Source organism: Crinia signifera, chromosome 4 (genome assembly GCF_055691185.1).
Source record: "Crinia signifera chromosome 4, ASM5569118v1, whole genome shotgun sequence".
Lineage (NCBI taxonomy): Eukaryota > Metazoa > Chordata > Amphibia > Anura > Myobatrachidae > Crinia > Crinia signifera.
In genome coordinates this window covers 52,768,422-52,840,510 of record NC_139220.1, presented here as the reverse complement: position 1 = coordinate 52,840,510, position 72,089 = coordinate 52,768,422, and positions in this window count along the sequence as shown.

The window sequence follows — 72,089 nt, the reverse complement described above, 5'->3', positions numbered from 1 at the left end:
GTCAGCCGGAAGTTGATGTGCTGACTCCGGCGGTTGTCTAGGCAACCAGAGGACTCTCACCCCTCTGCTGCGCCGGGACACCCACCTACATCACAGCTTCTCCCTCCTCCATACTCCGATTACTTCCGGGGACGCTTGGGTCGGTTGTCATGGAGACGTTGGAGCCCCTGCACAAAATACACAATATGCAAAGCGTATAAAACATTTGGACATATACATTAAAAACAATATAAAACATCTAATGCGTCTGTAACCTGAAAATCCACCGGGTTTCCAGTTGTAACAGCGCTTTCCCCTGGTTGCCCCCTCTTAAGCTGATTGGTACTTGGTCTATGATCTTATATTTAAGGGTAGCCATTCCATGCTTCATATTGGCAAAATGCCTGGCTACTGACTGTTCACTGGTCCCAGTGTCCAGAGCCTGGCGCATGGCCTGTCAGTGCTGTGCCATGCGGACCTTAAACTGACACTCAGTTTTTCCGATATAATAAAGCCCGCATGGACACATCACAACATACACCACGAAACTCGAAGTGCACGTCAGGGGCCAATTGATTTTATAACTTTTCCCAGAGTGTGGGTGCAAAATGGTATCCCCTGTGGCCATATAGCTGCATGTCCGGCAACCCAAACATTTGTAACATCCGTTACGCCTACCTAAAAACATCACTGTGCCAGGGGTTTTCTTCTTTTTAAATTGGTTAATGTCAGTCTTGACAACAAGGTCCCTAATATTGCGCCCTCTGGTGTAACAGGGCATAAGACAGGTATGTTTAAAACATTGTAGATCTGGATCTGTAGCTACAAAGGGCCAGAGCTCTTGTGCTCTTCTAGTTGTCTCAATACTGTTGACCGTATATTGGTTAACCCATGGGAATACTTGTTCTGTTTTTTTCTTTTTTTACCTGGGTCACAAGCTCTCCTCTGTTTTTTTGGCGAGATCTCTGTAGGGCTTGCTCTAGTTCCCTCACAGGATATCCCCGTTCCCTAAACTTGGAAAACATCTCCTTCAATTGTTGATCAAGGATACCCTGATCGCTAGTGGTACGGCATACACGGATGAATTGGGAATAGGGAAGACTGCGTACCGCAGCTCGTGGGTGGTGGCTCTCATACCGCAGAAGCGTATTGCGGTCGGTAGGTTTCGTGTACAGAGAAGTAGTTATCTCCCCTGCCTCCACCTTCAACAAGATATCCAAAAAACATATCTCAGTTTTGCTGCTGTTTAAAGTCAGCTTTATGGGGCTGACAGATGTGTTTTGTTTGGCTACTATAGCTGCTAGTGTAGCTTCGTGCCCGGTCCATAGAACAATTAAATCATCTATGTACCGGAAATACATAAACACAGATTGGGTAACACTAGGTGATGAAAAAAAGATGTTACATTCAGTCTCCCACATATATGTATTGGCGAACGATGGGGCCACAGGGGACCCCATCGCACACCCTGTGACCTGGCGATAGAATTGCCCGTCATACAAGAAATAATTGTGGGAGAGAGTAAATCTAAGTAAATCAATAAACACATCAATGTCAGGACCAGTATACCTAGGATTGCCTGTGAGTCCCGCTTCATGCGGAATGCATGTGTAGAGGCTTGTCACATCTAGAGTCGCCAACACAAGTCCATCTGGGACTTCCTCAATTTCCATTTATCTATGTAACAGCATTCCAGAATCTCGTAGATATGTAAACGTGCCCTGCACACAAGGCTGTAAATAGGCGTCGAGGTACACCGCCAAGGCTTCGCACAGTGACCGTCTGGCCGAGATTATAGGACGGCACCGGGCGTCCTTGTGGATATTTGGAATGCTGTAAAAAATAGGGACTTTGGGGAATTCCACATAAAGCTTGTACCTTAATAACTTGGAAATTGTCCCCTCTGTGATGGCCTCATCCAGTATCCCACTCAGTTCATCTTGATACTGCCGAGTGGGGTCTCTGGATAATAATTTGTACGTACTGGGGGACTTCCGTTTCCGGCATGAGTGGATAAGCAGCATATCCACGCAGCTCCGCTACAGAGGGAACTAAATACCGCACGAAACTGCCGAAACCTACCAGAGACCGATCCCGCTCCCCCCGCAGGCAATCCCCCGACATGGACAGATTCCTGGGTCCGGCCGGGACAGCTAAACAACAGCCGCAAGTCCCGATGCAGCAGCGAAAGGACAAGCGACGCGGAGAAAACATGGCGGCGGAGGAGAAGGACGCAGCACCTCTCCCAGCGTCTAAGAAGCCGATACCCGAGGACAGACTGAGCGCAGGTATTCCGGATAGCGCTAGCCTGGCTGCGCTACACTATAGAGATCTAATTGCCGCCATTCAGACAACTGTCTCTCCGTTGGTGAGTCAGGCGGTGTCCGATATAACCGCACAAATCTCTAGCTTAACAACCAGGCTCTCTGAGGCGGAGTCCTGCATCAGTCATAACACTGATGACATTCAGGACTTGAAACGAACCGTTGCTCATATGTCCAAAGAAAATGTAAGGCTCACGGACTCGCTCCAAAATATTGAAAATAGATTGCGCCGCAATAATTTGCGTATAGCAGGGATTCCTGAGTCGGTTAAAGGCCCCGCATTGGAACGCCTGGTTAAACATACTCTGCCCAAGATCCTACATGTAGAGCAAGCCTGCACTGACCTGGTGATTGAAAGGATCCACAGGTTGGGCCCTTTGGTACCTCAGGAGAATGCCCTTTCGAGACCTAGAGTGGTCATTTTTAAAGTGCTAAATTTTTTGCACAGACAGGTCATTTGGGCCGCCTCCCGTAAGATCCATCCCATCATGTGGGAACAACATCCCTTGAGAGTCTTCCAGGACTTTTCAAGTGAAATATCAAAAGCGCGGCGGGCTTTTAACCCTGTGTGCACTAAACTGGTGAATGACAACAGAAAATTTTATGTTCTATATCCTGCCACTCTCAGAATTGTGACACCTACGGGCTTTAAAGATTTTAAGGATCCTAAACAAGCTGACCTTTTTCTCTCATCGGGGCCCGTCAGAGATTCCCAGGATGATATCACTGATGTTTCTCCTACCTGAAGGAAAATATACCTGCTTCTTATATTTAAATGGTTCTCTTTGAGCCAACTTCCCTCCTCTTCCTCCAGTACGCCTTGGGAGAGTTGAGTAACAGTTTTGGTTGCGGTCGATTATAGGTTACGACCTGTTTTGGTTGGAATTACAATTCCCCTCTGTGGATGGAGTTTTGCTGCTCCGATATGGAAGCACCTCATGTCTTCAGTGTAGTGCTTGTTTATATGTTATTTTACTATACAATCAATGTCATACTGTTGATATGTTTTTATGATACTATTTGTAACGGAAGTCAAAGTGCTGATGTTTTTGGTTTAAGCTGCCTTTTGTTCTCTCTTTGTTTGCCCCTGTCTGTGTCTTCCCTTTTCCTAGTGTGTTTTCCCTTGTATGGTCTTTATGCAAAGAAGGGGGGCGTTATGGTTTTGATAGATTCAGGATAAAATGGCTATCACCATTGCCTCTTTAAATGTACGTGGTATACATACGCCGGCCAAGCGCCGTAAAGTGTTGACCTATTTAACTAAACAAGGTGTAGATGTTGCCTGTTTGCAGGAGACACACCTGCTTCCGGAGGAGGTTAAGAAACTGAACATGCTTAATTGGAAGGTAGTGGGAGCTGCTTCTCACACATCCAAATCTTGTGGTGTGATTACCTTGGTACGTAAAACCTTGCAACTAACAACTGATACACTACGGATCGACTCCGGGGGCAGGTATGTCATCTCCAAGATCACGCTAGGTAATGTGGTTTTCATAGTGGCCAATGTCTATGCCCCTACTAAATATGATAGATCGTTTTTCACTAATTTAATCTCAATTTTGCTTAACTATGACCTGGAGAAGCTGGTGGTATGTGGAGACCTCAACCTTGTTGCATCGTATGTCTTGGATAGGTACCCTATGCCGAAACGTTTTCCCTCCCTACCTAGGGTTGGGATACCGTTTATTTTAAAAGCTTTACACCTTATTGATACCTGGAGGACTTTAAATCCCACGCTCTCCGAATACTCATGTCAATCCCTTACACATCAGACCTGGTCCAGATTGGACTATATTCTTGTTGCGGAAAACTTAGTTACGAAAATAAAAAATCCAAAAATTCTCCCCCCATTATTGTCTGATCATGGACTAGTTTCATTAACCCTTTCACTTGATTTATGTGCGAAGAAGCCCCCGTCGTGGAAATTTCCATCTCATTTAATAAAATCCCCAGCTTTTAAAGATAAACTGATATCTTTCTGGGAAAGATATGCCGAGGCTAATAAAGAATATGAAACCTCTAAACCAGATATTTATTGGATGACTGCTAAGTCTGTGATAAGGGGAGACCTGCTTGCATATTCCAGTAGACTAAAGAGAAAATACAAGGAAGACTATGTTTCTTTGCAACATAACCTCTCTTTAGCCTACCAGAATTTTAAACTCGATCCCTCTCTTCCAAACAGGAGTGCTCTGAAGAAAGCGCAACTTACCCTCCAAGAATATTTGAAATTATATGGGGACAAGTATCAATTTAACGTAGATGCCAAGTTCTATGGTCACGGAAATAAGATAGGTAAAATGATGTCTAATCTATTGAGAGGACCCAGACAAGCCAATACTATTCACCCGCTTCGACTAGATAATGGAGATGTGGCTGAAGACGAAGTACGAATTGCGGAGACTATGAGGGCTTTTTATGAAAGGCTCTATTCTACCCCACAAGTCCATGACAATATAGCTACTGACTCCTCTGGTCAAGCTTATTGGGATCTATTACCTCTACCACAGATACCGGCTGAATTCTCGGGAAATCTGGTATCTAATATTACTGTCGAGGAGGTCAGATGGGGGATAGGACAGTTAAAACCTGCCAAAGCCCCGGGCCCCGACGGTTACTCTACTGAATTCTTTAAGATTTTGTCAACATATATCTCCCAACCTCTAACCCAATTTTTTAATTTTTCTTTGGCTTCTGGCTCCCTCCCGCTGTACTTCTCTGACGCGATTATTAAGGTGATTCCTAAACAGGGGAGAGATCTCGGCCTCCCTGGGTCATATAGGCCGATATCTCTCCTCAATATTGACTTTAAGATTCTCACGAAGATATTGTTGGAAAGACTGAAGCCTATCCTCCCATATTTAATACATAAGGACCAATCCGGTTTTGTAACGGGCAGACACGCCGTGACCAATGCTAGAAGGGTAGTAGCTGCAATTGCGAGCTCGGCTGCCTTCTCTGCATCAGACGGCCTGCCTAATATGGTTTTGGCCCTTGACGCAGAGAAGGCATTCGATATGGTCCTTTGGCCTCACCTTTATAGAACTTTGAGGGGTTTTGGTTTCCCGGATCAATTTGTTGCAATTATCCAGATGTAATATAATAACCCCAGATCGTCGGTAAATTGTAATGGCCTATGCTCTGCTTATTTTACCCTAAAAAGAGGCACTAGGCAAGGATGCCCTTTATCCCCCATTCTCTTCGATTTAGCCATAGAGCCTCTTGCGGTGGCAATCCGCACTTCGCCTTTGATACAAGGAATCTCTGTTAAGCAGCAGGAAATTAGGATAGCACTCTTCGCTGATGATGCTCTTATTTTTATTTCTAAACCTGCCCAGACCATCCCAGCCATTTTAAATTTACTAAAGTCCTTTGGAATTAGATCCGGTTATCAGGTCAATTGGGCAAAATCGGAACTGGTCCCGCTTGGCGCATATGACCCAAAGACCCTTGAATCCATTCAGGCACCCTTTATGATAAATAAAACGCAATTTAAATATTTGGGTATTAAAATCCCGGTCGATCTAGCACAAATGTATAACCTTAATTTTCCCTCAGCAATCTCGGAAATTAAACTTAAACTTCAGTCATGGTCATCTCTCCCCTTGTCGCTTCTTGGCAGAGCATCCATTATTAAGTCCATCGCTTTCCCTAAAATTTTGTACTTCATGCAAATGTTGCCTCGGGCCCTGAAAAATTCTGATATTAAAAGTCTGGAACAGATTTTTTCCAGTTTTATTTGGAGGGGGAGACGTCCTAGAATCGCAAAAACAAGGTTGAGGTCTTCCAGAATAAATGGAGGTCTGGGGATCCCAGATTTGTTATCTTATTCGCTTGCCATATTCTTTAGATATTCCAGCGATTGGTTACTTAATAAATCAGTCTATACAGATTTTGAGATTCGAATCTGCTTTGTTTGCCCCGTACGCTCCCGCAGCTCTCCTACAGACCCCTAGATCAAAAATTCCTGTGGACATTCTCTCGCATATTTTGTTTACGGACACTTACAATGCATGGTGGAGGTTGAATAAACAGATGTCCAGGAACCCTCTCAGCTCACACTTTATCCCACTGTGATGAAATCCTAATTTCGCTCCATCCTTGGAAAACGTTTGGTTCTACAGGTGGAAGGCTGTAGGTCTCGATATCTCATCAAAGATGTTTGATCCAGGAGGCGGTTTCATCCCATTTGAAGTTCTTTCTAATAGGTTCAATTTATCAGAGAAACATAGATATATGTACCTGCAGGCCCGCCATTTCCTTACACCTCTTAAGGTCACTAATAAACCCCTTGGAAAAGTTAAATCTATACTACAGGTAGTGGACATTGACTCTTTACTAGATTACCTGCAATTTCGATCTTACAAGTTAAAATTCTTATATAAGCTTATAGTGGATCCAGAACCTTTAAATAATGTTCACTTTAACAACCTGCTAGTCAAATGGCAACAAGACATTCCTTAGTTAGTATCGACGGAGGATATTACTGCTCTCCTCCCTCTGACGCAAAAAGCTCTTGTAGCGTCTTATTACCAGGAGGTTAGCTTCCTTACATTCCACAAGGCCTATATTTCTCCTTATAGAAGACGACATATGATATCCTCTGAAACGGGTACATGCCCTAAATGTTCGATAACAAAAGCAGACATTCAACATTGTATGTGGGGATGTTATAAAGTAAAGAAATTTTGGTATAAAGTGTTAGCCTATCTGGCAGACATGTTCCATGTATCTTTTGTGTTCGAACCGGCAGCCATAATGGGCCTAACTTTTTCGAAGTGGCCTATTGATAGAATAGACACTAATTCTCTCCCGCTCATTATGATCATTGTTACAATAGCCAAGAAAGCTATTTTAAAATACTGGACCGTGTCTGGTTCCCCTCGCCTTGAAATGGTTAAAAATATGTTGTTACAAGCAGCTCTTTTTGAACAGAAACTTTCCTGTGCAGACCCATTGCATGGCCCTCAAAAATTTTCCCGACATTGGCATCCTTTTATCGAAACCCTGGATGATACCCAAAAACTACTTTTCAAATAAGATAAACTCTGCTTGGGCTGACGTCTGGCTTCCGGCTCGAATGATACGGGACCTAGGTGGGATACGTACTGTTATCTTGGATATACGATATACATGACTTCTGATGCATGATTTCACCGCTCCTGTCAATTTTGTACACATACTGTTTAAAAATGCTTATACGACTTCGCACCTTTCTTTGCTTCTTTCCGATTCCCCCTTTCCTTACCCAATCTGTCTCTTGTCTTGTCCTGTCTGTCTTTATGTGTTGGTTCATTCGTTTAGTGCCCTAGAAAATTTCCAGGTTTACAAGAGTACTATAGATATTTTACACGTTAAGGAGGTGTATACGTTTGCCGAATAATCCCCTTTGTAACGGAGTTCTTAATATTTGTGCTATCTGATTTTTGCTATTGTACGGTGATGTGTACTACTGATTTATACTTAAGCCTTTTCTCCTTGTATTCTTTTGTAATGCCTATATTATATGGATACTTACCTGGCAATAAAAATTTACTTTAAAAAAAAAAAATTTGTACGTACTGGAGTCACCTAGGAGTCTTTGGCATTCGGTGGCATAATTCTCAAGGCTCTGTATAACAATAGACCCGCCTTTATCTGCCCCGCGTATTATAATATCTTGCCTTTGACTTAATGCCTTCAGTGCTGTCGCTTGCTCCCGGGTCAGGTTGGAATGGACAGGTTTTGCATCAGAGAGGGATTCTGCTTGTTCCAAAAGGCGATTGAAAGTCTTTATGGATGCGTTGTGTGACTGTGGGTCAAAACGAGACCTAGGTCCTAGTTTTTGGATCTTTTCAGGAAGAGTCGGGCTCTGGGCAACAATAGGGTTCTTTTGAAAGTGTTCCTTTATTTTTAAAGACCGATGTAGTTTAAAGGTGTCTAATTTCCATTGGAAAGGGTTACCCCTATTGGTCGGAACAAAAGACAGTCCCTTACTGAGGACCTGTTCTTCTGCCGCCGTCAAGGGGACTGAAGATAAGTTGAAGATTAAACTTTGGCACTCCACGGGGGTCTCCCACTTCTTTTGCCGCTTTGTTTGTCCCCCCCTGCGGGTCGGCCTCTGCCTTTGCCTGTTGTGAGTACCCGGGTATTGTCCCCTAAAGGGAGAGAACCTGTGGCAACAGATCCTGATGGCTGTTCCTCCGAGTCACTGGCTGAGGTACTAGAAGCATGCAAATTAATGTGTTTTGTCTGCGAAATCTAGGACCAGAAGTCTTCTTGGGGTTGAACTGTGTATTATACAACCAATTATACACACGATGGGTGGCATAGTCTTGTTGCACCTTGAAGAATTTTTCTCTCTTGTATTTTAACAGCTCAATCCGATATTGTTCCAGCTGTGTTTCTAGTTTGGGCATCCAGGAATATTTATGCTCTGGGTCATTGGAGATCTGGTGCTCTTGTTGAAATGAAGCGATTTTCTCCAATGTCACTGTGCGTTCCCTGGTTGCCTCCTCCACGACCAAGAGGATCAGGTCCATTGTGCATTTATTCAGGATGGCAATCCAGCGCTTACAAAATATCGGGTTGTGTCTCCCGATGGTGGGTATATTATGGACCCAAAACCCTCTAGGAATTTGTTTGGTGTGGTGGTAATATGACAGGGTGCGACTATGACATAAATAGTCCAATTCGCGTTTTTTCAACTTAAATAGTTCCTTATACAAATCATCTTGAGTAAAAATTTCAGATGCATCAAACACTGATTCTTGGTGAAGTATGGTGGCAGCTTCTACATCTGAGAAACTGAGGGTATCGTATGTATCACACTGTACAAGAAAGGACATCACGTCCTGTTCAACTTGAGGTAAAGCAGCCATTATTCAGTATCTTGTTTGCTTGGGAAACTGCAGCCTGTGTGACTGTGGCGGCGTGGTGACCAGTGTGCCCACACAGAATCACTACAGGAAGGCTAAGTCCATGAATAGGGAAAGTGAAAGTCTGTGTCCAGTGCCTTGGCTGATCACTCCTAGTAACAACAGGGATGTGACCACAATACTCTCCACGTAAGCCCGGCACTCTGACTCCCCAAGGGTTAGCTGGCATTAAGTCAAAGGCAAGATATTATAATACGCGGGGCAGATAAAGGTGGGTCCATTGTTATACAGAGCCTTGAGAATTATGCCACCGAATGCCAAAGACTCCTAGGTGACTCCAGTACGTACGAATTATTATCCAGAGACCCCACTCGGCAGTATCAAGATGAACTGAGTGGGATATTGAATGAGGCCATCACAGAGGGGACAATTTCCAAGTTATTAAGGGACAAGCTTTATATGGAATTCCCCAAAGTCCCTATTTTTTACAGCATTCCAAAGATCCACAAGGACGCCCGGTGCCCCCCGGGCCGTCCTATAATCTCGGCCAGGGGGTCACTGTGCGAAGCCTTGGCGGTGTACCTCGACGCCTATTTACAGCCTTGCGTTTACATATCTACGAGATTCTGGAATGCTGTTACATAGATAAATGGAAATTGAGGAAGTCCCAGATGGACTTGTGTTGGCGACTCTAGATGTGACAAGCCTCTATACATGCATTCCGCATGAAGCGGGACTCACAGCAGTGAGGAGGCTTGTCACAAGCAATCCTAGGTATACTGGTCCTGACATTGATGTGTTTAGTGAATTACTTAGATTTACTCTCTCCCACAATTATTTCTTGTATGACGGGCAATTCTATCGCCAGGTCACAGGGTGTGCGATGGGGTCCCCTGTGGCCCCATCGTTCGCCAATACATATATGTGGGAGACTGAATGTAACATCTTTTTTTCATCACCTAGTGTTACCCAATCTGTGTTTATGTATTTCCGGTACATAGATGATTTCATTGTTCTATGGACCGGGCACGAAGCTACACTAGCAGCTATAGTAGCCAAACAAAACACATCTGTCAGCCCCATAAAGCTGACTTTAAACAGCAGCAAAACTGAGATATGTTTTTTGGATATCTTGTTGAAGGTGGAGGCAGGGAAGATAACTACTTCTCTGTACACGAAACCTACTGACCGCAATACGCTTCTGCAGTATGAGAGCCAACACCCACGAGCTGCAGTACGCAGTCTTCCCTATTCCCAATTCATCCGTGTATGCCGTACCACTAGCGATCAGGGTATCCTTGATCAACAATTGAAGGAGATGTTTTCCAAGTTTAGGGAACGGGGATATCCTGTGAGGGAACTAGAGCAAGCCCTACAGAGAGCTCGCTAAAAAAACAGAGCAGAGCTTGTGACCCAGGTAAAAATGAAAAAAACAGAACAAGTGTTCCCGTGGGTTAACCAATATACGGTCAACAGTATTGAGACAACTAGAAGAGCAAAAGAGCTCTGGCCCATTGTAGCTACAGATCCAGATCTACAATGTTTTAAACATACCCGTCTTATGCCCTGTTACACCAGAGGGCGCAATATTAGGGACCTAGTTGTCAAGACTGACATTACCCAATTTAAAAAGAAGAAAACCCCTGGCACAGTGATGTTTTTTAGGTAGGTGTAACGGATGTTACAAATGTTTGGGTTGCCGGACATGCAGCTATATGGCCACAGGGGATACCATTTTGTACCCACACTCTGGGAAAAGGTATAAAATCAATTGGCCCCTGACGTGCACTTCGAGTTTCGTGGTGTATGTTGTGATGTGTCCATGAGGGCTTTATTATATCGGAAAAACTGAGTGTCAGTTTAAGGTCCGCATGGCACAGCACCGACAGGCCATCCGCCAGGCTCTGGACACTGGGACCAGTGAACAGCCAGTAGCCAGGCATTTTGCCAATATAAAGCACGGAATGGCTACCCTTAAATATAAGATCATAGACCAAGTACCAATCAGCTTAAGAGGGGGCAACCGGGGGAAAGCGCTGTTACAACTGGAAACCCGGTGGATTTTCAGGTTACAGACGCTCAACCCCAAAGGGCTTAATGAATCCCTGGGCCTGATAAACTTTCTGTGAGCAATCTTGTATTATTAGATGCCATTAACTTTTTACAGGTTTTCCAGATCCAATAAGTATTCATATACAGTCAGTGTTTTCCACAACAGCATCAGGCATACTGAGGGAGGACCTCTATTCAATAACATTGGATAGGGCCCCCAGCTAAAATGCAGAGCCATCCCAGTACTTGTTGAAAGGGTTATTGTATTTTAAACTGTGCACTTTTCTGATTTACAGTTATGTGTTAGCACTTAATAGACCTCATGTGAGTTAACGATAGTGGCGTAACGATACACCCCCACCCGTACACAGTAAGGCATTTTCTTACTTCACATATAGAACAGTGCACTTGATCCACAGAGCTCCCCATATCCAATAGGGTGTAACCATTTAATAGTTTATTTTGGGAGCCTTATATTGTAGTATACGGTACGTGTGTCATATTCACTGGATCACCCTGCTATGTACACGCAAGTTTTAGATATTTAACTTGTTAACACAGGGCCTAATGCCCATCCTAGTTTAGGGACAGCAGGTCCCATTAGATGTTTTATATTGTTTTTTATGTATATGTCCAAATGTTTTATACGCTTTGCATATTATGTATTTTGTGCAAGGGCTCCAACGTCTCCATGACAACCGACCCAAGCGTCCCCGGAAGTAATCGGAGTATGGAGGAGGGAGAAGCTGTGACGTAGGTGGGTGTCCCGGCGCAGCAGAGGGGTGAGAGTCCTCTGGTTGCCTAGACAACCGCCGGAGTCAGCACAGCAACTTCCGGCTGACAGGCTTCCGGTGAACGAACGGTGACGAGGGGAGGCGGCTCTGGAGACGCGGGAAAGCCAGCGGGAGGGGTACGTTTTGTGTGGGGTATTTAATTCACAGCGTGTTCACTATGCTTTTGTCCTGAAGACGGGGAAGTTGCCCCGAAACATTTAGACGCATTAAACTTCACTTGTTTCACTACTTATCAAGTCTCAGAGTGCCGCCGCAGTTATTGGAGCCGTATATATATACATATATATATATATATATAAGTGTTTCTTTCCAGTGCACTCACAGTAAATCCTTGTAATTGTTGCTGGGGTGCTGCGTGCAGATGCCAGAACGGCTTGTATGAGAGTCTAAGAACAAGGCACTCACCAGACTTTTTCAAATGCAAAGGTGCTTTTTATTCCTTAAAATGACTGCTTAATTCCAACATTTCGGACCTCCTCAGGGCCCTTAGTCATGGCACAGTCCATCAGTAGAGACCCAGGTAGCAGATGTTATATATATATATATATATATATATATATATATATATATTTCTCCTCTCTATTTCAGACAATACATAGATCTATATGGTGGTCCACAAACTCACCTTTCTGGGGCTTTAAAGAAAACCCCCATATATGCTCAAGGTAGATGATCTATTGCAGAGGAGGAGAAGAGGAGATGACCATCCCTTAAAAGGGATGTACGCAGTGGCGTTACTATAAATTTTGCTCTCCCCTGCCACAAAGTTTGTGGCACCCCCCCATATATCTATATTATATTTATTTATTTTAAATATATTTATTTATTTTTGTCGAAAAACGCTGCTCTATTATAATAATAATTGTGAGGACTGAGGATAGTCACAATAATAACTGTAACTAACAATAACAACATTGTTAGCTGACCTAGGCCATTGATAGCAACATGTACCCAAACTAGAAAGATCTGTTTTTTTTTTTTGCCTCAAACAAATAAAGAACTTCAGTCACAAAAGTCGCAGTTCTTTTTGCTTAGGTGCTTTGTTTGTTAAACTATGCATGTCCATTTTAACATATGACTTAATTAAATAAATAAACAATCAATACTTAATCTGCCTTATACTACATACTCCACTTCCATTTTCCTGTACAGCCCTTGGACCTCTGATCCAGTTTTTGATTTATGGAAACATTATATGGGGTAATATAGTTTATTAAGCTGCCATCCTATCTGCCACTGCTTTGCCGATATGTTTCATAAATGTTATATATTATTTTCAAATATCTGCCATTTGTAAGTGCAGCTGCTCTGTTAATCTTTCCATGTTACTGCAGATTTTCACCAATACTTTATATTAATATTAATACTGTATATAATATATGTATATAATATATGTATGTAATATTTAATACTGTATTCGACCAATACTGTAAGGTGGGCAAAACTGACAAAAAAGTGGAAATGGATGTAATTGATGTTAATAAAATAATAAATACTAAATAAATAGGTCCAAATTACATGATTTTAGCAGTTTTAACCATTTCCCAGAAATCCCAAAGCAAATCTGACACATATCTAATAATAATAATTATTGGATGGAAAATGTACTCTGCAGGGAAATTGGGATAGTGAGGAGAAACAGAGTGGGATACTGGAAGAGAGGAGAAGCAGACACAGGTTCCAGAGATAACTAAGCCAAGACGTTATGTTAGGGCAGGGGTGTCAAACTCAAATTCATCGGGGGCCGCATCAGCAGTTTGATCACCCTCAAAGGGCCGGTTGTATCTGTAGGACTATGTGTCCACTCTTTATTATCATAAATTATTGTCACTGCATTCAATTATTACTGTTTTTTGTAATAATGTAAGTAATAACTAGCTCTGAAAGCAGAAACATAGTCAGAATAATGAGGTATTTGATTGTAGTTTATGGTCCCTATACCACTGTAAAGTGACATGGAAGTGGTCAGTATATCCAAAGTTTACCGCTCCACCTGCCATGGTATGTAACCATTGCAGTGCTGTGAAGGGCAGGTGCAGACCAACGCAGAGCCCACTCACAATTCAGTAGCAGATGATGCAAGTCAGAAAAGGAGGGTCAAACATCGCTGATATTGTCCACAAGACACTTTATTGGAGACTGCTCAGACCAAATACCATGTTTTTCTGTCTGAGCAGTCTCCAATAAAATTTTATTGCGGATGATATCAGCAGTGTGCAACCTTCCTACTGGAATTATATTCTCAAATTAATTATAATCAGACTTTTAAGCAGAATAATAAGCAGACCCCCCCACATACATCATATCTACTTACAGTACAGGAGAGAAGGGTTCAGGCAGCCGTTGGATCTGTCACATCACAGGATGGCATGCGCTCAATATAAAAACAAGTGGAAGTTTCCTGTGTAGAACGGCCGGTGCCTCTAGAGGGCAGACATTCTCTGGCTTGTAGGCTGCCGCGCATGCGCTGAAGAGGCGGCTTTCATGTGTCAAAAAAGAAGCGAGAATAAAAGGTGAAGGCTGGCGGCGGCTGCGCGGGCCACATGACGAGGTCCGGCGGGCCGGATTTGGCCCCCGGGCCTTGTGTTTGACACCCGTGTGTTAGGGGGAAAACTAAAGAGAAATGGCCATGGGATAGGGTGCCTGGAGTACAGCAGATTGAAGTAGTCTAATTTAGAGATGACCAGTGAGTGGATGTTCTTAGTGTCATTCTAGTGGATAAAGTGACTGATCCTTGCAATATTTTCAAGGAGGAAACCAGAATTGAATGGGTCAAGGAGAAAAAGGGAGGAGAGAAAGTGGAATAGCTTTTGTAGGAAGTCTTCTTATTGAGCAAGTAGTAAAGGGAAAGAGATGGGGCAATAGCTACCAAGAGAGATTTAAGGTCATGGGTGTTGTTTTTTAAGGATGGTGAGAGAGCAGGAGGCAGTGGCGGAACTCCCGGAGGCAATGGAGTCATCTGCCGCCGGGTGCCAGCCTTAAAGGGGGCACTGGCTCCATTGTCTCCCGATGTTCCCCGCTAATCTGTCCTTGATTTAGTCCCCCTACCCTCATTGTATGCGCACGGTGAGGTGAGGTGCAGCGCAGCACCCCCTCCCTGTCACCTGTGACCTTGCTGGCTGCTCACTGCTCTGTGAAGTGGCATGACATCCGCCTGCTGCCTGAGCTAATGAGAGCCAGCCACAAGCTACGAGGTGCCGGGAGTCAGTCCACAGTAAGCGAGGACCTGGAAGCCGGGTGGGAGACGCAGCAGCAGCAGTCAGTGAGGGTGAGTGCGCCGGGCTCTCCCCTGCTCCTGCCGGGTCACCGCTGGCTCCCTCCCCCGGCTTTCTCCTGCTCATGCTTTGTCACCACTGGCTTCCCCCTTGCCGGGCATCCACATAGAGCACCTTGCTCTCCCCTGCTGCCAGGTCCCCGCTGGCTCCCCCCTTGCTGAACGTCCACATCTAGTGCGCCCGGCCTTCCCCTGCTCCTGCCTGGTCCCCGCTGGCCCCCCCTCGCCGGGCATCTACATGTAGTGTGCCCGGCTCTCTCCTGCTACCACTGGCTGTCCCCCTTATCCTGATGCACCGGGTCCTCGCCAGGCATCCGGTGGCAAGATGAATGCTAGTGCCCCTCTAAGCCCCATACATATATGTATACATATGTATGTGTTGGGATGGGGGGGGGGCACCAGCATTCATCTTGCCTCCAGGCCCCTGGGACGAACTTACGCCACTGGCAGGAGGTAATGGAAGCTTTGGGGGAGGTGATGACTTGAAGCATGGATTCAAATTTAGATGTGAAGTGAGTGACAAATTCATGAGGATAAATATTAAGGGAAGGGAGAAGAGGGTGAGTCAAAAACAAAAGAGATGGTGCTCAGAAGAGACAATGTCCATATCAAATGAGTGGCCCTATAGGTTGTTAGGTCCACTGAGAGATATCAAAAGAGAAATTTCGCTGCAGTGGGGTCATAGGAATATTAAAGTTCCCCAGATGAAGGAAGAGAGAGAGGGGAAGTGGGATAGATGACTATTTAAAGGTGAAGTAGTTTTATGGTGTCAACCTCAAAGGAAGTGAAGGAGAGAGGGTTCTGAGGGCAGGATCAGAGAGAGCAGTATAGGGGTAGAACCTCACACTGACACTTTGTTATACTACATGGCAAGTGCTAGACTCTAGCTGGCCATTCATCTACAGATCGATTGTCAGATTGGGCTGGTTGGAACAAAAACCTGGTAGTATCTGGATGGCATTTTGGCAGTTATCACGCATTTCAAAGCAAATGGTGAACTGTCATTTGCTCTCATCCATTACCAGGATTTTGTTCCAACCAGCCCAATCTGACAATCGATCTGTAAATGTATGGCTGGCTTTAGTTCACGTATTCACTAATTCATATTTTCGTTCTTGATCTGGATAAAATATTGACCTACAGACGTTTTTGAGGAAAGTGTATTCTATTTTCACCTTAGTAAATTTTTGTGAATTTCATTGCTGATCTCTGAAAATTATTATTTTTGTTTTGTATACCTATTCATCAGGGATGTGCAGTCACCTGTTATTAATGGTTAAAATAATAAAAATACTTTTAACACATATTTTGTGTCATAACTATATGCTTTATATTATTCTTATCTTTACAACATACTTTTTTTATTGTTTCGGAGGCACCAAGAGCATTGCCTCACGCTGTTCATGTTAAAGACCAGAAGTAGAGGGTGGGCAGGGGGCGGGGCCAAGCTGTAGGCTTTAAAAACCTATTTTTAAAAAGCTGAAAAGCAGAACCTATAGAAGTGCCTCAGTGACAGGGGCATCCTGTCTGCCCATATGAAAGCACGCCCCAGTCAATGAGGCAGATGAGGTTGGCAGGACCAGTGGCACGGAGTGTCAAAGGGGATGATCTAAGGGTGCCTAAAGCCAGCCCCCGAGTCAACCGCTTAGCACAGCCACACAGTCCCTATTACTTATTCCCCCCATCCCACGGTCAGCGCTGCACTTAGCTGCTCAGCTTCCCGGCTAAGGATGGCCATCGTTGCCTTTGCCTTTGATGGTTGCCATTGATGGCAAAAGTGCAACTGGCCATCGATAGTGTAAAACTATGCAATAGAGTTTTACATATAGATGGTCATCCATTATGTTTGACTGATTAGCTGTGGGACAATCAAAACACATGGGTGGGACTTCACGGTGTTGGGCGGAACTATGCTCCATGTTCAGGTACTTTGAAAAAAAAATCAAAAGCAAAACATTGGTTTTGCTGTGCCATTGATAGAGGGAAACCATCTGGTTCCTCCCCATCAGCAAAAGTATTCAACATCAGCCATAAACCATCAATGATTTAGAATCATCGATGGTCAATGGCCATCCACTGTGCCCTAGCCAATGGAGGGCGGTAATGCAGGTTGCCCCTCACACTTGCATGCTGCCATGTGCCGCCCTGAGTCACCCTCTTACTTCTTCTGCAGTGCCGGTTAACCAGTGGGTGGTGCTAATGGTGAATTACTTGCCACTGCCTTAGCCCAGTCACATATTCACTCGAACGGCGGGTGCTAGGACTACACTACTTTGCCTTCCTACATTTGGCTCCATGATGATGTCACACCATGCGCCCTCCTGCCATGGTGCTCTCTGTACCATGCCTACTGCCACCCATCACTGCAGAGAGGTGAAGGAACAGGCAGGATCATTAGACTCACTGGAATGCTAGCTAGCAGCAGTTGTACAGCAGACAGGATGCAGCAGTATTGTTAACTGTGAGTTACCCTCTCCTGCTATCCATCCCTACATGATGCCTAAAAATACCCCCCCCCCTCCTGTAGCCTTACCCTCCCTACCTCTTGCCAACACTTCCTCCACCCTCCTTCTCTGCTCTACACCACCACTAAAGTCTACTGTGTACACTAAATATTGACGACAATGGGTGCTCCTGTGCATCATTAATGACCCCCTAGTCAACTAGTGTGGCATAAGGTGTAATGGGCATTAAGGCATGTGGCATAATATGTAATGGGCATGATGGCATGTGGCCTAACCTGTAATGGGCATTACGATGTGTTGCATAATATGCAATGGGCATTAAAATGTGTGGTATAATATGTAATGGGCATTATAGCATGTGGCCTAATGTGTAATGGGCATTATGGTATGTGGCATAATGTCTAATGGGCATTATGGTTTGTGGTATAATGTGTAGTAGGCATTACGGTGTGTGGTATAATGTGTAGTAGCTATCAGTTCAGAAGTGTTACTGTCTGTGCTGGGGGCAGCCATTATATGGTACTTCTTGCCACCAATACGCCCACCATCCATTCCTGCTCAATACAACTACTAGTGCTTAAGGGGGAGGGGTGCCCCCAGAAATATCAGTGTATGGGGCCCCAAGATTTCTGTTGCCGGCCCTTAGTGTGTATGGGGCTTAAAATGCCCCGGAAATTGTCAAGACATGCCTGCGTTGTCTGGACAACGCCCCCTAACTACTGCATCACGAGGTCCAAAAATCTCCTATCTCCTATTTCTCCTATCTCCATTGAAATTTTTACTAATGAACTTTTAACATCCTTTGACAGAATTCAGTTTATTCAAAAATTCACACCTGCTGAAATGACATACTTTGGTTACATTGTGAGGATGGTCACAGGCTTTTAATAAAGATATTTTAATTATTGAAATGCATTAGACAAGCAGGGATAAAAACAGGGAGGCTAGACTGGCAAATGTGCAGGGGAACCACAAGGTAAGGGGGCCCCTTAGGGCTGGCCCGCCATTACCTGGACTACACACAAGAGTAAGGTGCCATAGTAATCAGGGTGCTGACAGTGTTTTCTCCATTAATGTCAGTGCCCTGATTACTATGGCGCTTTACTGTGCACTCACAGTAACAGTCAGGGCATGCCATGCCAACTTGCGAGGCAATTGGTGCTCGTGGTCCGTTAGCCAATCAGGAGTGGTAGTGGTTTTGATTGGCTGCCAGACTGTGAGCTCCAATTGGCTTGCGAGCAGGTATGGCATTTGAAATAGCCACGGACTTGCTCTGAGCCTCTGATACAGTCTGTTTTTCCTCCGCTCTTTCTGGCTGTATCCGTGTTACAGCAAGCACACCACTCACTGCCCTGAGCATTGTAATCCCCTGTGGCAATGAGCATTGCAATGCCCCTGGCATTGAGCATGAAACCATTGGCATCGAGCATGAAATCACAGGAATTGAGCATGAAACTCCTTGCATCGAGCATGAAGCCCCTGGCAATAAGCATGTAGGTTATCGACGCTTATGTGGCATAATATGTAATAGGCATTCCGGTATGTGGAATAATATGTAATGGGCATCATGGTCTATGGCATAATGTGTAATGGGCTTCATTGTGTGTGGTATAATGTGTAATGGTGGTCACAGTTATGTGGCTTAACATGTATTTGGCATCACAGTGTGTGGCTTAATGTGTAATTGGCATTACAGTGTGTGTGGCATGATGTGTAATGGGCATTATGGTGTGCATAATCCTGGCACAGTGTGTCTAAGGGGCTCTACCTGATGCAGTGTATTTAAGGGGCTCTAGCTGGTGCAATGTGTATAAGTGACACTACTGTGTGGTGTAAAGTGAATTGGTACTATTATTATACTCTGCCCACATTTTAGCTCCTCCCACAATATCCACAATAAGGGGCACCAAAAGCTATGTTTGCTTACCAAAGAAATTAGGCTTGAGACGGCCCTAGGCACCTATCTCAAAATCAATCACTACTGTATAGAGTAGAAGGAAAATCTTTGTGTTTTTTCCTCTGTTTACAACTTGTAGACCTTCTGGTAGAAATTAAACAGGAGGTCCACTTTGATAACCCACTAATAGTTATGCCAATAAGCAGCAGACAAATCAGAGGGTCACAAGCTTGTCATATTGTGATGGACTCGGTGTCTATTATGACATAGTATGCTGTTTATTTGCAGTATCACCCCAGTTTGGAATTTTCTGAGCTTATCTTGAGAGTGACTTAACATTAAATTCTTTAAAAGGATCTACAGAGTTGCATTAGATTGCATGTCCCTTCTTTGTCCTGGTCATATGAATGTTTGTACATGTGCTCTTGGAACAAAGGATAAGAATACTCAGAGAGGCTGTCTATATTTTCACTCATGTAAGAGTATTTCATCTATCTACTGTGGTAGCTTTGTAACTTCAACTTCTGAAGAGTATTTGTGGAGGATTCCATACATTGGCCCTTATTCTGGTTGGTGCGTATATTTCCGAATACTTTCGGATGGCGTTTTTTAGCCGTCTGCGCATGCGTGGGGAACGCAATGCGCATGTGCCACGCATGGTCTACGTACAGAAATGTGCGCCGCAAACACTCGGGAAATATGGGCGTATTATGGGCGTCATTCGGAAATACACAGGGGCGTACTTTCAAAGTGGGCTAAACTGGGTGGAAACATGGGCGGACACGGGGGAGTGCACTTATTTTGGTAGGCGTGCATTCGGATAGCACACCGAATGCACGCAAACAAAAAGGCTAGAAATATGCGGTGTCCATAAGCAAGTATTGCTTTGCGGACACCACTCGTTCATGCGCTAGGCAATCGGAACGCCTAATAACTACAATCAATGTCAGCTGAACACAATACAATCCACTCCTTTACTCATTACTCATAAATTACACGCTTGTCACTGCTTCAATTGGAACCATTGCAGCTTAAATGGAACATTACTAAACACACACATATATGCTTCACTTTTCACACACTTTTACACTGCAAATAATGGACACAACTTAATATTAATAATACAAATACACATGTCACTTCTACATGTATCAATTAAACCACACATTTGGGGGAAACAAAAAAATATTTATTACATGAACTTAACAAATAAAATGGAAACCGTAAAAAATTAAAAGGTACCATGCCAGGAATAAAATTATAAATAATATAATAAAGACATGATTTTGACATACATAGCCACAGCAGAATCATTAGGAACACATCAGGTGGCTTCACAACAAAAGTATAGCACCAACACTTCAAGTACAGCAGACAGTAATGGTAGCCGAAAGAGGCCAACAGGGGAACCAACATGACATTCGAAACGAGGGCAAATGTGGGTACCCTCTGCACGGAATTGGACACAGGAAGCTGACACACACAGCTCAATGAAAGATTTGGGAAGACATAAGGGTGGAGATTATTGCGGACACAAGTTTATTTGCGGGCACGTTTGCCCCTGGCAGGCTCCTTGCCACGTGCAGCAGCTCTTCGGCCATGGCCACGGCCACGGTCAGGTGGTGGCCCAGGTGGAGCAGATGCTGGTGAGGGGGTGGATGGTCTTCCCCCTCTGGCAGCAGGGAGTGCTGATGGTGGGAATGCACCAGAAACGGATGACATTAGGACCCTATTGCTGGCAACTAGCTCCACCATAAGCTCATTATGGTGGAGGAGGAGGTCATTTTGCCGCAGGGCTTGATCAGCCAGCACCTGCAGGCTAGCAGCAATTGATTGCTGGGTGGCAGCCATAGCCTGCAGGCTCCCAGCGATACTCTGGTGGCTGCTGACCAAACCCTGCAAGACCTCCTCGGTCCTACGCACCCGCTCTGATGCCGACTCTCCCTGCTGCTGAATATGGGAAAGCACCTGCACCCACCTGGTCAATTCAGCCTCGGTCAGTGGCTGCTGCTGCTGCACGGGCCTGGTACTGGTGGCAGGTGGCACAGACTCCTCAACCTCCTCAAGAGATTCTTGACCAAGCGGTAGGGATGCTGGTGAAAGAGAACATTACAATTACAACACATTCCATGCAAAATTAGAACCAGCTACTTATGGCATGGCAAATAATTACCTTCAAGCAAAGAAGTCATGACTTCCGCTGGGGACTCGCTGTTCATGGTGCTCACCCCCCGGACCTCCTCGACTGCAATGCAGCACTCTGCCATCTCTTCCAGGGGGGTGAGCTTTAGCTTTGATGGCATGGGGCCAGCCCCAGAGGTGTGGCTGTGTTCCCACCGCTGGGTCAATTTCTTCTTGAGGTTCGTTTTGAAGTCGTGCCACCTGCAATCAAAGTTTATATATTAATACATGTCACTCCTCATGTTTGCTGTAGCACCCATTGCAATCTGCAACAGATTACAACATGTGCCACATTAAACCAAACTTACATTATATTATATTTGAAAACCAACCCTTAGAAGATACACTCACACTCACCCTACAATAACTATCAATTAAATGTGCCTCCAAGCCACGTGACCGCCCATTGACCAACTTCATCTAACATCTAATGTAAACATTACTGGTCTTGTACTGCTCAAATGTAACACACATGAACTTGCCTCTTCTTAACGTGCTCCGTCTCACGAACTTGTGGAGCCACCGCATTAATCTCCGCCGTTATGTCCTCCCAGATCTTCCATCTCCTTGTGTGTGTCAACCGGTCCTGTGACACTCGATCCAATCCCGTGCGCGGGGCACCAGGATGGCAAGCTCCTGCGCTTCGAATGCCATGTTTCTGGTGGTTGGTTCCTCTGTTGCCCTATTTCGGCCACTGGCACGGCCACTGGCACCGCCACTGCCACTGGCACCGCCACTGCCACGGCCACCTGTCGCTGTACTCGAAGTGCTGGCCAGGCTACTCTGTTGGGAAGCCACCTGCTGTGTTCCCAATGATTCTGCTGAGGCTGAAGATGGGCCAGCTGCCGATTGGCCTGATGTAGATGGCCCATCTGGCTGCTGTTCTCCCAATGGCTGGTCTGGGTTGATGGGGACATAGGTGGTGCTGGAGTCCATGTTGGCAAACAGGTCCTGCAACACCTGGTCTTCCTCTGATTCTGAGCCAGCCATGTTTGCAACAACATTGCATTTGTCGGTACTTGTGTATTTTGGCGGCGCCCATCGCATCGCATACCATAACACATACGATGGTATGCGATGCGACGCGATATCGTACGATAGTGCACGATGGCATACAATTTTGAAATTGTATGCCATTGTACATGGCATACAATGCCATACGATGCGATGCGATGCGATGCGATTAAACATTGTATAAGCCCCCTAATGGGTGCTTATACAATGTTAAGCACCCAAATGGGTGCTTACAATGTTAAATGCACCCCCACGCCACCCCCCCACTATAAACGTGAACCCGAAGCGTGGCGAGCGCAGCGAGCCCGCGAGGGGCGGCGGTACGCGTCCTACGACCTTTTCATACCCCCACTATCCACGTCGGCGTGGAGTTGAGAATAGAATAGTGTGGCGAGCGCAGCGAGCCACCGAGCCCGAAGCGTGGCGAGCGCAGCGAGCCCCGCGAGGGGACGCGGATACCTGTGAAGCCCGCGAAGGGACGCGTTTACCTGTGAAGGTATCCGCGTCCCCTCGCGGGGCTCGCTGCGCTCGCCACGCTTCGGGCTCGGTGGCTCGCTGCGCTCGCCACACTATTCTATTCTCAACTCCACGCCGACGTGGATAGTGGGGGTATGAAAAGGTCTTAGGACGCGTACCGCCGCCCCTCGCGGGCTCGCTGCGCTCGCCACGCTTCGGGTTCACGTTTATAGTGGGGGGGTGGCGTGGGGGTGCATTTAACATTGTAAGCACCCATTTGGGTGCTCAAAAGCACCCTTTAGGGTGCTTATACGATTTTTGGTCGTATAGGGGGTCAAAATCGCGTCGCATCGTATGCCATCGGGTGCATGGCATGCGATGCGATGCGATCTGATCGTCGTACGACGGACATCGGGGGCGCCGCCAAAATACACAAGTACCCATTTGTCTAACACACCTTTATATCCTATTTCTGTAATTGGCGTACATCAGCGACACCCTGCGTTCCGTACGGCCGCGTTCCGTACGGCAGCGTCGACCGTGCGGCGCGTAGGCCACGCCCCTAGCTGCTTGGAAAAAAAATTAAAACCTGGCAAACTTAGTAAGTCTGATTTAGTAGGTAATTGCAGATTTGTACTCCAATGACCAAATAAAACTGAGGTCAGACATGACATGTATATGTGAATGTACATCTGTACTGAGCACTTGTTTGGTATGTAGTACAAATGACACTACCCATTCCATATGTAAATCAAGTCCACCACTTAGGCAATAGTAATCAGTGCTATCATCCAAATCACATGTGAAAGGTCTCCAAATTCTGCCTTGATGCTAGCTACATTGCATTCCACATCTCTAGTGTGGGCCAGTAGAAGGTAAGTGTACACATGGCACCATGGCCTAATATTGGGAAAAGGTCTGGCACTATTTGCTATGTTTCTGCTGTATAGCTTTCACTATAATGAAGCTGTTTAGTACCTTGTAGAGTTAGGTGTAACTGGCCAGTGATGCACACTATTTCACCTGTTGTTTTCACCCATGTTTGGTGAATGTAATAGATTATATATACTGGGTTGCAATCTTCTTTCACCCTGTATGTGTAGGAGATCCTAAGTAATGGCATGGTCTGCTCAACTATGCAAAGGTACAGCAAGTGCAGTTTTGCGATGCAATGGGTTAGCCGTCTGTTGTGGCGCATACACGCTGTTAATGTCAAAATGAACAATAAAGTTAATACCAAATATCACTCTGAACAACCAATTACAGGACATGATTGCTTGAATTGTGCCATTGCTAAAATGGCGGCCTATGGCAGAGCAGCACCTTTCTCTGCCGCGGAGCTGAGGGCACTGGTCTCTGTTATGGAGACCAGGCTGGGGCGTGCGGGGCCCTTCATTAGCAACCGCCAGAAGCGCCAAGCATATGCGGCTGCCCGCAGGCGCATATTCGCGCACACCCAGGTGCGCAGGACCATCGCCCAGCTGGAGCGGCGATGGACTGATCTGAGGCGCCGGGAGCCCGAAAAGCTCCAGCAAATAAGGGCCAGCATTGCACGATGTAAGTGTTTACACATTAAATGGCCAATTGTACATTAATGCTTCCATGACCTTTTTTTTCCCAATAAGGTAACCTGGTTCATCATGAGTTAACCATGACATACTCTATCTGTGTGGTACCTCATGTTTGACATGCTGTAATGTGTGTGTAATATGTCATTTTTTGGGATGCAGGATGAATGAACAAATCATGTGACTTATTTAACACTCTGCATTTTGATTTTCCTTACAGCACATGACCGTGCAAGACGGGCCCGTGAAGAGGGCCAGGAGGAGGAGGCCCCCCCTGAAGAAGTGGCGGAGGAGGAGGCCACAGAAGTGGCGGAGGAGGAGGCCACAGAAGTGGCGGAGGAGGAGGCCACAGAAGTGGCGGAGGAGGAGGCCACAGAAGTGGCCGAAGAGGAGGCCACAGAAGTGGCCGAAGAGGAGGCCACAGAACACATGGTGGAGGCCACAGACGAAGTGGCCAAGGAGGAGATGGCCGAGGAGTTTATGGGCCACGAGGAGGTGGCCGAGGAGGTTGTTGAAGAGGAGGAGGCATGTGAAGTGCTGGAGGAAGAAGGAATTGGTAGGTAAACATAAGGCATCATTAATAATTGGTGGTAGTACTATTTGTTTGGTACCACTGGTGAATCTAGTGTGTTTTACTCTATTATTAATAAATAAACAAAAGTGGGTTACAACAGACACACTTAGGGGTTATAGGCTCAAGCTGCAAACGTGGAATCTGGAGCCTCAGGTATGTGATGCATTTTTGTTTATGAAGGGCCTTTCTATTTGTTTGGTGTAAGGAAGCGGATTAGTGCAGCAGTTTTACCTATCTGGCAATGTGACTTTGAATCCGGAAGTAAGGGGTAGAGGGACTAGGCTAGCCTTTAAATGTGGTATCCATCCATCCATCCATCCATGTATCCATCCATCCATCCATGTAACCATCCATCCATGTAACCATCCATCCATCCATCCATCCATCCATCCATGTAGCCATCCATTTATGTATCCATCTATGTATCTATCTATCTATCATGCAGTTTAGCTATTAAGCAGTGACATGCAGGTAAATATGTATGGCAAAATGTGGCATGTTGTATTGGATGTAGCTTTCTAGTAGATTGGTTATTGGTAAGGCAGGAGATTTTTATCAGTCACATATTCAGTAGTGTAAGCCAGTGTGTGTGCCCATTTTATTTTTTACCATTACAAACAGTATTGGCTATGTAATTGTTTGTATGTATGATTTCGCATGCTGTAGGTACTTAGGATTGACAGTACAAGGTCGACATGATTAGCATAATTTATGTTTATCCCCCTATAACAGATGACCAGAGGATAGAAGGCGAGGGGTTGCGAGGGGCCCTCCTCAGACTTCACCAGCACCTTGTGCTTATGGCCGAAGAGGTGAAGCATGTCTGCGACCTCCTGGTGTGAACCTGTTTTGTGTTTAAATTTTCAACTGTGTAAATACATTTTTAAAGTTAAAGTTATAAGTGGTCTGTGTGTTATTGTATAATTTTACAGCATTAGTATACATATAAGTATATAAGTCTAAATAGTGGTGTTTATTTATGTATGGTGCAAAAGGGAGATACAGTATAGTATGGGTTTAGTGCATAAAATTGGCTGCAAGTGAAGGATAATGTAAACATGTCCATAGTGTGTTGATTTGTATGTGTGTGTTTGCAGGTGAAGAATAATTGATGATGTAATATGCATACAAAGAATGTTGTGAACTTAGCATGATGAAAGGGTTAATGTAAAGTGGTAGTAAAGTGTTTAATCTTCAATTAGATAAATAATCGATGACTATTAAAATCAATCCGTTTTGAATGAGGTTGCCTAATTGCATAAGTGGGTCATGTTACAGATTTGGGTGTTCTGAGAAGAGTGTTGATTTGTGCGTAAATACACCGCATCGGTGCGTACGGCCAGGTTCCCGTCCGTTCTAACACGGTAAGACCGTGCTTACGCTGTAAGACCGTGCAGAATCTGTGCGTGTCCACCGCACACGCAAGGTTTATATGTCGTCCGTAAACACGCCCTGTTCTTAAAGAGTGAGTCCGTCCGAATGCGGAGGCTCGGTGGGCGTTTCTACGGATGATGTCCGCACAGCGTGGCGTGCGGACCGCTCCGTAACAATACGGGAATGTACGCACCAACCAGAATAAGGGCCATTGATTGGACACTTTCATATTTTCAGATCATGTCAATGTCATATCAATGTTGCACCACTGTGTATCATTTTTACCATTAAGTATTCTTTTGGATCAATTCATTTTCACTGGGCCTTCAGAGTAAACATTTAATTATATAATGTTTTTGTTGTGTAGTGCTGTACTTTCCACTATGTGGCTGCAGTGAAAACAACACTGAATTTCACACTTTATTTTATTTTTTATGTTTTGAATGCAAGTTTGAGGGAGAAATCTTTGAGGCGGGAGTGAGAGGAGGTAACCAGAGTGGAGGTTGGAAAGTTTGTTGACATAAATTGTGTTTACCCAAATAAACTGCCATTTTACAGACTGTGCTACATATATTATAGAAAATACTAATTGGTTACTATGGGAAACTTCTCCAGCTTTACTCTTAAGGTGAAAAACACAAAATCACGCACAAGGCATGTGAGCAGCGCTAATAAATTGTGACAATAGTTGGAACAAAGTATACATTTTTCTGTCAAAATATATAAAAAACATATATAGAAACAATTACAATATAAGAAAAAATGTGAATGAAACCAGCGCTGAGATGAACTTCAATGGGAGAGTTCAGTGGAAATGGCAAACAGCATAAATCCTACTTTAAGAACGTCCCAATGATGTTTATGCAGGTGCAGTAACTTGAAAAGCAGGTGGGATCAGGAATGTCCCCTATCGGCAGACACTTACTTTCAAGTTCTGACCCGCATGCATGTAACGGTATCTTTGTATCTTCTAAAAATCCCCACGTCTATACATAAGCAATTGGAATCGAACTTACTTTTTGTTTCTGTCACGAGTACACGTAACAGGTTCTTTAAGCCAAACGCACCACTCCTCTGAGGGTCAAAAACGATTTATTCTCCAAACACACGGTAAAACAGGGGAAAATGTACACGGGAACAAGTAGGATGAATGGAAGGACACAACGGGGCGGATGTCAAATGAGCCGGTCGGCAGCGCTGCAGACGCTGCGGCTTCAGTCTTCTGATCTGCGCCTCTGTCCTTCCTTTAGTAATGTCGGCATCTACGTAAATGTTCTTTAAAAAAATTATTCTCTGATAAAGAACAAGGAGAATCGTCCACACTGCCACCGGAGGGAATTAAAATGTTTAGAAAAAAATCTAAATTTTTTCCTAAGCATAAAAAAGGTTGCTATGTGGACGTCTTTGAAAAATTAGTGAGAGAAGATTTAGAACGTACATCCTTTAAACACATAAAGCCCCTAACCTCACCAAATCCCAAAGGCTAGCTATAGATGCTCTTAAAAACAACCAGCAAATAGTGATAAAACCCGCCGACAAAGGCGGCGGGATAGTAATTCTCAATAGAGATGATTATCACTCAGAAGTGATGCGTCAACTTATGGACAAAAATACTTATAAAAAACTACGTAGTAATCCAACCCCAGGAATTCAAAAGAAGATGGAGGTTTTCATCAACTTATACATGACAGAAGGAGTTATCTCTGAAAAGGAAGCAGACTTCCTACTGGTAGAAAACCCGTCTACTCCAGTACTTTATGTGCTTCCTAAAGTACATAAGTCTATCACAAAGCCCCCTGGCAGACCCATCGTGGCCAGCATAGGGTCGGTGACAGCCAACTTGTCCAGTTTTCTTGACCACAGAATTCAGCCCATGGTGAAAAAAACTAGATCATACGCAAAAGACACCATAGCGGTGATCAATAAAATCAACGAGGTTAAATGGGAAACACATTATCGACTGATAACGGCCGATGTTAAGGCTTTATATACGATCATTCAGCACCAAGATGGTTTAGAAGCTTTAAATTACCACCTTATGTTAAATAACACACAGGAAAAGGAAAGAAATTTTATTCTTGATGGCACCAATATGGTATTGAGCAACAATTTATTTTGGTACTCTGGGGAACACTATCTTCAGGTAGCGGGGACAGCGATGGGGGCCAAGCTGGCACCGGGGTATGCTAATTTGTTCCTAGCCCACTGGGAAGACCAATCAGGACATACCTGGGGTGCCAGCTTGGTCCTCTGGACCCGCTACAAAGATGACGTCCTGTTCATCTGGAGTGGTGATGACACATCCCTCACTTTGTTTTGTGAATATCTCAATGACAATAAACTCAATGTAGAACTTACGTTTACAGTGAGCAATATTGAGGTTAACTTTTTGGACCTCACAATATATGTGGATAGGGACCAAATCAAAACAAAAAATTTCATCAAACCAACTGATTGTAATGCTTACATAGGGTTTGAGAGTAATCACCACGCAAATTGGATCCGCAGTATCCCCAATAGCCAGTTTCAGAGGCTAAGGAGGAACTGCAGTGATATAGATATCTTCGAGGCACAAGCGTTGGAGATGAAAAAAGATTTCATAGAGAAGGGCTATGATCTTCATGCTGTCAATAGGTCTTTGGAAAAATGTACCAAATTAGATAGAGCAGAGACATTAAAAAACAAAGCACCCACAAACAATAAAATGAATGAGGAAATCCTATTCATTACAAAATTCTCGTCTCAACACCACACAGTGGAAAAAATTATTAAGAAACATTGGGGAATTCTTATTAGAGACCCTGTCCTAAAAGAAATTTTGGGTGAAAAAACAAAATTTGTATACAAAAGAGCGGACAATTTAAAAAGCCTACTTGTCAAAAGTGCAATACCCATAGACAAAAGGCCCTCCCGCATCACCTCCAAGGGATTTTACAGTTGCGGGCAATGCAATATTTGCAAAGCCTGCAAAACTGAAAGTAAAGTAACCAGGTATAAATCCAGGGTTACCGATATGGAATATGAGATCAAAGACTTCATCACCTGTGGGTCAAAAAATGTAGTCTACCTTCTGGAGTGTGTATGCGGTCTAAAATATGTAGGTCGCACTGGCCGCATGTTAAAGGAGAGACTAGCAGAGCATACCCGCAACATAAAAAAAGGGTATGACCTCCACAGCGTGTCGATGCATTTCAAGGAAAAACACGCTTGTGACATAAAGCATCTCAAATCTTTCTGCGGTATAAAACTGTGCAATAAAAATTGGAGGACACGCAATGCGGAGAGTGATCTGGCAAGATTAGAGATGAGAACAATTTTTGATCTCAGAACACTCTCCCCCAGCGGTCTTAATTTAGACTTTGAATGTAAATGGTTTTTATAATGTCTATTTTATAGTTTTATACTAATTATGTCCCCTTTTTTGTCTTTGTCTTCTCTATCTCCAATGCCTGGCAATTTTATGCAAACACCGGCTTGTAGAGAGTTAGGCGATATGTAATGAAGTTTTACCCGACTCTTTGTTCTTATGTTTTAGAATCTCTTTTATAACATGTATTAAATTAATTCTTTTTAGACATTTTTTATCTTTTGTATCATTGTATTAATATCACCTGTCTGTTCAAAATTGTACCCAGTATGTTAATAAGTAGGTAGATATGTTTATTAATACAAGCCGGGCTAGGTATCGCTGATTGGTTGGTAAACATCACGTGACCAACAAGCCTCCCTTTAAAAGAAGCCCGGGAAGGAAAGCGGCATACCTTGACAAAGGAAAACATCTTCCGAAACACGTTAAAAAGATGCCGACATTACTGAAGGAAGGACAGAGGCGCAGATCAGAAGACTGAAGCCGCAGCGTCTGCAGCGCTGCCGACCGGCTCATTTGACATCCGCCCCGTTGTGTCCTTCCATTCATCCTACTTGTTCCCGTGTACATTTTCCCCTGTTTTACCGTGTGTTTGGAGAATAAATCGTTTTTGACCCTCAGAGGAGTGGAGCGTTTGGCTTAAAGAACCTGTTACGTGTACTCGTGACAGAAACAAAAAGTAAGTTCGATTCCAATTGCTTATGTATAGACGTGGGGATTTTTAGAAGATACAAAGATACCGTTACATGCATGCGGGTCAGAACTTGAAAGTAAGTGTCTGCCGATAGGGGACATTCCTGATCCCACCTGCTTTTCAAGTTACTGCACCTGCATAAACATCATTGGGACGTTCTTAAAGTAGGATTTATGCTGTTTGCCATTTCCACTGAACTCTCCCATTGAAGTTCATCTCAGCGCTGGTTTCATTCAATTTTTTCTTATCTTACGGTTCCTGAGTTGGGGAAGTGGATGGTCCCCTGGATCTAACCAGCTGCTTGTTATTTAATTAACATCTAATATTTGCGCCAGATTAGGAGTACTTCGTGTATTTTGCCCAAATTACAATATAGATGCACAATAAAATACAATAAACAATTGATAAAAATCACACCACAGGAAGAAAAATGGGGTGTGGAACTGGCCCAAGAATTGTGGGGGGGGGGGGGGGGAGGAAGGGTTTTTCAGTTGGTCACAGGTAAGTGCACCGATTTTTTTGTAGGTGATTTTTGAGTCCACTCGTATCCACTTTATAAAGGTAATCCTCACTAGTTGTTACGGTGCTTGTAGTTACCGTTGGAGGAAGAGAATTATAGGCTTCCGCAATAGCTGGTAAGATGTTTTCTGGTCTGTGTATGGTGGTCCAGGATGCGGTGTTCATCTGATGGAAAAAGTGGAATCTGGGGAAGAGGGCTTCTGCTCACAGGAGACAATGTACTCCCACTGTGCTGGCTGGATGGTAATGTGCCGCTGGAGAGTTCAAGGAGCAGTGTCCGCCTCAATATAAGGGTCTGGATGGGGGGATATCTGTAAGTGATATGTCCACAATGGGCGTAGAGTCCATACTGGTAGATCATGGGCGTGATAGTTGTAAGTCCACTAACGCGTTTCACTGCTAACTGCAGCTTTATCAAAGGTTACTCTTAAGGTGGTCTGATAGATACAGTACATCCCACCCCATGACAGTTATGGAACTCACTGCTTCACTTTATTCCAAGTGTTACACATTATCATAAGGAGATAGTACAATAGTTTACATAGTTTATTTATTCAAGTTAGTAGTGTTACTCCACTGTGTGTGCGAGTTGGGTTCTGATATATGTTCCCATGAAGAACTCACACTTCAACAATATTTGCAATCCAGTTCCAAACTAACATTGATTTTCTACATGAATTTCATGGGGGTATTTTGTACAAACTCTTCTTAGCAGGTGAAAGGGTAGGAAACATCTTTATGATAAGGTAACTATGTCAGGACACAATGCAGAATGGTACATCCCTCCTAATGGATAAATCTGCACTTGAAGCGGTTACTATATATGGCAGAATTTTACCAATAAAGACATTCAATTATCAGGTGAATTTCTCTAAAAAGTTCAATAACGCTATAAATGATGTTGGACCATTACCACAGAGGCTCCCAAACTGTGTTGCTAGACACCCTAGGGTGCCATGTGGCTCTTGCAGGGGTGCCTCGGGTTGGTGGACCAGAGCCAAATAAGATTATTTATGGTCAAATTGATAGGTAAAACCAGTTCAAGTGGCTGCCAATCATAAATTGTGTAGAATCAGAAGAACACATATGTTATGAGGCCCGCCTAGACACAAGGTGGATAACCGGAAACAGGAGTCAGGCGTGAGCCCGTAGCCGGGACCGCCGGTTAGGACGGCCACAGCGAACCCTACTCTGGCTCTGTTGAGTCCCCCGGGCAGATGACAAACCCCTGCAGGAACTAGGCTTCACCTGTGGCCGCCGCGTTCGAAGGAGCGGGTTAAGCCAGCTCCAACCCCGATGCAGCCAGGTCTTAGGATGGGACAAGGGGTGAGCAATCGTCAGGGGGTACTTCAAGAGGATACCTAACTACAGGGCCTGGCTGGAATAAACCCCTAGCTACCGGCACCTGGCCAAAGACGGGGACGTGACCCAGTCACAGACACAAGCGACAACTGGGGAATCACCCAAATAAAAGGTAACCACAAGTGCGAATTCCCAAAACCAACACACAGACAGAACTGGGGGCCCTACCAGAAAAGGTAACTGAAATGACAAGGGGAAAGATAACTGAAGAATTAACTGGAATCTTCCAGTGAAAGTGGACAGTGAGACACCCACGGCGGGGTATCCACTAAGACTCAGAAAATACTAATAGGCTGACAACCAGATAAACAGAAAATATTGGCAACCTGCCAGACTAAACAGAAGGCAGAAAAACGAAACCTGGCTGAACGGGAGCACTCACGTGACCCAGGCTGGGGGTACTGAACAGGGCTGGAGAAAACACAGAGGAAGCTAAACCTGGAACGCTGGAACAGAACCTAGGAAAAAGCTCCAAACCGGCTGGGGCTTCAGAAGAAACTATAACCGGCGCCATGTTGATTGGGATCATCCCTTAAAAGGGCTAGATCAGCCAATCCACGGCCGCCGTTAGCCCAGCCCCTAGGCAGGATTGCGTGCACGTTGCCTGTCTCGGCGTCCCCTGTTGCCCAGCAACCGCTAGTCGGCTGCAGGGGATCGCCGAGAACTGTATGACGCGCTCCCCCGCCGGGCGGAAGTGACGTTCCACCGTCGGGCGGAAGCGCAATGCGGGCGCTCGGCTGAGCCGGGCGGAAGTGCCTGGTGCACCTTCCGTGCTCCGTCCCCCGGCCGCCGGGCGTCCTGAGCCCTGACACACATATATAACCACCACATAATGCAGTGATTCAGATAAGTTTGGGAATCGCTGACACTGGCATATGTATAATGGATGCAAGGTTTGCAGTGCACACAGGCCCCTTTGTCAAGGCAGGCCCACGTGGCACACCATACACCCCTATAATTATATAAGACATAAGGTAAATTCTTGTGAAAATGGCCACCACGGCCATTTTGTCTGTGATTTATACATGCGTAATAGAGATGCCGGTACTTATGTAGTATCTGGGCGACCGATTTAGAAATCGGGTCAGATCGGTAGCATTGCATCGCATGTGACCAAATACCGTATGCGATGCGATGGTCCCGATTTTTCCATAGGATTCAATGTTAAAATGGTCTGAGTCCATTTTAACATAGAATTTAATGGGAAAAAGGGGTCCTTTTCCTTTCCCCACTATCCAAGTGGGCATGGAGTTGGACATAAACCTGTGGCGAGCGTAGCGAGCCACCGAGCCAGAAGCGTGGTGAGCGTAGCGAGCCCCGCGAGGGGACACAGAATACTTTTTAAGAAATCTGCGTCCCCTCGCGGGGCGCGCTTCGCTCGCCACGCTTCGGGCTCGGTGGCTCGCTGCGCTCGCCACGCTTTATAAAATCAACTCTATGCCCACTTGGATAGTGGGGAAATGAACAGGACCTTGTTAACATTAAATCCTATACAAAATCGCATCGAATCGCATCGCATCTGATGGTATGCCTTAAGTTAAGGCATACAATCAGAAAATCGGCAGCCCAGATACTACATAAGTACCGAGATGCCATGTTCCTGGAGACCTGCAAATACAGTAGACTCTAGTTTTGGCCCCATATTTGCAAATACTTGATTGCAAAACATGGAAGGAACAGCTGAAGGAACTGATATGTTAAATCACTGTGATCACATCTACTAAGAAGACTGTAACAAGTAACAGAAGAAAATCATGCAAAATTTAATTTATTTACATTGTAAAGTGTCTAATACCATGTTCTCATTGCCGCCCCTGCAAAAACCCGGGTTTTTCTTGCCAGATTTTTAGCAGGCACAGAGCATTTCAGCTCACATATCCCCTTCATACTGCACCTCAGGAATGTCCCGTGTCTGCCCCTTTCACACTGCTTCCCCTGGTCTGCCTGCCAACAAGTGTGTGGAATCTAATAGCAGCTTTGATTGGCTGTTGGGAAATTTGTAAAAATTGCTCTGATTGGCTTTTTAAAAAGCAGCTTTTATTGGCTGACTAAAGATGATCTCATTAAAGAGGCCTTTTTTCCCCAGCACACTGCATTGATTTTATCATGGCTATTACCCCATTTAATAAAATAATAATAATAATGACAAGACATTTCTGTTTTTATGTACATATTTTGTGTTGTAATAAACTGTGGAGTCCTTCACTGTGCCGGTGACTTGCTTTTTGATCTCCTCCTCACCTCTCACAGCCAGCAGCTCCAACACTTCCTCATCGCTCCAGTCCGACATCTCTGCTCTCCTCTGCGCAGCAATGTACGTCACATGTCACCTGATAACATCTCCCAATGAGCTTGTTTTTTGGCATCATATGAAAAAACATGGGTCTCTGCTGTTCAGACTGCCGTACACCCGTGTATTACCCAGGAAAAACCCTATGTGTAAATCCCGGGGGCTTAACACCCGGCAATTTCACAAAGACCCACACAGAGACGCGACACAGGAAATTACCGCTCGCCCTGGTAAATACCCGGGTTTTTGCAGCAGTGAGAACGGGGTATTATTGTATTAGTGAATTAACTGGCATTTTGGGCCCAATTCAAACCTGCTCGTTGTGCTGTGAATTTGATGACCGAGCATGCACACAGTACACTGTGCGCATGCGCGAGGAGTCTGTACGAATTCAGCTAGCGAAGGCTAGCCCTTCACTGGCTGCTCGCAGGGTGATTGACACCCTACGGCTATTTGGGGGTGGTAACCCAGCATTTTCTGGGAGTGCCTCATAAAAGGTAGACGTTCCCCTGACCATTGGGATGGAGGGCAGCTGACATCATCAACAGTCTCCTTCTCCCCATGGCCTTCACAGCGTTGTCTACATTTACTCGGTGCTTACGAGCAGGAGAAAAACCATTCAACGGTGAATGATTCCAAGTGAATTCCCCTCATGGGCTGGACTTCTCTCATGCCAGGCGGCATGGGGCGGAGTTTACCAGCTCCCTGGCCTCTGAACACTCGCAGCCCAGCGAGCTGTTCTGAATAGGGCTCCTTAGCCTTCAGATCTTCCATCACCACCCCATCCTGTGTATTTGGAGGCTCCGTGATAACTAACAACAACTTTATTCAATGAATAGATCTAAAATGAATTCATTGATTTGTTTGTTTTTAAATGAAGACCCATGTTTAAGGCTTCAAGTAATGCACGTGTATAATTTATGACAAAATGGGAGATTTCACATAGCAAAATGTTTGCATAGAATTAATAATTGAAATATGCTAAAAGGAAAAATGATTATCTACAGTTTTATAGAATGTTTTCTTGCTAACAGTGAAAAAAACAAGAGAACCCAATATCTTTTATGTGTTAAAATGTTTAAAAATATTGTTAACTTTGTTTTTAAAAAAAATAGCTTCCTGTTAATTATGTCTAATGGACGCGCTATGTTTGCCCTTCCAGTGAGCATATATACTAACAGCCTCTTCTAAAGTGTTTACCTGGCTTTTCCACAGCTGACTCAGAGAATTGGAATCTTTTAATGCATCCTGCTTTATACTTCATCCCTTACAGCTCTACAGAACCTGTCTAACCCTCGCATGATTAATAGGCTATTGCCAGCGATTGGAAAACATGTAATGATATCTATAAAGTTTCTCCATTTGTGTACGTTAAGCAACATATTTATCTAACTGACTTTGAATAGACATTTGTGACTTCTTAAAATGCTTGCGAAATATACAGTATAACACTATCTGCTTCCAACTCAATGGGATATCCTTATCTATAAGGGAGGCAGGGTACTCAGGGCACGTGGGCACACACTGCATACGCTTAACCGACTTTGTGTTCTTTAACGACCAACTATGTCTAAATCCTATTGGATTTTTTACACTGGGCAACACTCATTTGCAAGCATGTCCTGGGCTACGCGGAATACAGGCACATCTGGGCTGGTTCTGATGTCACTCACCCTCCTCTAAAACGCTTGGGCACACCTGCACAAGGCACACTCAGCGTGTTTTCTCACATGCACAGCGTTGTCCCTAACACTCCTACTAATGGGCTGGTTACCACCCATAGACGCCTACTTCTTGTCACTCATCTTGCGAACGGCTAACGAAGGGAAAAAGTAGATTCGGTCGGGCATACGCATTACGGCTCTTGTGCATGGGCTTACTACCGAAATTTGCCGTAAATACTGGGGATGTGGTCATTTGGTCTACAGCATAATGGTCGACAGTCATTAGGCCAACACCATTAGGTCAACATGGGAAAAGGTCGACATGGGTCTAGGTCGACAGTCAAAAGGTCGACATTTTCACAATTTTTTGAGCTGACATGTGCCAACAGTCGGCATTTCATACCCTACCATCCACTAGGGCGTGGTGGGAGAATAAAATAGTGTGCCGAGCGCAGTGAGGCACCGTGCCCGACGCATAGCGAGGGGATGCGGTGCACTTGAAACTGTGTCCATTGATTATGTTGACATTCAGGTAAAAAAAAACTGTGAAAAACCCCATGAGACAGTCATTAGGTCGACACCTAATGGTGTTGACCTAATGACTGTCGACCATCATGCTGTAGACCAAATAATCCCAACCCAAATATTGCTACGGTTGCATAAATATAATGTATAATTCAAGTACACAGTCTGGAACTTGATCCCTAGATGAGGAGGTGGGGCCCCGATGCAGTTGGGCCCTCCGAGAGTTTTTATATTTATAGATAGATAGATAGATAGATAGATAGATAGATAGATAGATAGATAGATAGATAGATAGATAGATAGATAGATAGATAGATAGATAGATCAACGCTCACTGTATGGAGTGAGTGACTACTCTTAAAGGGTCAGATGCACTAAGCTTCAAAAGTCATAAAATGGAGAGTGATAAACAGACAGCCAATCAGCTCCTACCTGCCATGTCACAGACTGTGGGCCTTATTTTGGTTCATTCTTTCTGACAAAATCCTTCTTAGATGGACAAAACCATGTGCACTGCAGGGGGGGCAGATGTAACATGTGCAGAGAGAATTAGATTTGGGTGAGTTATTTTGTTTCTGTGCCGGGAAAATACTGACTGCTTTATTTGACACTGCAATATAGATCTCACTTTGAAGAAAAACCCCACCCAAATCTAATTCTCTCTGCACAAGTTATATCTGCCCCACCCGCAGTGCACATGGTTTTGTCCATCTAAGAAGGAATTTGTCAGAAAGAATGAACCAAAATAAGGCCCCGTGTTTGAAAAATGTCAGGCAGGAGCTGATTGGTTGGTTGTTTATCACTCTCCATTTTATCACTTTTGAAGCTTAGTACATCTGGCCCAAAAATTGATATGTGAAAGTTATTTCTACAGATAAAAAGGGTTGGTATTGTACCACTGTAACTGAACACTCTATGGACAGATAAGTGCTTATTTTTATGTTTTCTTATATTTGTGTGTCCTATTATTATTATTTTTATAAAACCACTGTGTAATATTTTTTTTACTTTAAAAACTTATATTTCCTGGTAATTTGTCCTTATTTTGAGTAAGCTATCCTTAATTGTGGTTATGAGATTCTAATGTTAATTATTACAGTGTTATTATATATTTTTTTCTTTTTTGTCCTCTATATGCTGATTATTCTTTTAAATAAAGCAGATTTTGTCCACTACTGACCCTCGATAATGTTGTCCTGAGATGGTGATAGTGACACCATGTATGATGAAGACAAAAGTTAATGGACACCCCCAATGCGGGCATAATGGTGTGCTCCTGCAGCAGGCACATGTTCAGGAAGGTATAAAACTTTTCAGATCAGGTGAACGTGTTTGAGTTTGGTGATTGCCAGGAGAACATCTGATGCCAGACAGTATAGTAACTACAGTGGATGTGGTAGTGATACGGTGTGCTGTTTTTGCTGGTTTTACAGAATATTCAGTTACCCAGTTAGGCTGTCCAGCTAATGCTGCTTTCAGACCGCAAAACTGGCTTTGACCAGGTATTTGAAAATGTTTCTAAAAATGGGTCTGCCAGCTAAAACCCCTTTCACACCGCATGTCTTTAAACGGTATTATAATGCAGTTTTTGTCCCTTCACAACACTGAACCCGTTTTAACACATAGAAAACAGTGGATGAAAAAAAAACGTGTTTGAAACGGGTAGGACCCTGCTTTATTACCGTTTAGAAATACCAGTTCAATTGAACCGGTAAATTCACTCTGCACCTTTCAGACTGCACAAATTACCGTTTTAAAATGGTAAAAAACGGCAAATTAACGGGCAAAAGTGTGGTCTGAAAGGGGCATAAAAATCCAGGTCTTAACCCTACTGAGAACATCTGGGACAAATTGAAGCAGTGTGAATTTTAGGCTGACTTAACCTATCTCCTTAGGAACTATCACCACACCTGTCGGATGCTCATTTATTGCTGGCAGATACCCACAGTGGACACGATCCATCTATTCTAAATCAAGACTCCGGATAAAGTTGCACGCTTTGGGTGATTCAGCACCAGCGGCTGAGAGAATTGAACGTCGGCACTGCGTGTCAACATCACAGGTACCTTCCTCACAATGTCTGGCCAGACACATACAAAATAAATAAGGATTGCTATACTAACTTTCCAAGTTTGGAACTAACAATATATTAATCTCTGCATAAAGAAGTAACCCCCGGCAACTAACATCGCTTACTAACCTTGCATGAGAGCTGTACGAAATCTGCCCAAATTTGGAGCCATCTTTATCTATTTCTCTGGGGATACATATTGAGTATGTGTAGCACATAAAGGCCAATTGTGACATTGATATAAATCCTTTTATGAATCTTTATTAAATAAATTTACCGTTTTAATATTACCTCAACCCTTGCGCAGTTCTGTTTTGTTGTGTCCTGGTTTGAAAAATGACAGGTAGGAGCTGATTGGCCGGTGATAAAAACCAGACACTTTATCACTTCACGAGCTTAATAAATAGGGTGTGGTACGGGGGTCCAACAGTCGGGATCCCTACAGTCATTAGCCCGACGTCGGGATCCCGACTGGCCGGACCCAGACAGCATGGTGAGCGCAACTAAGCACCCTAATAAATTTACCCCTTAGTTAGTTACTTTACTTAAGGCAGAATGGTAAAACACACCACCTTCTGCCAAGAAGCATGTCTGCAGTAATCACTGCACGTGGTGGACCTACAAAGTACTGATATCAATAAAATCTTGTTATTTGCTGTCATTGTACAATTTGTCCACATAATGTTATAAGAGCATTGTGGCATTATAGATGATAGCTGGTACTGATTTCAGAACTTAAATAGAATTCCCCATGAAGATACCAGTTTTAGGTTGTTGGTTGTTTTTTTTTTTGGGCTGTACAATGGCTTTGGGGAAGGGAAACTCAAAATAGGATACGAGATTACAGAACTAACATCATTTTGGTGAGTTTTCCATTAAATTTAAAGCAGTACTCAGTTACGAGGCAAACAAAGCCCTATAACCGATCAAAGTTTTACATTTAGCAGTAAACTAGCTAAAATCATGTGTATGCCATAATCTCACAACCTCCCCAGTTTCCTCTTTAGGTGGACAACCACTGAGGGACAGAGCATGGAGAGAAGGGTGGGCAGTGCATCGAGGGATGTGTACGATGCCTCATGACATCTAGCAGGGGCAGATCAAGTGACTGGCGGGCTTCAAGAGTGCGGTACACCTAATTAATTACAGTTTTATTGCCTGCCTGTGCTGAGCAGTGCAAGTGAACAGACAGCGTGATCAGTTCATGACCCACCACAAGGTGCCACAATGTTTAGAACTCAGGCCCTTGAAGCACCTCAGAACCCATTGTTCCCACCACCAGGACTGAGGCTGCTGCCAAGCCTGAAACTCATTGGTCAACCTATGGGGTGGCAACCATATGTGGCTACTCCTCTGGGACTACCCTTTAGCCAGTCCAGTCTTTACTAAAATCCCTAATGTAGCAAAAACAAACTGAGATGAGTAGTTAATGTTTCCCAATGTAGGCAATCACATTGTAACTGAAATTCAGATGCTGCGCTAGTTAAATTACAGTTAGAAGCTAAATGTTTGCCTTTGACATCTTCTCCACTTTAGCTCTTTCCAAAGCTTGATAACATCTCCCCTCCAGTGCTGTACTGTATATACAATATAAATGTGTCTAGCTGCTATGCAGCTGATTAAGAGCGCCAGCACGAGTATGAGTCATATCAGTAATAATGTATGGACTCAGTGAAAGTAACATTCAGTAAAGAATGGAGACTCCATCAATTAATACATAATACATCCATTGTTGTATGTTAAAATATAAAATAAAGTTTATTGTATGTAATATTTAACAAAAAATATTTGCGATGTGTCATTTTCAGAGGATACTTCCAAATATTAACAACCCCCTGTATGTATTGGGGACTGCAACAGATAGCAAAATGTCTGCTGCTTCCACCTATTTAAGCTGGGAGTGCGCAAAACCTGGGATTTTAGCCTGGTGGAAACGCTCCCAGTTGAAATAACCCAGGTTGTGAGACTCAGCATTCAACCCAGGTAGCATCCAGGGTTGAACACGTGTTTAACCTGGGTCACTGTGTAGTGTAAACAGGTGACCTGGGTCGATGCGACCTTGGTCCCCTTCAGTTCAATGCAAAAGCCGGCACTGGGTTCTACTTAGAAGGCGAGCTCAGGGTGGACAGAAACTCCACGGGAAAAACATGGGTTTTTTCACAGTTTTTTAGCCGAATGTCGACACAGTCGACATGGACACAGTTTGAAGTGCACCGCATCCCCTCGCATCGCACACTATTTTATTCTCCCACCACGCCCTAGTGGATGGTAGGGCATGAAATACCACCTGTCGGCACATATCGGCTCCAAAAACAGTGAAAAACCCCATGTTGACCTTTTGACTGTCGACCTAGCCCATGTCAACCTAATGCTTATGTCGACCTAATGACCTGTCGACCAAGACCCATGTCGACCTAGACACGTGTCAACCTAGTTGGTGTAGACCTAATGAGTGTATCCCATTTGGAAGACATGACATCTAACCAATTAGCATTAATAGATTTACACTGATGCTCTACATCAGGCATGTTCAAACCATGGCCTCCAACTGTTGTGAAACTACAAGTCCCATCATGCCTTGCCACAGTTTTGCTATTAGGGAATGCTAAAACTATTGCAAGGCATGCTGGGATGTGTAGTTTTACAGCAGCAGGAGGACCGCAGTTTGGACATGCCTGGTCTACATATTCCAAAGGTTCAAGACAGTCAAGTATCTATGAACATTTTGGCTTTTATACTTGTGCTCTTTCCATCTGGGTAATGGAGTTTTAATCACTAACCCAAAATCTAATTCATAATGATGTCATCATTAATTAATTATTAATAATAATAATAATAATAATAATAAATATGTTGGTCAGAACTTTGGAAAAATGATGCCGTTTCTCTGCGGCAATATTACAAATCTTACATGTTTTGACAACATATTTCTCTTTGATACTAATATTTTTTCTATACTGTGCACTTCTTCATTTAGTACATGTCCCAGGTTATTTATTTAAAGGCAGTTCTCTTAAAAAAAAGATAAACTGCAATTGAGCTTTTATTATACCTCTGTTGGTACTTGTATTAACAATAATCTCAGAGATGCAATATCTGAAACATTTAGTCCAGTGTTTTGTTTTATTTGTAACAGGAAAGGTACTTTCTAATCCTTCAGTTTAACAGCATGTGACTAAGCAGTGATATATCTTTATTAACCTCGTTACCAGAGGAATACACAGTATTTATTTTGAATCCAGGCTTTTAGATATCGTGCTAAAAAATTAATGAATGGTCTCTCTAGTAGTCAGCATAAATATGATTTGCATTAGTACTAGGGATATCCATTGAGTGCCTCTGATGTCAGCTGTTCGGCAGAGTACTGACTGACATCATCTCCCGAGGTCACTGACAATGTTGACCTTTTTTTTTTTTCTTGTGCATAGTTTCTGTGCTTTCAAAAGCTCTTCTGAATTGATTTGAAATTTTGACTCTTCTCTTTATGAGGCAGTAAAATTGATAATTATTCAGATGGGAACTGAGTGCTGAGTGAAAAATCAATTCCACCCGCTCTCTGCTGCGTATAAAATTACTTCCAAGCCTGCTGGTCTGAAGGAACGGGCAGGGTAAAAGCAGCAGGGAGGATGCACAGTGTGAAGGCTTAGCTGGTCCTAGCTAATAGCCTGGAGGGATCACATTTTAGACTGAAGGAGTGGACCGGTGGGGGTTGATTATCAACAATGATGGTGCTCATTGATCATATGTTTACATTAGGTATCTGTTACCTTATAAATCAGCCGTGAATAGAAACGGAACCCAAGGCCATGGTCCTTACCAGAGGGACAATGTATTAAATTATTCTCATTTTCACACTCAGATGAAAAGTGAGCCATTGATTATTCATTGGCTGCCCATTAAATGCTGTTTTTGTAGATGATTTGTCTATCAGGCACTATAATGAACAAGGCTACTTCTTTATAACTAGGGGTTTCAGTTTTCAAGACATCTGTGAAGGTTAAGTAATGTCTGAGCCTATTAAAATGAATGGGTTACAAATTGCTTAACAGCTCTGAAAAACTAAACCATATTGACTATTTTCAGTTTAAAGAGATTTTGTCAGGTATTTAAAGCACCGAAACCATAATTTTGTTTCCTTCCTATTTCCCCCCACGTGCGCTACATAATTAATATCCTCTATCAATATCTGCAGGATAGATATTGGGCCTTATTCTGGTTGGCTCTCAAAGTAATGGTAGTTCCATATAAACGCCGCCCACTGGCCGCTCGAATGCTCGCCCCCAACTACACGCCGGATTCCCCCACAGCTCTGCCAATGAATGTGTTGCATAAACATCCATTCACAGGCTTGCATGCGGGCCCACAATGATTCGATAGTCACCGACCATCAAATGATTTCTGTAGCGCTCGCCAATCTGAGTCAGTCTCTGGTGCACTGGACTTAAACCTTAGTGTTAGGGACCCACCAGATGAGGACACCTGGGCCCATACACTTTGGGCCAGAAATTAATCTAAACACCTCAATTTTGCTCTATATTAGATTACTGGGTTTATTATAATTATTCTGATTGACAGTGCATAGGGTCAGACATATTAAGCCTGGTGAAGTGATAAAGTGGCAGGTGATAAACTTCCAGCCAGTCAGCTCCCAACTGTCAAGTGCCAGGCTGTGATTGGACAATGACAGTTAGGAGCTGATTGGCTGCGATGTTAACACCTTCCCCTTTATCACTTCTCCAGGGTTAATAAATCTGCCCCTTATTATTAGAGAATGTGCATCTGCATATTTTTTCTGTGAGGGATAAAACCAGCATTTACATATTGGGTCTTATTCTAGTTCACTCTTTCTGACAAAATCCTTCTTAGATGGACAAAACCATGTGCACTGCAGGTGGTGCAGATGTTACTTGGGCAGAGAGAATTAGATTTGAGTGGGGTTTTACTTCAAAGTGAGATCTATATTGCAATATAAAAATAAAGCAGTCAGTATTTTCCCTGCACAGAAACAAAATAACTCACCCAAATCTAATTCTCTCTGCACATTTTACATCTGAACCCCCCCCCACCCCCCCACCCCCACCCCCCTGCAGTGCACATGGTTTTGTCCATCTAAGATTGTAAGCTCCACTGGGGCAGGGACTGATGTGAATGTTCAAATATTCTCTGTAAAGCTCTGCGTAATATGTGTGCGCTATATAAGAAACTGTTAATAAATAAATAAATCTAAGAAGGATTTTGTCAGAAAGAATAAGGCCTATTATCACAACCGGGACTCTGGGAACAAGTGCAACAAGTGCGGATGTAGCAGTATCTAACTCTGAATCAGACCCATTATGTAGATTCCTGCACCATATTTATTCACACAATGGCCCTTATTCAGATCTGATCGCAGTACAACTTTGTTTGGAAAATGGGCAATACCATGTGCACTGCAGGTGGGGCAGATGTAACATGTGCAGAGAGAGTTAGATTTGGGTGGGGTGTGTTGAAACTGAAATCTAAAGTGTAAAAATAATGCAGCCAGTATTTACCCTGCACAGAAACAAAATAACTCACACAAATCTAACTCTCTCTGCACATGTTCCATCTGCCCCACCTGCAGTGCACATGGTTTTGCCCGTTTTCCAAACAAATTTGTACTGCGATCAGATCTGAGTAAAGGCCAATGGGTGACATTTACTAAGATGGGAATTCTACTTCACATAGGATGTTGCTATTTGCAACCAATGAGATCCTGACTATTATCTTCTAGAGGATGCTAAATAAATAAGTAGATTCTGATTGGTTTGCCCATAGCAACATCACATGTGAAGTAGAATTTCCATCTTAGTAAATTTCCACCTATATCTATAATTAGGTTAAACCCCAATGCATCTATTTCTTTGCCAAAATAATGTCATGTTTTAACAGTTATTCGGATACATAATCAACTGAATAGCATTTACTTTCTTCTGTCACTATTATATGTTCTATAGACTGAATCATAGTATCTCTTTTGAAGTAGCTGCCAGGTGGTGCCTGTCACTTTAGAGGTCTCGCTTACTTTATTATTTATGCATTCTTCTGACACACTAGAACTGGGTGCACTATCTAGTGACAGCTGATACCCTGACATCCTGTTGTGTGTGTGCACGGACAATATAGGAGACAAATTGTTACATATGTAAACAGTTTATCCCCAGCACCTTGCTGTCATACTGCTTTCACATTGCAAAAACCTGCTTTCAACCCGTTTTTCTAAACGTGTCTTAAAACTGGTCAAAAGCCAGTTAAACCCCTTTCATATTGCATGATGTAAAGGTATATTGCAGTTTAAATACCGTTTTGTACCTTTCAGATTCAACCCGTTTCACCCATAGAAAGCCATACAATGTCATTTTAAATGTTTTTTTCCTGCTTGTTGGTTGGGGATCAAGTGTGGTTATCATTTGTAGCAAATACCGTTTCTGAGCTGTTCAGACTGCAGGGAAAACGGCTCAGAAACGTGTAGGATCCTGCTTTTAACACGTGTCAAAATACCGGTTTTCTGTAACCGGTAAATTGACAATGTAGCTTTCACATTGCAGCTGGAACCGTTTTAAAGCACTAAAAAAACGGCAATATACCGTGTTACAGCTGCAATGTGAAAGGGGTATAAGATACCTATCTTTTTTTTTTTTCAAAGATAAAAATAACAATATTGTGAAATGAACATCTGAAAGTATGTAATGTGTATATATGTGTTTACAAGTGTGACTGTATAACCTAGTCAATCACACATTTTTCATTTGGAAAAATAGTTCAGGATTGTAGAAAGTAGCGATACAGGTTGAGTATCCCTTATCCAAAATGCTCAAGTATTTCGGATAACGGATAATTCCGTATTTTGGAATATTTTTATATTTGAATGAGGAATCTTGCGTTTATGTTGTATTAATACATCAAACACATAAAATACACACAAATATATTTTTTTGTGCATGAAACAAGGTTTTACATATCATGTCCCCAGTAGTGCTGTTACAGATGTCCCCAGTAGTGCTGTTATAGATGTCCCCAGTAGTGCTGTTATAGATGTCCCCAGTAGTGCTTTTAGTTCATTTTAAAAAAAAAGGACATTATGGAAACTATGGTCTTCAGAATATATTGGTGTAAAACTAATGTGTCTAATAAAACTGTACCAATCTGGGATCTGGGTGTGTGTGTCTTTATTAGAACATTCTTTTTACAGGTGAAATACAAATCTAAGGGGCCCATTAATGCCCGCATGCTGGGACTTGTGGTTCGCCAAGTCGCAGCATATGGAGGAGGCTTGCTGGGACTTGCAGTTCGACTGTAAAAAGTAAGGGGATTTGTTCAAATTTTACACGTATCAGTCCGGTGCCCACTGCCCTGGGACACCAGGGACAGCCCCAGGCTTTAGCCCTGGATGGGTGAAGCCTGGGGGGGGGGTGACCTTTTTATTGGGGGGTTCCCACTCACCCAAGTACCCCATCCAGGGCTGACCAGTCACACTGCTCATGTCACGGCCGCTGTTACATAAAAAAAAAAGGTTTTGGCATGACACCACTGGCCATTGAAGCACGGTTCTTGTTCCAAAATACGGGGGACCCAGAGTTTTTTTGTCCCCCTGTATGTTTGGATCCAGGAGCAGTCCAAGAGTCTAAGGCTGGTTTCAGAAATACGGGGACCCCTACGCTTTTGTTTCCTGTATTTTTGGAACCAGGTCCGGTTATGCTCAGGAGGGGGGACCCCACACCATTTTTATTTTATTTTAACTTTTACACATTTTTTAAGAGTGAACCATGCACAGATCTTAATGATCTGTGTATGGGTGTGTCAAATTCGCCAGTCAGAACCTGGTCTATTTTTTTGGTGATTTTTGGTAACATTTACCACTATTACATTTGCAAACTGTATACTTTATAATGGGAAAACATCTGGATGCGAATTGAAGTGTGAGAATTTCCTGACAGGCCATAATGTGAAATTTCACCACAAAATATGTGCAAATGAATCGCAATTTGCCACCTATTATATTTGCGATTTGGCCAAAACAGGTGAATTCAGGCATTTTTTGCGAAAAAATCATAAAAGTATAAACTTCGCACTCTATTACATCCCGCCCATAGTATATATGCCACAGGGGGGTAGCCCAATATCATGTGGATTCAAGCACACCTGAGATTATCCTTAAAAATGACAGGAATATCACAGTCAGCCAAAGAAACAGCTGCAATGACACAATTGGCATTATTCAGATGGGTAATTTGCAGCCGACATAGAGTTGGTGCAATTTCGATGTTGTGTAGGATGGTGTAATGATGGTGTGTGTCGAAATACTACTGCTGTCAGTACTACATGTGTTGACAGAATACTACTGTTGTTAATGGGGGGTCTCAGTAGATTTAAGGCCCCCATATACTATGCAATTCACCTGCAAATTGGGCTCTTTTCCTGCTGATTGGGGCAACCAATTGCACGAAAAGAGACCAAGGGCCTGATTCTGGTTCACTTGCAAATTCACTCTCTAATGGACAAAACCATGTGCACTGCAGGGGGGCAGATGTAACATGTGCAGTGAGAGTTACATTTGGGAGTTATTTTGTTTCTGTGCAGGGTAAATACTGGCTGCTTTATTTTTACACAATATAGGTAATCAGTTTGACGTACAAACCCCACCCACCCAAATCTAACTCTCTCTGCACATGTTACATCTGCCCCACCAGCAGTGCACATGGTTTTGTCCATTAAAGAGTGCATTTGCTTTTGGAAGTGAACCAGAATCAGGCCCCAAAATTCAGGTGAATGACGGCAGGTCAGATGTGATGCGTGGTCTCAACGGCTACACAAGCAATCTCTTGGATTGCTTGTGAGCCAGGCAGGCTTAACTGGGATCGCATGCGATATATCCCAGGTGGCTCAAGGGGGGAATCGCCGGCGACTGCTCCGAAGGGAGAAGTTGCCGCAGTGTATGGGGGCCTAAGAACTAGTCAATGAATTTGCATAAAGACACATAGGCTGTTGTAGAAAAAAAAATTGATCAATACTAGGCATGAGTGCATTCGGATTTCAGAAATCTCTACGATCCGAGTCTAGATCCGAATACGTTCGGGTCTTCCCCTCTAAACTCAGAATCCGGAAAGAGGTAAAACGTCATCATCCCGCTGCGGATTCTTATGAGTCCTGCGGATCGGCACCATTTCACTCCAGTCCTGGAGAGGAGCAGATAAAGGACATTATTAATAGCTAGCTATGGTGTCTGTGCTGTGGGGTGCTGAGGAAACCTCGGCCGTCCAAACGCACACGGAGCCATCCGACTCAATCAGAATAAGGGCCATAGTTAAGGCAGAATAAAGACTTGCGTCCATTGAGTTCAAACTTGGTTTTAGTGAGTATAATCTATTAGCTTGTTATCCGTAGTGTATTATGATGTCTTTAAAGACAGATTATGATTATTGTCAGTACCCCTGGATGTTTTTAACCAATAGGTGTTTGTCCAATCTTATTTTAAATGTATTTATTGTCTCTGCCGACACCATCTCACCCGGAAGAGAGTTCTGCTGTCGTGACCATACAAAAGTTTTTCCTTCCAAGGGACCTAAACTTCTTTCCTCTTATCTAAACTCATGCCTACGTGTCCTGGAGTCCTTCCTTACAGTAAAAAGGGTGCCTGACAGTTCCTTATATTGGCCCCTGAAATATTTGTACATGTTAAGCATGTCCCCCCCTTAAGCGTCTCTCTGGTGTAAACAATCCCAATTTGTTCAATCTGTCCTCATAGCTTAAATTCTCCATTCCCTTTATTAGCTTTGTTGCTCTTCTTTGGATTTTTTCCAGTTCTATGATGTCTTTTTTATAGTGTGGGGATCAGAATTGCACTCCATATTCTAGATGTGCTCTAACCAATGCTTTGTACAGTGGTATGATTACTTTTGAGTCCCTAGTTTCCATGCCCCTTTTTATACATGCTAGTATCCTGTTGGCCTTATTTGTTGCTATATGACATTGAGCACTACACCCCAGTTTGTTATCAATTTTGACCCCTAGATCCCTTTCAAGTTCTGAATTACCCAGTGCCTCCCTGGTTAGGTTACAGCTAGCACACTGGTTGTGTCTCCCAAGATGCATAATCTTGCATTTATTCACATTGAACCTCATTTTCCACTTTTTTGCCCACTCATCTAATTTATTAAGATCGCTCTGAAGCGTGGAGACATCCTCAGTTGATATAATTACTCTGATCAGTTTTGTGTCATCTGCAAAGATGGATACATTGCTGAGCATTCCCACCCCAATATCGTTAATAAATATATTAAATAAAAGGGGCCCTAGCACCGACCCCTGGCACTCCACTTAGGTATCATATTTGATACTGCGCCGTTCACAGCCACTCTCTGTTCTCTATTACACAGCCAGTTCCCTACCCATCTACAAATTCTTACCCCTAGTCCCAGTTCCTCCATTTTATTTATCAACCTCTTATGTGGCACTGTATCAAAAGCCTTAGCAAAATCCAGGCAGACCACATCTACAGCATTCCCATTATCAAGGTTGTTGCTTGACATCCTCATAGAAGCCTAGAAAATTAGTTTGGCATGAGCACTTTTTCACAAACCCTTGTTGGTTAATACTAATTAAGTTATGAAGATCTAAATATTTTTGGGTACCATCCCTTAAAAATCCCTCAAAATAATTGACCCACTATTGATGTTAAGCTCACAGGTCTGTAGTTAGCTGGGTCATCCATTTTTCCTTTTTTGAATATTGGTACTACCTCTGCTATTCTCCAGTTCTTTGGTACCCTACCCGATGAAAGTGAGTTCTCAAAAATGTAAAACAGAGGGGTTGCTACTTCTTCCCTTAATTCCATTAGTACCCTGGGATGAATCCCATCTGGGCCTGGCAACTTGTTTGTTTTGATTTTGCTGAGCTGCGATTTATCTCATCTGTCGTGAAAGGAATATTAAGATCTAGCTTGGTTGTCCCATTTGTGGTACCTGTATGCTCCACGGTCTGCTCTCCTCTAGTAAACACTGATGAGAAAAACTCATTTAACAGTGTGTCCTGAAAAATGCAGTTGTACCCACTGTCCACTTAACCAAATAGTACAGGGAGAATTAAGGCCTATATGACTGTGACAGCCCACTGGGATATATGCATCACCTTCCACAGCAGCACCAGTAGCAGCATCTCTGAAACACCAGCTTTTTCCAAGGCAGGCTACGCTGTGTATCACCGGTTTCACTAAGAGGCACATTGCAGAGAAATGAGGGAAATCATTGCACAATGACTTACCCCATTTAGACTCTCCTGGGGATTTGGGGTATCTGGCAATGCCAGTAACATTGTGCAAGTATTACATCTGGGCAAATTCCAACATGTCCCATGTTTTTCTTACACAATAAATTTGGTGTTGAGGAGAAGCAGCAAAAGGCCATTCAAGCCTACTGTACATAGCCACCTGATTTCCGTGTTGTGATAGAATCTCCAACCCTTTGAACTTGCCACATGTGAAGTTAGTTCAGACACTGCTAGCTTGAATGAAGTAATTCCCCTGATCAGGCTGTTGCAGAATCAGCTGGAGAAAGTGAAGGAGCTAAAGTAGGGCGATTCCACAAAATATGTAGGTCTTGTGGATGAAGCCCTTAATACATAGAAACATAGACATAGAAACATAGAATTTGACGGCAGATAAGAACCACTTGGCCCATCTAGTCTGCCCCTTTCTTTAAACATGTTACCTCAAACCATATTTGATCCTTATTTTTTTGTAAGGATATCAATATGCTTAACCCAAGCATGTTTAAATTGTACTACTGTATTTGCGTCTACCACCTCTGATGGTAGGCTATTCCACTTATCTACTACTCTTTCTGTGAAAAAATTCTTCCTCACATTTCCCCTAAATCTTCCACCCTCTAGTTTCAGTGCATGTCCTCGTGTTCTGTTGCTCCTCTTCCTGTGAAGAATGTCTCCCACCTGTACCTTGTTAAAGCCCTTGATATATTTGAAAGTTTCTATCATGTCACCCCTTTCCCTTCTCTGCTCTAAAGTATACATATTAAGATCTTTTAGTCTTTCCTGGTACGTTTTGTGATGTAGGCCATGCACCATTTTAGTTGCTCTTCTTTGTACAGTCTCTAATGTATTTATATCCTTCTGGAGATATGGCCTTTCAGAACTGAACACAATACTCTAGGTGAGGTCGTACCAATGACCTATACAGTGGCATTATTACTTCTTACACTGGTCACTCTAAGAGCACTGCATTTTGGCCACCGTCCTCAATCCTAGGTTTAAAGTATATGTTGTGTTTCTGTTTCTAGAGGACTGTGGTTGCGAGGAAACAGCTAAGATTTCCTAACCAACCCACTAGCGGTGATGCAAGGACAATCCATCTTGCACCTCTTTTTTTTTTTTTACATTATGTGCTCTTTGGGGCCTAGTTTTTAAAACTGCCATCCTGTCTGTCACTGCAGTGCCACTCCTAGATGTGCCAGATATTTGTGCCGCCCATCTGTCACTTTGCATAGTCATCCAGCTACAGATGGAGCAGCTCTCAATGGATCTGCTCCTGACGATTCTATCACCATTCGCCACCCACTGCCAGCCGTCAGAAGGGAGGCGTGCATGAGACGCTTGCATGTCCCGTTCTGTCAGAGGCTGTAGCAGCTCTGCGCCGGTCTCCCCACAGCCCCAGCAGCTCCCCCGCAGCTCCCCCAGACTCACAGGTCTGTAGTTAACTGGGTCATCCCTTTTTCCTTTTTTGAATATTGGTACTACCTCTGCTATTCTCCAGTTCTTTTGTTACCCTACCCGATGAAAGTGAGTTCATCTCCCTGCCCATCTCCCTAAAGCAGAGAGACAGGCAGGGAAGCCGATCCCCGCCACCTTGCTGATGGGGATGCGCAAGCAAATGAGATGTTCGCGCATCCCTGTCAGATGGAACTCCTGTCCGCCAGCCTGCGCCTGCTCAGGATATCCTGCAGGCTGGCTGACAAGTGCTACATCGGTGCAACCTATTGGCCTAAAAACAATATTGTGAGATGTGAGGTGTTCAGAATAGACTGGAAACGAGTAAAAATTAATGCTAATGAGGTCAATAATAGCGTAGGAACAAAATGCTGCTAAGTCCCACCTCTAGAGTGCTGTATATGCTGAGGTGCACTCTGATATCATATCACTCCAGACCAAAAAATATTCCAAATCCCCTCAACAGGAAATAATAGTAGATTGCCAGAGGCACCAGACACTACTCAGTAAAGTATATGACTGAACCAAATTGGTAAGTAGTCAATAGTGCTTACAAAACTTTGCCCTCTTAAATGGAAACAGATGGTGATGCTAGAACAGATCCAGACATGGGAAAATCCTAATACAGTATCTTCACTTTTACATATATCTTTATGTGTCCTTCCACAGGAAGATATGTATGTATTACATGAGGAATACTGTAGCATGATGATGTATTGGAGAAGGAACAGCAGGATCTAATTTGTTTATATTAGTCTATAGTTAACTGCAAAATGTAGGATTTAAGGTTGTAATATTGGACGCAACATTTTGATGATCATGGGGAGGAGGAAACTTCTCATTGTAAGTGATTGTATTGTGCTCAGTACATTGGGCCTAATTCAGCTATGTGTCGATTTCCGCAAATTATTGTTAGCAGGCCTACATTTATTTTAACAGCACACTCTTTCACCATGCAGATCCATTATGCCCCTGAGGAAGTCCTAACGGATGAAACGCGTAGAGGGTACTGATCTTAGGTATTGACCTAGAATTAAACAGCTTAAAATTGGTTTGAATGCCAGAAATATTATGAAAATGTCCATACGAAGAACGTAAGGATAAAACCTTTGTTATAAAATCACATATGTTTATTATTGAAACAAAAAACATATTTGATTTTATAACTGTTTCTATTACTATTTTTTGGTGAAATTTCCACATAGAGCGCACTCCTATTCTACCTTTCTCTATCTCTAGGGGCGGATTGGCCCACCGGGAAGCCGGGCCATTTGCCGGTGGGCTGGTCCAGATTTCCATGCTACCAGGTCCGGTGCTATGAGCCCTGCGGTGCGACGGCCACATTTGTTTTGGGCTATCCTGCCCTTCTTTATGACAGGCTGCGGCCGCTGGTTGCTGACGTCACCCACTAGCCGACTTCAGCCTGGCGGTGCGACGGGTGACTGGTAAGTAACATCCCCCCCCCCGGGCAGTAGCACGCGCAAGCCTGCCACCCCCCCGGGCAGTAGCGAGCACACACCCCTGGGCAGTAGAGCATGCGCACCCCCGCAGGCTGCTTCGCGATTGTTCCCGGGCCGGATTTTGCTGCCGATCCGCCCCTGCAAGTAGGCCATACAAATAGCAGATGACAGCGGCGCTCACAAGGTTGTGTAGGTAGGTGCCCCACTGGACTGCTTTGCCTGGGGCCCATAATGCTGTTGAGATGGCCCTGAACCAAGATATCTGAATTATCTTACCATGTAGTATTTCAATCTGGATATTGGTGTCAGTCAGTGTTGGGGGAAAAAAATTAGTTTTTCTTTTACTTAGTATTACCCTTTCCTTTCATGCACCTGAGTGATATCACTAAACTAAAACTATACTGCTCCTACAGATAGAGATGAAGCAAGATGAGGTGTTGCCTAGGCAACCAAACCGGGCACTGGCAGGGGGTGTGACGAAAAGCAGGTACTGGAGGAGGGGAGAGCAACCCCTCAGATACAAGAAATAAGGAAAAATAAAAAGCTTTCCTGCCATTCTGGAATGTTAGCTAAGTATGCCTTAATGGTTTGCAAAGTTGGTATTGTGGTGGCGGGGAGGGGGGCTGTAGGTTGAAGTTTTGTCTAGGGTTCTGAGAAGCCTTACACCGGCCTTGTGTATCGGGATGTGCCACCGGTTGGGAAGAGGAAAGATCTGCAGCTGCTGATTTTTATATAATATTCATACTCACACAGCGACTTCAATGAGCCACATGAGTGCACATGTAAAAGAACAAGAGGGCATAATATGCGCAGTGTGTGTAATGCTAATCCTATTAGTGATCAGAGAGCTGACCTGGCTGGTACATGGTGGCATAACAGGATTAACACACAAAACTCTACATGTGTATAATGTACATTAGGTGTAGAGTGCATTGCTTGTCTCAGTAGTTTATTCCTCGAGAGCGGGATATATAGTTAGGGGACTGGGAAGGGGGGAGTCGGGACTGGAAAGGGGAGGAGTCAGTACTGAAGGGAGGAGGGTCAGGATTAAACAGTAAACCGTCCCCCCAGAAGAAAAGTCTAGAGCCGCCCCTGACTGTGTGAGGCCTGAGGTCCGTCTTTGAGAACCTGTGACCTAGAGAGATGGAGCAGGGATGGAGGACTGTTACAATGATATGGAATGATGATGATGATGATTACTATCAGCAATACTATGTACCCATATACTGTAGCATTGACTGATTGTGCTGAATTTAGTAGCGTTGCAACAATATTATATGAAGTTGAGGTCATCTGTTCACATTAGTAAATCAATATTTCCGTTTGAACAATTACAGTTAAGAGGATTCCTATTTAATTTTTAAAATGGAAAAGAGATGTTTGTGATTTATTTATATTAACTTCATTTGTGAGTATTTCCATCTTACAGTATATGGAAAACACAACTTTCACATTTATTAATAACGGTCAGTTAGGCGATGGTTTATTATCAACGCATTTTAGCTACAATAAACATAGATTGTTATGGAGTGCAGTCACGTGGTCAACAATGAACATTTCAATATTTATAGTGTCAACACCACAATATTGACATGGGTCAACATGTCGATAAGCACAATGCCGACATAATCAGAATGTCGATATCTTTGCAATGTCAACATCTGAAATGTCGTCTTCTGAAATGTTGACAGTCTGCGGTTAGGGTTAGGTAACGCTGGGAGGTTTAGGGTTTGGCTGTGGAGCGAGGTTAGTGTTAATCTATAAAGACATAAGGCCAGATGTACTAAGCTTCAAAAGTGATAAAATTGAGAGTGATAAACAACCAACGAATCGGCACCTGTCTGACATTTTTCAAACACAGCCTGTGACACCGCAGGCAGGAGCTGATTGGTTGGCTGTTTATCACTCTCTATTTTATCACTTTTGAAGCTTAGTGCATCTGGCCCATAATGATTGTTGACATGGTAACCATTTGATCATGTTATCATTTTCATGATAAATGTCAACCTAACATACCATGTCCATTTTTTATAGTTGTATATCACAGCAATAACAAATTATTTATTGGGGCAATAGATCACAAAAGATACACAGGGCGAATATCTGTCTATCCGTCTAGCTTCTAAAAATGTAAAAAAAAAAAAAAAGATGATGATGTTACCTATAGCAACCAATTAGAAATGTTCTAACATTTTCTAAGTTGCAATAGTGAAATGATAGACAGAATCTGATTGGTTGCTATAGGCCTCATGAATACTTTTCATTTTTAGAAGCCTAAGTAAAATGACCCCATGGGGGAGGCCGTAGACTTCCCACCCTATGTAATATCGTTAGCGATGGTGGGGGGGGGCATGTGCAGACCGACCCACTGTGCGAACGCCTTTGGTCAGTATCACAGTTGCCGTGGCATTCGCACTGACAGGGGGTGGCATCAAGGGAACGCTGGGTGTTCCCCTTGCCATGCAGGCGGGTCGATGTCTGCTCAGGGCGGGCGGCTGACTTCATATGACATCAGGGCCCATCCCCCTTTTTGGCCATCTCCAGATGAAATAAGTTTTTTAAAATGAACTGCAATTCATATGTTCACTCTTCATGACATTCTGCAGTATATGCCGATTGCCATCATAAAAACCTGGGGAGCAGAATTTCGGAAAATTAATATTTGTGTAATTTTTTGTTATCCTCAAAACTTTTGTGCAGTCAGTTACAAGTGGTTCTCTAGTACTGGGGTCTGTCGCCACCATCTGCTATTTGTAAATAATCCAATTTAAGGCTTATATGTGTTTATTGTGTGAACATCTGGCGTGGTGTGGCCAGGGCCGTCTTACCAGCACTGTAGGGGCGGGATGTATTAATATACATCGCCGCCCATCGCCATGCCCCCGCCGCGATGCCAGCGCATATGTACTAACATATGCAGCTGGCATCGCGGTGCGTCGACGGAGGCCCCCCGCGATACCTGTACTGTGGTCTGCCCCCCGTCTCTGTCACCTCCCAGCCGCCTGCTTCTCCCCTGCAGCCGGCTGCAGCTCAGCGTGGCTGTCCCCGGTGCCTCCTCTCCCCCCCCCCCCCCCCCCCGCAGCCAGAAGAACGTCTGGCTGCGTTGCTAGGGGGAGGAAGGGCTTACCGTCCGGGGTCCAGGAGGACCTGTAAGAAGGTAAGCCCAAGGGAGGGGGAGAGGGGGGGTCGGCAGGCCGGCAGGGTTGTGGCGGCGGCGAAAAGAAGCCCATAGGCTTCTATAGGGTATTGCCACCCAAAGGTGGCGATACCCTGCCCGGCGATATTGGTGCGGCCGGGTAATAGTACATAGGAAAATGCGGTAAAGCGGGGGTTTTACCACATTTTCATTTTAATACATCTCACCCTAGGTCCCCTGAAAAGCATCTGGGGCCCCTCCACACTTCATAACACGCCCCTCTTGTCCTCCCGTCCCATCTCTCCACTTGCTTCCACACAGTGAATGGCTGTCAGCACTTTGACTGGTGGATAGCTACATCCATAGCTACAGCCATCCACCAATCAGCATGCTTACAGCCATTTACTGTATGAAGCACAAGAAAACTCAGGAGGTAGATGACCAGCCCAGCTCGAAGGCCCCTAGAATTGGGGGCCCTTGGGCAGCTGCCCTGGGTATACATATACATCAGCAGATGCCCTGCATCAGTGAACAGCCAGAACTTACCCAATGGGGTGAATTATACAGCGATAATGTGATTTATACTCACGGTTCTACTTATACAGACATTCAGCATGGAGTGAAGTTGAATGGACCATACAGATCAACAACCAGTGACTGTATGGGTGTAGCTGGATGCAAGCGGTACCAGTGTCTATAGCATCATGGAACAGCAATAGTTCCGGTGTGGGTCATCTTACCGACAGTAGGGTCCATTCATTGTCGTGGGCGAGCAGTGACAGCGGGCAGGGCTTCCTGCTCGCTGTCACCACTCACCCTGTCAGTATTCCACTCACCCCCCTTATACTCCGTTTATTGAGCGAGGGGGAATCAGTGTATGTGGCTGCAGAGCAGCGCTGCATTAGCCGCGGGTCTCACTGTTTGGGGGAATCCTCGCCATCCTGTGACGGCGAAGATTCCCCCGGAACGTTGAATAGGGCGAGCGGCCGCCGAGGGCGTAAAACAGCGAGGATCGCTGGCTTTCTGCAATCCTCGCTGTTTGACCCCCTCGCCGGCCACGGCGAGCAGCATTGAATACTATCCAGTATCTAAATCGACAGTCAATTGATCGACATCAAAAGTTGCATGTGTGGTGCCAAAAGGTCGACATGCACTAGTTCAACATTGCCAAAAGGGCAACATGCACTAGGTCGACACAAGCAAAAGGTTGACATGAAATACTTCAATACATGAAAAGATCTACATGAGGTTTTTTGGTACTTGTTTCCTAGAACGGCCACAATCGTTAGTAATCGTGTACCTTAAGTTAAGGTACACGACTAACGTGATGGACCCGATTTCCTTTGAAAGCCGGCAAAGGTAAAATCGCGTTGATCGCGTCGGTCACGTGCACTAACATGGCACCCGACGCGACCGACGCGATCATGGACGCGATTAACAACATTTTACATAGCAAACAATGGGAAATGGGCCAATATGGGCCATTTCTCATTGTATATGCCCCCGTCATGGCTATTAATTAATGCCCCCCCATTGTGAACGGCACCCCACGATGAACGCCAACCCGAAGCGTGGTAAGAGTAGCGAGCCCGCGAGGGGCGGCGGTACGCGTCCTCCGGCCTTTTCATACCCCTACTATCCACGTCGGCGTGGAGTTGAGAACCGAGCCCGAAGCGTGGCGAGCGCAGAGAGCCCCGCGAGGGGACGCGTATACCTGTGAAGTTATGCGCGTCCCCTCGCGGGGCTCGCTGCGCTCGCCACACTTTATATTCTCAACTCCACGCTGACGTGGATAGTAGGGGTATGAAAAGGTCGGAGGACGCGTACCACCGCCCCTCGCGGGCTCGCTACGCTCGCCACACTTCAGGTTGGCATCAATCGTGGGGTGCGGCTCACAATGGGGGCATTTGAGCCATCAGGGGGGTTAAAATTGGGGTCTGGGGACAATTTTACATTGAATCCAATGTAAAATAGGGTCCCAGGGACCCTATTCACATTTGAATCAATGTAAAAATCGGGTCCATCGCGTCGGTCGCATCGCATGCGATTTGGTCGCATGCGATGCGATCAACGCGATTTTTCCGACCCGATCAAAGTCGGTGTGGCCGTTCTAGGAAACAAGTACCGTTTTTTTGTTGTTGTTGTTTCAATGTCGATAACTGAGCATGTGGACTCCCAAATATTGGACCATGTACCCTCACACGGTTTGCTTCACTCGCCATGCTTTGGGCCAGCTGACTTGCTGTGGATTGGAATCCATATTTATGGTAAAGCATAAAAAAAAAAATTTAAAATGGGAAAAAAAATGAAAAAACGTAGTTTGACGATTTCATATGTTGAGCATCACAAAGTCGAAAGTCGATTTTGCTTTTTTCAACTTTTTGTCAGTGTCCACCTAGTGCATGTTGTCCTTTTGGCGCCACGCATGCACAAAACTAAGGTTGACATCCATCTTGGTTTTGAACTGATGCCTCCCTGTAGGAGCCATTATGGAGTATGCCCAATAGTGCTCTCCATTTTCAACTCCCCCCTCCCCCAATCTGCATGTGTTTTTAACCTTACTGTACTCACTGTTATAAGGATTTCTGTGTGTTAAGCCCCGTATATCTCCTTTTCATCAGCGACCAGCGATATATCGCCGGTGCACACTCCCATCGTGGGCAATATGGTCGCTTAGCGACCATATTTCCCGCGATAGTGTACAAAATCGCCCCATGTGTACGCACCATTAGAGTCATTCCGGTCTGAGCAAGGTACTTAAGCACAGATAGCTCAGCACACATCGCAGACACACATGCAATACACCCATGATGTGTGCTGAGCAATCTGTGCCGGACTGTGCATCACCGTCGCTATGGGGTGCAAATGGGGCGATGTGTGCTGAGCAATCTGTGCGGGACTGTGCATCACCGTCGCTATGGGGTTTACATGGGATGATGTGTGCTGAGCAATATGTGCGGGACTGCGCATCACCATTGCTATCGGGTGCAAATGGGGCGATGTGTGCTGAGCAATCTGTGCCGGACTGTGCATCACCGTCGCTATGGGGTTTACATGGGATGATGTGTGCTGAGCAATATGTGCGGGACTGCGCATCACCATTGCTATCGGGTGCAAATGGGGCGATGTGTGCTGAGAAATCTGTGCGGGACTGCACATCCCCGTCGCTATGGGGTGCACACAGGGCGATGTCTGCTTAATTAATAGTCAGATTGCTTCGAAAGACCCCTGGAATGGCTACCCAATGAGGAATATGCTTACTGGGCTCCACTGCCCAGCTATGCTGCAATGAGCTATGTTATATGGGGCAGGAACATGTATGTGCTATGTGGGGCTGAAGGGTGGTGGGGAAAGGGTGTGCAACCAGGGGTAGCCTAAATGTAAAAGAGCTTTTATGAAGTCGATTCTATATCATAAGTACAGTAGATGCTGATTGGTTGCCATGGGCAACTCTCCACTGATTGACTTCCATACTCTTTTCACTACTTGATTCATCAATCCATTATCACTGCCTCTATACACTTACCAGGTCTTTCAATGAAGCCTGCCTGCGCCAACATACACTGTAATAATACATCCGACACACTCCTGCAGCGCCATTGGCTTAAACCTAATTCTGCTTAGCACTGTGCACCTGTGTCTGTGACACCATGGATAATTAATGAATAATGTTCAGCAATAGAAAACTTTGACATTGTTTGTTTTCTTGACTCATATATGATATATATCATTTAAAGGACAGCGTGAAACATTATGCTCTTTAACATGCAGGCATATACGTATATATAAAAAAAACTAACATGGGAAATATTTTTGGCTATAAATTGCTAAGGGTATCACCCAAATGCTAGCATATCTGGAGGCTAGGCAGCTGGTAGATACATGCTTTTGTTTATCGCTTGCTGGTTTATGTAGCCTTCAGGCCAGCTAAGAAACAATTGCTAGCAGGTCAGCTGCTGGTCAGAAAGCAAGGGAAGAGAGATGCCACTTTAAGAGAAGTCGGAGGTAATTTTAGTGCAGCTGGCACCTGCTACTGGTGCACAGCAGGGGGGTTAAAGGTCAAAGAGGCAGTTGTTCACCATTCACTGGCAGCTTAAAGGGGCATGTCGATTAATCTACTTTATTAACGTATGTTTATTAGATGGCAATTGTAAGGCTTTATTTCATGGCTTTCGTAAACCCATCCACTTCATAATATGAGGTGCCACTAATATTGATTAGTGTGCGCAATATTCAAATGCATGAATATATTTTAATACTAAACAATAACTTTCGGATCAATGTGGACTAAAAAAATAAATAATGTTACATAGTAGTTATATATTGCAAGCAGGTTTATGCTTGTTCTTTAGTGATCATAATACTTTTATATTTCAATGTAAAAATCTTTAAAAAAAAATAGTAATACTGTATTTTAATAAATATGTCAATTTAAAGAATACTATTATATTATTTATCTACAAGACCTAAATTGAGGTTTGCTTAAACTCTGAGCCGAACGCTAGACTGGTTATTTATTTATTAACAGTTTCTTATATAGCGCACACATATTCCGCATCACTGTACAGAGAATATTTGAACACTCACAGTCCCTGCCCCAGTGGAGCTTACAATCTATATTCCCTACCACATGTACATGCACACACAGACATTCTAGGGTTAATTTTGTTAGGAGCCAATTAAGCTACCAGTATATTTTTGGATTGTGGGAGGAAACCGGAGGAAACCCACGCAAGCACGGGGAGAATATACAAACTCCACACAGTTAGGGTCATGGTGGGAATCGAACCCATGACCTCGGCGCTGTGAGGCAGTAATGCTAACCATTACACCGTCCATGCTGCCCCCATCCTCTCGCAATTTGATCTTTATACAACTGAGCTAATATCGCCTGACAGCAAAGGCGTCTACATCATAGACTCACACTGCAAATGGTGTTACGATGATCGGTCATAGAGAGGATTTATTCACAGGACTGTTTGGAGACATTAAATATGGACCAAGGTACAAACCCAGGTGCTTTGGGACTCTATAGGGGTAAGTATTACACAATGGGTGCAGTGTGGGCCCTACTAGGACCCAAGGGCGCGTGTGTACCACGCAGATTGCACCCATTAAAAATACGCCACTGCATACATGCCAGAATCAGGCTCTGTATACGACTTTGCTTATAGGCCTGACTTATGGTGTGTACACACGGTACTTTTTGCCTTCCGATGTTGACAATATAGTCGGATGCAGATCGCAAGGGTTTTAACCCTTCAGATCCCGATCTGATTCCGATGTGCGTTCACGTATCGTAAGGCATAAAGTCTTGTCCGCCTTGACTATATAGTGCAGATCTGCACTATATAGTCAGACTTGTATGCAAATCGGATGTGCCTTCAGATACTATCCACAATCCGATCTGATCGGATTGTGGATAGTATCTGAAGGCACATCTTACCGTGTGTACACACCATTAGTTATACAGTGCAGAAAAAAAGTGTATACTTTCTAATTTGCAATTAACGATTTGAAGGGAACGATTTGAAGGACAATGTGGGCTTTCCCGATCGATCGGAACAACCAATCATTCAAATCATTCCATGCATCGTTAACGATGGTCTATGATATTCCATGCATGTAGGAACGTCATCGACTAATCTTTTGTATCGAATTGTTCCGCTTGTACCCATGATGAATGATTTGATACACTTGTGAATGATGTTGGATCGCTTCCTCAGCCCTTAATCCAGCCATAAAGCCATATGAATACACAAAAAAGAACAAATACTCTTATATGGGGGTTTATTTACTAAGATGGGAATTCTATTGAAGATGGGATGTTGCTATGGGTAACCAATCAGATTCTATCTGTTATCTTCTAGAAGGTGCTAAATAAATAAGAAGTAGATGCCGATTGGTTGCCCATAGCAACATCCCTTCTTCAATAGAACTCCCATCTTAGTACATAAGCCCCATGATGTCACAGGCACTGTTTTGTGCAAATACTGTACATCAGTATTAATAGACACATGACTTTGCCAATCCAGAGGGGATTATGGGCCTGATTCAGAGTTGACCACTATTGTGTGAATTCGCAATCCGTTCAGTTACCACAATAGCGACAAAAATATCTCATCGCAATCCTCTCGCAATTTGAATGATAGCAACTCCGTTTTTGGGGGTGGTAACCCTGTGTTTTTCTGGAAGTGTCAGAAAGAACGCAGGCGTGTCAAGGCGTTTGAAGGGAAGGTTTGTGATGCCACCGCCAGCCTCTATCAGCCTGAGTATGCCGTAGAGTTTTGGCAGGGTCAGACTTACAATTGCACAGACTGAAAAAATGATCTGATAGTTTGTGAATTGATTTAAGACATAACTGATGATTAAGAATTTACGGGGGGGGGGGGGGAGTTTAATTGAAGTGGAACAGCAATGGAAGTTTATTGGTCTTTATTGTGACATTATAACTGTGTCTAAAACAATTACTGTAGGTACATACATTTGATCAACTAATAAATCCACCTGTGTCACCTTGCCTCCCAACTGTCCCAATTTCACATGGAATGTCCCACTTTTCAGATACTGTTCCTGCCGCAGGCTGCAGTGTTCAATGGGCATGTGGATGGTTGGAGGAGCATTTGATCACCGCAAAATAGAGGGTAATCCCTGAATAGATGCCATGCAAAAATAACAATGCCGGTATCATGAATGAAGGAATCTGGACAAGTGTGTCTAGTAAGTATACTTGCCCACCCCTGCCCCCCACCTAATGTTAACCCTTACTTCCTACAGCCTAATTTTAAACTTTCCCCTCCTGCAACTTAACCCTCCTGCCTCGCTAGCTAACCCCCCTCCCCCTTCTAAGACCCTAATGCTCCTCAACCCCCTTGCAGCCTAACCCCCAACCTTCTTGCAGCCTAACCCTAACTCACCCCATGGTGCCTAGCAGGGATGCCGACGTCTGTATTCTGACTGCCCACATCATATCCGCCAGGATCATCACCACATCCTACATGAGCGTGGCATCTAAACAGTACAGGAAGGTGATCCTGGAGACAGCCCAGCTGCTGTGGAGGACTTGGCATGTCTCGCAGGTGTTGAAAACAGGGGTGTGCTGTAAGGCTGTCGCCTCCCATCCGATGCTGTGCCCCTTTTAGGCAATTTTTGACATGCATGTGTTCTCCCTTCAACCCTTTTTGGTAGATGTGGTGTAATCTATACAGAATGCATTCACAATTTGCAGGTACAGAATGGCGTTACACTTTCTTAAACGTGGAATGATTATTTTACACTAACAATAGCAGGGGCATAAAACACAAAGCATCACAGGGGAACTCTGTGCAATTTCCACAAGAAGCAAATCCACCCTAGAATATCAGAGTTTTTTTCACAGCACCCCTAGGCAGGGCCACCAATAGGGGGGTGCTGTGGGTACAGCTGTCCCGGACCCCAGAATCTGGAAGGGCCCAGGCAGCTCATTTTGCCCACTACAACCCCCTGACTGCCTCTGCTGTGCTGTGCTCAGTGCGCTGAACAAAGCAGGTCCCGGAGCGCAGGCTTATTTAACCCAGGACGCCGGCGGACGAATAAAATGCTGCAGCGGCTTTTGAGCCAATCAGAGCTCGCTTACCAGCAGTCAAACAGAGAGGCTCACCGGCTGGTGCTGTATTTTAATTGCCGGCATCCTGAGTTGAAGAAACCTGCGATCCGCGACCCCTGGGCTGCAGCTCAGTGGAAGAGGAGATGGGGAGCAGGAGCCGGGCCAAAAGAAATGTAGAAAAAATATAAACTTAAGTAGAATGTGTTTATATGTGATTTATGTATTTGCTTCTGTTTGTACATATTTTATGATTGGCAGCCACCAGCACTGGTTTTGTCCATAAATAATTGACCATAAATAATTTGAATTGGCCCTGGACCACCAACTCATGGCACCCCTGCAAGTGTCCTGAGGCACCCAGGAAGTTACGGCACACAGTTTGGGAACCACTGCTCTAAGATACAATAAACAGTATCTTCTAGAAACATCTTTAGAGTAAACATGAAATTGACTGGGGCTTCTCCACTCTAACCATCACCAGATGCAGACATAGTTTTCACATTTTAGGCATATACAGTTAGCTGAGTAATGCAGCTTACGGACCTATTCAATTAGCACCGACTACCCCGTGCATCCCAATGGTTGACTGAGCCTCATAGCTTCATGAGCTGTGAAAAAAAGCCAGAAAGAAAATGGCAAAATTGTGGGTTCAAGCATGGGGAAAACTCATTAAAAAGGTTATTTCATTGAATAGCCTTTCCCCACATTGCAGGGATTTTAGCTGGCATTTACCCACTTTTTTATATGTATATCAGGGTTGCCGACCCTCCCGGAATTCCCGGGAGTCTCCCGAAAATCGGGTCCCCCTCCTGGCCCCCCGGAAGGGTGGGCAACCCTCCCGGAATCTGGGGGACCCCCCTGAGCCCCCCGAATTGCAGCATGTAAATGCCGCAATCCGCGGGTCTCAGAGGAGGGGGCGGAGCTAAAATGGCACAACCGTGTCATTTTAGCCCCGCCCCCTCCATGGAGATCAGTAATTTCTCCTATTTCCCGTAATGGGGGCAGAGCTTAATGACGTCACAGTCAAGCCCCGCCCCCCGATCGGGTAAGGAAAGTCTCCTCTCCTGGCTTCTCCCGGAGAGGAGCATTTAAAGGTCGGCAACCCTGATTTATATGCCTGTTTATATTATAATGGTTCATGACTGAAGTTTTATTATTTAATATTTTGCACTTTTATCATGAAGATATAACACTGTTGTTCAGTCTTACGTTTTATTTGTCATGTGTGGGATGAGGAGGATGAACCGCATCATTTGTTTTGAAAAGAGAACCTATCGCTAAGGAAAGTACCTTCAACATTTCTATTGCGTTCGGAGAGCAGGCAAGTATGACGAATGTAGTGTAAAGCAATAGAATCAAGCAGTGTAACTTATTTACTGAGGGGTCCAGTGCAGAGGTCATTCATTATCACTATATATATTTGCATTTTAGATTGTGCATTTTAGAATTACATTTCCGATTGTGCATTAAAATGGTATTGCCAACGATTCAAAAATATTATGTCTGGAGCCAAAGCAGGAAGCCCTTGACTGAGACTCATACTTATCAACTGTCATATAACAAATGGGGACTTTCAATGAGAGGACCAAGATCTTTTACTAAAGTTAACATGAACCGAAACTGAAAAAAGTATTTTTGGGGGGGGGGGTATTTCTTAATTTTGAGATACAGTTTATGTGCATGCATATGTAAGTCCCACTAATTGCATTCTGCAAGACACATCTTACTGCTCAAACCTCATTAAGACACTTTAATTTGGGCTATAGCTCCCTTAGTTCACATTATTGCTAATACTGAAAGTAGAAAACTTACTTCAATGTAGAGATTTTGCTGCCAATAAAATCAATAGAGCCTGCGGGATATTAAACTATTGTCACAAAAACCTTTGGAACTTTGAGTTACATTAATAGGAAAGGCATTTGGAATTGAATTCAGGGGCACCAACAGGTGTCCCGGACCCAGGGGACGTGGTCAAAGCAGGAAGGTGTGGTCAGCCCCCCCTTTTTTTTTATAGAAAATATTGCTAATTGTGTGGCAGCGATGCTGCTGTATATAAAGCACAGGGGGCCATCTGTGGCAGACAGGCGGGCAGATGGGTGCAATAGACCACCCCCCACACACACACATCTCACAGGTAGAGGAATAACTGCCTCTGCAGATGCCTCTCTCCCTAGCGCAGCACAAAGCAGCTTCTTCCCCGCTGTCTACAAAAGGCCCCTCCAACAGGCCCGGTCCTGGGTACTGAGTCTGAGTACCTGCTCTCTCCTCTCCGCACCACTGACTGTATAAATATACTGTACAGAGATATTACCGTTTACATAACTAAAAATATTTGGTAATCTTTACCTAGAACGGCGCCCATCGCGGGCATCGCATGTACATTGCATGCCATTATAATGGCATGCGATGCGACCGATGCTATACCCGCGATTTTACATAGAAATGCATGTTAAAATGTAAATCGCGTCGGTCGCATCGCATATGACCATAAAATCACATGCGATGCGACCGACGCGATTACCACGATTTTACATCAGGAAAATGGCCCAATTGACCCGATTTTACATAGCGAACAATGTTAAATGGCCCACAGACCCCAAATAGCCACCCTGAAGTGTGAAATGGCCCCCCAATTGTTAACGCTACCCCACGATCAACGTCAACCCGAAGCGTGGCGAGCGCAGCGAGCCCGCGTGGGGCGGCGGTACGCGTCCTCCGACCTTTTCATACCCCCACTATCCACGCCGGCGTGGAGTTGAGAATAGAAAGTGTGGCGAGCGCAGCGAGCCACCGAGCCCGAGCCCTTCACAGGTATCCGCGTCCCCTCGCGGGCTTCACAGGTATCCGCGTCCCCTCGCGGGCTTCACAGGTATGCGCGTCCCCTCGCGGGGCTCGCTGCGCTCGCCACGCTTCGGGTTGACGTTGATCGTGGGGTGGCGTTAACAATTGGGGGGGCCATTTCACACTTTAGGGTGGCTATTTGTGGTCTGTGGGCCATTTAACATTGTTCCCTATGTAAAATCGGGTCAATTGGGCCATTTAACATTGTTCCCTATGTAAAATCGCGGTAATCGCGTCGGTCGCATCGCATGTGATTTTTTGGTCGCATGCGATGCAACCAACGCAATTTTTTACCTTGCGATGCCTAAGATCAAAATCGTGGGCGCCGTTCTAGGTAAAGAGTACCAAATATTTTATTAACATGATTATTCTCATTCTATAGAAAGATGATTGGGTCAATTTTGTTGGAAACTAAACACACCCAAACTTTGGAGATCCCAGTAGAAATGAGGGGCAGATGTACTAAGCCTGGTGAAGAGATGAAGTGGAGATAAAGGCCCTTATTCTGATCGGTGCGGATATATCCGCGTGCGTTCGGCCCGCCGATGTTTTGTGTCTGCGCATGTGATATGTGAACACTCCGAACAGGGTATGGAGAGGGGCGTGAAGGGCTATTTGGGCTCATTACCATATGCATACGCCCCGCGTATGGTAATGCGGCCGTGACGCACGTGTAGGGGGCGGACATATGACATCGCCGGATGTCAGCTGCCCGCCCAGATCCCGGCTTTTGCATGGAAAAATGTCCGTGTGGTCTGAGGTTGCGGGAGCTGGTGGAGCACTCGGTCCTGCATTCGATGGTCTGCGACCATCGAATGATGGGGGAGGTTCCCTTAGATGGAGGAGGCATATTCCGTGAAAAATACACGTGCGGTCTGTTCGGCCAGCTTCTTACCGCATACGGACGGAGTTGGCGATCCGTATGGAAGGCGGGGTTTCGCACGCACGGTCCTGGCCGCATAATCGGCTCTGGCCGCACCGATCAGAATAAGGGTCAAAGTGAAGATAAAGTGGAAGGGGATAATGCACCAGCCAATCAATTCCCAACTGTCATTTTTCAAGCATAGCTGATTGGACACGGAATACATGTGAAGTTATCCGCGTACGCTCGCCATGCTTCGGGATGGCATGGATGGTGGAATAAGCAAAGTCGACAGCTGTTACGTCGACTAGTGTCATTGTGAACAGGTTTAATAGTGTTTTTCACACTGCACCCCTGTGTACCCCTATATCCAACTAAAATTTAGACGCTGTAAGGGTCTAAATTTAGATGCACTCTTGTTAGCGGTTTGCGGAGCTAAAGTGTCTAAATGAACAGTATGCCGGTGCTGTACTTAGATGTCTGAATTTTGTGTCTACTACTTAGACGCTATAGCGTCTAAGTAGTAGACGCCAAATTCAGACGCCCCCTTTGTTAGCGGTGTGCCGGGCTGTCCATTTATCTGTGGAACTACAAGTACCACAATGACCTGTCCGCTCTAGACTGCCGCAGAGTCACTACGCTGACAATGTAGTTCATTACAGATAACGTAGCACGTAGCTTAAGGCAGTCTGGTAAGCTTTCAAGATTCAGAGCTAGAGTGGCATGCGCTGCCGCCGTGAAACTAAACAAGTACCGTATTTTGAGATAAGCGAAGAGATATAAGTTGATGTAGTCAGAGTAATGGATTTGTATTTAAGTAGAAGTATCATTATATTGAATGCGGTAATATACAGGCAACCAATGGAGGGATTCGCAAAGCGGATCAGCAGACGATGAACGTCTAGCCAGGAAGATCAGCCTAGCAGCTGCATTCAAAATGGATTATAGTGGTGAGAGTCTTTTCTTAGGAAGACTGGTAAGGAGGCCATTGCAATAGTCAATGCGTGATATAATGAGTGCATGGATTAGAGTTTTTTCAGTGTCTTGTGTAAAGTACAGACGGATTTTGGATATGTTTTTTAGATGCATGTAACATGATTTAGAGAGAGATTGAATGTGAGGATTGAAGGACAGTTCAGAATCGAGGATGAGCCCTAGGCAGTGAGCTTGTGGAGTAGGATTAATTGTTGTGTTCTCAACAGTGATAGAGATTGGTAACAGGTTGGTAACTACTATCCATGTGGACTATAATAGGGAATAGTACCCTTTGGCAAGAGCAGTGTTATTGGAGCTAGACTCATTGCCCAAAGGATGGTGAGCGAAACAAGTTTGTGAGGGTAAACGTCTTTACTATGTGGTCACATATTACTAAATATGGATGGTGTGATGGTTAGCTTGACAGCACTGAGGTCATCAGTTTAATTCCCACCATGACCCTCACTTTGTGGAGCTGGTATATTCTCCACATGCAATTTTTGGGTAAAAAGCATTCAAATTAGCATGTTTAAAAAAAAGTGATTTAATTTGCACATTAAGCAGTAAACATCTCACGTTTTGTTATGTCCAAAAAATCGCACATTACAATTCGCATCCAGATATTTTCCCATTATAAAGTATAGAATTCGCAAAAGTAATAGGGTGCAATTTTATGGTTAACGTTACCAAAATTTGCAAAACAAATACACCAGGTTCAGACTGCGGAATAATACAGAACCATGCACAGATCACAGGGTGCCTGTCTCCTCTATAGAACACCCTGCTCACTCTGGGCAGTGGAAGAGAGAGAGGACAGCGCTGGAACAGGTAAGTATGTGTGAATTAATTTAAAGTGTAAAAGGGGTGTTTAAAAAAACGTATACATATCTGGGTGTGTGCCTCGTAATTTACACATTCTTTTTACAGGTGAACTAAGAGACACTAATTAATTCTCCTGTATAAATCAATGTGTTTTTATCTATTTTTTACACACATCTGCCCGGCGTCCACCACCCTGGGATACCGGGCACAGCACCGGTTCTCAGCCCTGGATTGGGGACCCCCTTTAATGGGGGTTATGACTCCCCCACAGGCCCTGTCCAGGGTTGACCAGCCACGGTGCCCATGGTACAGCCGGGGGATCCTGTATAAGAAGTGTCCACCGGCTGTGGCAAGACACCACTGGCTCTTGGAGCCCGGTGCTGGTTCCAAAATAGGGGGGACCCCCAGTTGTTTTGCCCCCCATATTTTTGGAACCAGGAGCAGTCCAAGGGCCTGTGGCTGGTTTCAGAAATACGCTTTTTGTCTCTCTTATATTTTTGGAACCAGGACTGGCTCAGTGAGTCCAGATCTGGTTTGGCTAAGGAGGGGGTACCCCATAATTATGACCAAAAACTGGTCATTGCCATGTGTAAAAAAATCACACATGTGTAGAAAATTGCACATTTCCATTACCAAAATTCGCACATTTCCGTGACCAAAAATCACCGCATTTAAATACATTTAAAATTTTGGGAAAAATAAAAGCGCTTTTAAACATGCAAGTTAGTGCGATTTTGGAACCTTACCAAAAATTGCATCCTACTACATTTCACCCCTTGTCTGCTTTTTTTATTAAATGGGTGGGTAGAATCAACATTCTTTTATGCAATGAAAACTATAGGCCTGTTTGCTGGCTGCATAGCGCCCGAATCCCATCGCTAGCATACGAGGGTATGTGATTCCTAACACATCCCCTCGCAGGTGGCCGAACGGGAAATAAATCATTCAATGGTTGCACACCATCTAATGAGTTCTCTCCCCTTAGGTAATAAAAGTACCGGTAGTCTAAACTGACTTTTATTCCGGCCACTGATCGCTGAAAAGGGGGCCGGCGCTGATGTCATGTGACCTCAGCCATCTGCCCCAAGTACGCATTGTCACACTGGCATGTGCAGGGGCACGCCCCTGGCCTACCTCTATTCCGCCCCTCCTGGAGCGAACGGCTTGGCAAGCGTGAAACTCGCTGAAGCAGTTCGCTCCTGGGGTTTGCACATGTGCATATTCACGCATGCACATGCGCAAAACCCCCCACAACCGAACACAGGGACAAATTTGGGCCCGAACGAACGCGTCTGAATCGGCCCTAAATAAAATCAAAATTGTAATAAAAAGGTCCTACATTTTATATGGGGGGGGGAGGGGGGTAGGTTTGCGCAACAATTTTATTATCCTAACAATCCTCTTACTGTACAGGCATACAAACCAAAGTGAGTGATACTTCTTGTTTTTTTAATGAATAGCATCCATCAACTCTATTTATCCTCTCAATCATATAATGCCCATTACTCCACTTTGGCTGCTGAAACGATGTTCATTTATAACTGAAGAACATACTTGAGATTCTATGGTCTACTCCCCTGGCAGCTGATTGCAAAAGTTATACAATGCAAGGGAATCTTTTTTTTTTTTTTTTTTTTTTAGGAATAAGTAGTTGGATTTTTTATTAAATAGAATCTGATTATATTTTTGTATCATCTATAAAATGGTTCATGTAGAACTTTTATTAAGCACTTAGTCAATGTCAAAGGAGCAGATAAAAACATGAACTTTATTAAATGAGGAACAATCTATTTACGAGCTATTGGCCCTCATGTTAACTGGACTATTAACCACACCTTCTCTTATGTTATTTATTTTAGTTTTATAGCAGAAGTGTGTCTGGCACCTAAGAGTATGTCAAATTGATTTTACATTAGGGCAATTGAAACCTAAGAATCAACTATACTCACGCTTCAAAGAGAAGGATAAATGTGTTTCTGTACTTAACACCTATGCTTGCAATTCAAATAGACGTCAATGAGTTATAAGATTACACAAAGGTAAATGGCAAAATAATTTGAAAATGAAATAATGTTTACGAAATATAGAGTATTTTCTTTTAAAGTGCATATGCCACACAATCGTTTGAATATTTATGACTTGTATATCATTCTTGCCATCTATACTGGAATGTAGCCCGCGATGTGGCAGCGGCTCTCCAGTGGCTCTCCCCCTCTTCCTGTGCCTTGCTGCATCTGCAAGGCCAGGGACTCCACCGGCTCTTTCTCCCTGCATCCGGAAGTGGATCTATGGGATCAGGGAGGATGGTCACCTGTCCGAGCACAGCAAGAGGCTGCACGGACACAGGTGAGGGGGGGGGGGCACACATATCT